At 46.7% G+C, this 69,006-nt stretch overlaps 4 protein-coding genes and 1 long non-coding RNA gene across 8 annotated transcripts; 3 read left to right on the top strand and 2 right to left on the bottom strand.

Annotated features, from left to right (window-relative positions):
• Nucleotides 1–3,253: 3,253 nt before the first annotated feature.
• Nucleotides 3,254–5,012, top strand: LOC141518547 (interferon-induced transmembrane protein 5-like). Its single transcript, XM_074230667.1, has 2 exons — nt 3,254–3,575; nt 4,294–5,012. Exons 1-2 carry the CDS (start codon nt 3,387–3,389, stop codon nt 4,504–4,506), a joined length of 402 nt encoding a protein of 133 aa, XP_074086768.1. The 5' UTR covers nt 3,254–3,386; the 3' UTR covers nt 4,507–5,012.
• A 1,616-nt stretch (nt 5,013–6,628) lies between these two features.
• Nucleotides 6,629–12,796, bottom strand: PGGHG (protein-glucosylgalactosylhydroxylysine glucosidase). Its single transcript, XM_074230666.1, has 13 exons — nt 12,279–12,796; nt 11,806–12,019; nt 11,291–11,720; nt 11,054–11,173; nt 10,467–10,598; nt 10,126–10,237; nt 9,948–10,020; nt 9,543–9,679; nt 8,301–8,434; nt 8,079–8,174; nt 7,711–7,808; nt 7,415–7,626; nt 6,629–7,088 (listed from the first exon to the last, which is right to left on the bottom strand). Exons 1-13 carry the CDS (start codon nt 12,526–12,528, stop codon nt 7,033–7,035), a joined length of 2,064 nt encoding a protein of 687 aa, XP_074086767.1. The 5' UTR covers nt 12,529–12,796; the 3' UTR covers nt 6,629–7,032.
• Nucleotides 12,797–21,449: 8,653 nt separating this feature from the next.
• LOC141518545 (uncharacterized) lies at nt 21,450–22,753 on the top strand. The gene is made up of 2 exons (XR_012477224.1): nt 21,450–21,826; nt 22,559–22,753. It is a non-coding gene; the product is annotated as an uncharacterized LOC141518545 (long non-coding RNA).
• A 161-nt stretch (nt 22,754–22,914) lies between these two features.
• On the bottom strand, nt 22,915–32,535 carry PSMD13 (proteasome 26S subunit, non-ATPase 13). Its single transcript, XM_074230660.1, has 13 exons — nt 32,167–32,535; nt 31,988–32,066; nt 28,883–28,917; nt 28,744–28,799; nt 28,556–28,599; nt 28,252–28,338; nt 27,737–27,908; nt 24,364–24,443; nt 24,146–24,271; nt 23,804–23,866; nt 23,630–23,710; nt 23,434–23,550; nt 22,915–23,230 (listed from the first exon to the last, which is right to left on the bottom strand). Exons 1-13 carry the CDS (start codon nt 32,493–32,495, stop codon nt 23,135–23,137), a joined length of 1,365 nt encoding a protein of 454 aa, XP_074086761.1. The 5' UTR covers nt 32,496–32,535; the 3' UTR covers nt 22,915–23,134.
• On the top strand, nt 32,469–66,907 carry SIRT3 (sirtuin 3). Of its 4 annotated transcripts, none has more exons than XM_074230661.1 (8): nt 32,469–32,575; nt 34,113–34,275; nt 52,493–52,681; nt 52,808–53,040; nt 56,061–56,161; nt 57,291–57,452; nt 65,454–65,663; nt 66,758–66,907. In XM_074230661.1, the coding sequence occupies exons 1-8, from the start codon at nt 32,494–32,496 to the stop codon at nt 66,767–66,769; spliced, it is 1,152 nt and encodes a 383-aa protein (XP_074086762.1). In that variant the 5' UTR covers nt 32,469–32,493; the 3' UTR covers nt 66,770–66,907. The 4 variants fall into 4 exon arrangements, with proteins under 4 accessions (XP_074086762.1, XP_074086764.1, XP_074086763.1 ...); XM_074230665.1 differs by lacking the exon at nt 32,469–32,575 and adding an exon at nt 36,031–36,122 and having other exon boundaries at nt 34,190–34,275; XM_074230663.1 differs by lacking the exon at nt 65,454–65,663 and having other exon boundaries at nt 32,470–32,575; nt 57,291–57,470.
• The last annotated feature ends 2,099 nt before the right edge of the window (nt 66,908–69,006 follow it).

Here is a 69,006-nt window from a genome sequence, read left to right as displayed (position 1 = left end):
CTTGCCCAAGGCCACACAGCTAGGTAATTAAGTGTCTGAGGCTGGATTTGAACTCAGGTACTCCTGACTCCAGTGCCAGTGTTCTATCCACTACACCACCTAGCTGCCCCAAGATGAGAGATTTTTAAAAAAGTTTTATGGACACTTTATGTATTTCCAAATACTCCCCTTGTCCCCAGTGAGCTGACCAATAAATTATCTTTTCTAACAGAGATAGCAAACAAAATGAAAAAGGTCTGCAAAACCCATCAAACACACCCTGTTCCAAAATACCTCACCCATAGTTCCCCACCTCCTAATATAAGGGATGTCAGCCTGAGGGGGAGGGGGAGGAGGAGTCTTGGCTCAAAGTCTACTCTCAAGCTGCAATAACAAACCTTCTTGGCTCCTACCCTTCACCACAGGGGTCTTTGGGAACTCCCTTTATTTCTAGGATATTTGGAACATTCAACAACCATACCTTTCCAATTTTCCTTTGACTGAGACATGGCCAGAAAATTAAGAGGAAGGGAAAAACCAGTCAATTAGAGGTTATAAGTTGTTAGGATCCTAGACTTAGATCCAGAAGGAATGCCAGCTGCCCTTTACCAAGTCAGAAATGCTCCAGAAGGGGTAGGATGGTGCCAGGACAGACTGAAGAATTGGAACACAGATCCTTATACTACCCTCCCTGACCACCTCTTGGGGGACTGTGGTTGTTCCTAACTCAAGGTAACATATTACCAGATCCACTGTCTTGCTCTTCTGGTGATCTTTTGTGGGGGGAGGTGGGGTGGCAGTCCTGATTGCCATAAAGCTGGTCCTGGTGTCCCATGAAGACTTTTTTTGGTCCTTGTAATACCAGCCTCCAATCTTCAAGGAGAATTTGGTAGCCACATACCCACCCCATTCATCCTTTCATGGAGCAGTCACTTTCTTGAGACCTTGGTCTCATTTAGGGGAAGTATGTCCAGGTGAATGGGCTTGAAAGCCTCCAAAGGTATATTAATTTAAGATTTTATTTTGAGTTTTACAATTTTCCCCCCACTCTTACTTCCCTAACCCCCCCCTCAGAAAGCAATTTGCCAGTCTTTACATTGGTTCCATGTTGTACCTTGATCCAAATTGAGTGTGATGAGAGAGAAATCATATCCTTAAGGAAGAAACATAAAATATAAGAGATAGCAAGATCAGACAATAAGATATCTGGGTTTTTTCCCTAAATTAAAGGGAATAGTCCTTGAACTTTGTTCAAACTCCAAGGTTCTTTATCTGGATACAGATGGGATTCTCCATTGCAGACAGCCCAAAATTGTTCCTGGTTGTTGCACTGATAGAATGAGCAAGTCCTTCAAGGTTGATCATCACTCCCATGTTGCTGTTAGGGTGTACAGTGTTTTTCTGGTTCTGCTCATCTCACTCAGCATCAGTTCATGCAAATCTTTCCAGACTTCCCTGAATTTCCATCCCTCCTGGTTTCTAATATATATTCTAATATATAGAACAATAGCGTTACATGACATACATAGACCACAGTTTGTTCAGCCATTTCCCCAATTAAAGGACATTCTATGCCAACATAAACAGGGCTGCTATGAATATTTTTGTACAAGTGATGTTTTTACCCTTTTTCATCATCTCTTCAGGGTATAGACCCAGTAGTGGTATTGTTGGATCAAAGGGTATGCACATTTTTGTTGCCCTTTGGGAGTAGTTCCAAATTTCTCTCCAGAAAGGTTGGATGAGTTCACAGCTCCACCAACAGTGTAATAGTGTCCCAGATTTCCCACATCCCTTCCAACAATGATTGTTGTCCTTCCTGGTCATATTGGCCAGTCTGAGAGGTGTGAGGTGGTATCTCAGAGAAGCTTTAATTTGCATTTCTCTAATAAGTCATGATTTAGAGCAATTTTTCATATGACTATGGATTGCTTTGATCTCCTTATCTGTAAATTGCCTTTGCATATCCTTTGACCATTTGTCAATTGGGGAATGGCTTTTTGTTTTTAAAAATATGACTCAGTTCTCTGCATATTTTAGAAATGAGTCCTTTGTCAGAATCATTAGTTGTAAAGATTGTTTCCCAGTTTACTACATTTATTTTGACCTTGGTTACAGTGGTTTTATTTGTGCAAAAGCTTTTTAATTTAATGTAATCGAAATCATCTAGTTTGTTTTTAGTGTTCTGCATCTCTTCCTTAGTCATACACTGATCCTCTTTCCATAGATCTGACAGGTAAACTAGCCCTTGATCTTCTAATTTGCTTATAATATTGTTTTTTATGTCTATGTCCTGTAACCATTTGGATCTTATCTTGGTATAGGGTGTGAGGTGTTGGTCTAATCTAAGTTTCTTCCATACTAACTTCTAATTTTCCCAGCAGTCAAAGGGTATATGTCTTTAGCCTAGCCGTCAGGGGCACTTCTAAATGGCTGAGAATATTTGTGGGTCTCCGAGGCAGACCCATGCCCTGTCTCGGTATTCATTTCTACCCTTCAGCTCCCTTTTGGCAGAGGGGAGCAGAATAGACTTGAAATAAGGACTGAGGAAGCTTTGCCCACCTCCTGCAGGTAGGAAAGAGAGAGAGAGAGAGAGAGAGAGAGAGAGAGAGAGAGAGAGAGAGAGAGAGAGAGAGAGAGAGAGAGAGAGACTGGGGCTGTGCTATTTGTATTTTTGGTTTCTTAGAAGAGCTGGGAGGGGCAAGGAAAAGTCTCCCTTCAATTGTTCTTTAGGTCTTTAGGATGTGCTGATTTTGAGAGGTTGGAAAGAGGAAGGGGGGTGATGCCATGAGTCCTAGCCCCAGAAGGGAACTGGATGGGGTCTTTGAAAGAGCCAGGTTAATACTTGAAAAGTCTAAGAGTTTCCTTGGAGAAAGTTTTGTGTCATCTGTGAAATCAAAGAGATGTGAGTAGGGGAAAGACGATTGGGGGAGAGGGGTTATGTGAGTGTGGGAGGGTGTGGGGGGGACCTGCAGCAATCCTTTCACAGAACCCTAAAATCGAAGCACTGTTGGGGGAAGGAGGAGCCCAGGCAATGGTTGGCCTGAGTCAGGAAGCCCCTTCTCATGCCACATGCTGGATGATGTTGGCTAAATTGCTTAACCTCTTTGTTTGGCCGGCAGCTCTAGAGGACAAGGAGGTGTTGCGTTTCATTGGAAGGCCTAAGATTTCCCAAATCGGGCCTCAAACCATCTCTGAGGACTGCGTGGTTTGGGGCTAGGGTGGGCAGGGTGATCCTGGAGCTGGGGAATGGCTCTGCGCCCCGCACCCCAAGGCCAGCCTGTCATTTGCTGTTCTATATAGAGCCATGCGGCCGGGCTGGAGGCTTATAAAGGGCTTGGTCCCAGCCCTCCCTGGACTTGGGCTGCCTGGGCTCGGCTAGGAAGGGAGAGACGGGACTCGAACCCATGGACACGTCGTACCCCCGTGGGGAACATCTGCCCCTGGCGGCCCGAGGCTCCCAGCCCGGCTCCACCACGGTGATCCCCATGGAGCCCCCGCGCCCCCCCAGAGACCACTTGGTTTGGTCGGTCTTTAACACCCTCTACTTGAACCTCTGCTGTCTGGGCTTCCTGGCCCTGGCCTACTCCATCAAGGTAGGGGGATGGGCAGGGGAGCCAAAGGGGCCTTCCCGGACAGGTCCGTGACACCTAGCTACTGGGGCCCTAACCCCGGGGGGCGCGGGGAAGCTATTGGCCTGGGCCACGGGGGGGGGGCTGGCCCCCCGGCCCTCGAAGGCAACGGGAAGTCGAGATGCCACCAGCTTCGGGGGGGGGGAGATCGGGGTACCGGCTGGAGAAGCCAGGGAACACCCGGGGCCAGGGAGGGGGATGGTCCCGAGGGAGCCGGACTGCGGAGGAGGGGGGAGGGGGGCATCAGCCCACTGTGCCAGACTGGATCGAAGAGCTAGAGATAGTTGGGGGGGGCAAAACCCACTCCCCGCACTCGTGGGAGTCGATCACGTCTAACGCCCCAAGGCCATAGATCTGGACCGGGTCGGGGAAGGGAAGGAAGGTCTGGAATCAGGGGCTGCTTCATCTTGCGGGGGGGGGGGGGGGGGGCTTCGAACCATTTCCTTCTCAGAATAACGCATTTCAGTGACTGATCCGCAGTCCTTGCGGGGTCCTGGCACAGAGGGTGTCCTCTCCTCTTCCCCTCCCCCAATGAGGGGCCTGGACGGGAGAGGCAGAGAGAATAAGGGAACGCACGTCGTGCCCAGAGGCAATAGGGAGCCAGTTTCCCGGAGGGCGGCGCGGGCGGGTGGTCCCGAGCCCGCAGCTCCAAGGGGTGTTTGCTGATTTGTCCCCGCCTCAGGCCCGGGACCAGAAAGTGGCCGGGGATCTGGAAGCGGCGCAGCGCTTTGGATCCAAGGCCAAATGCTATAACATCCTGGCGACCGTGTGGACGCTGCTGCTGCCCTCGCTGCTCGTGGCGCTGCTGGTGACCGGGGCCCTGCATCTGTCCCGCCTGGCCCAGGGCTCCATGAGCTACTTCAGCGTCAAGTTCAGCGAGGCTGATGACGACTGAGCCTGCGCCCGCCAGCCCGACCCCCCATAGACACATCCAGGGCCCCCCGACCCCTCAAGACAAACGCATCCACGCTTCTCCCACCCCTCCTCCCTAGCCCCCCCGGACTCCTCTCCAGGAGCCTGGGGACCCCTCGAGCCGAGGCTGGGCTGGGAGGAGGGCTACCCCTCAGGCTCTGGGTTTTCTTCTGGCGAATGGTCTCCCTCGGGCTCCACGCCTCCCCCTCCCTCGCCGGTTGCCTCGAGGGGGTTCCTCACCCCTTCTGGAGGGGCCTGGGAGGGACAAAGTTGAAGCCAATCCCCAGCTCTCTTCTTTCTCCAACGTGCCCCCCCCCCCCCATGGTAGGGGGGGATCCTTCTCCATGCCCCCAGCCATCCTGACTGGTCTCTTCCTACTGGCCCATCATCCTCCAGCCTTCACGTCTCACTTCCCCAACCAGCCCCTCCACCAGCCCCTCCACCACCCCCTATCTACGGCTCCGGGGCCAGGAAAGTGGATGTGACTTGTGTGGGGGAATGCGGGTGTGGATGTGGCGGGGGAGGGGGGAAGGGTATGGGGGGGAGGTTGTGCTGACCACCCGAGGGGGGAACCGGCTCTGAGGAGACCTGCACCATGTGTGAGGTGTGCCTGTTTGTGTGGCACCTGCGTGTGCCAGGGTGAATGTGTGAGCTCATGAGGCCTGCCCCCAGGACAGTTGGAGGCTCCAGCCAGCCTGGAAGGAGTGGGGAGAGCCAGGGCAGAGGGAAAGAGGACCAAAAGGCCACCCTGGGTGGCCGAGCCTGCCCCCACTTGGCTTCTTGGATGGGGGCACTTTGGCAAGCGGGCCCCCTTCAGGAGTGGACATCATTGGAACACTGCCCAGGGGATGGTGGGGATGGGTGGGCCCCAAGCCCCTGGTGGGGGACTCTCTGTGGATCCTAATTACAGGGTGGCTCCTTTAGCATTCCCCACTGGGCTCCAAATGCTGCCTGTGGGTAGGCACTGAGCCACCACACCCAGCCCAGATTTGGCCTCCCCTGCCCCCACAGTGGTCACATTCACTCCCCTAATGGGTGCTGGCTCCCCTGCCTTCTCCAAGCAAAGCCCTCTGGGCCTGCCTTATCCATCCCTCCCAAATCCTCCCCGATGGATCTTCCTTGGGTCCCCTTTACCCAGCATCCCCCCATACCCTTACTGGGGACACCCCCAACTCAGGCTTCAGCTCCCTTCCCTGGTCTGGCTTTGTTCTGACTCCACCTCCCTATTCCCAATCCATTCCACCCTTGATCCCTTCAGCCTCACCCTCTTTCAGGCTCCTGAGGTGTGTGTCCTAGCCTGCCCCCCCCCCCCCCCAGATCAGAAGCTTCTTTAAGGCAGGAATCCTGGTCTTTCAAAACTCCAGATGAAAATAATGGATACGAAGTACTTAGGTTGGATCACCCCTACTCTTCGTGCCCCCCCATCCTGAGGGCTATACAAAGATGCTGAATAAAGACCTAAGTGAAGGGCCTCTGTTTCTAATTCTGCCAAAGCTCCCTTCTTCTCCCATACTGGCCCCTGGTATCTCCTCCTGACCCATGAGGGGTGGGGGATTGGGGGGAGCAAGTCCTGAGCAGGCTTGGGGAGGAGAGAACAGGGTAGATTTAGCAGCTGTTTGCTCCTGGGAGGGAGACTGTTTGTCTGGGTCTTGTCCATCATCAAAGAAGACCAAGAGACCTCACTATATTTAAGACAAACGACAGTGTGTTCAGCTGTGGCTGCGGAGCTCCAAATGCTCTACCATGGGTCGGGCACAAAGAACCTCTGAGGCAAGGGAGGAAGAGGCCCACTTAACTCAATCCCCCTGTCAGCATTTATTGAGCCCCTGTTGTGTGCAGACCCCAGAGCCAGAGTGGATGACCCAGGATGGGCCACATAAGCACAGGAATAAATGATGACAGGACTGAGACAAGGGAAAAAAGAGGCTGGCCAGGTGCTGAGGGGAAGGAAGGAGTCCTGAGGGGGATGGTGTGGAGGTAGAAAACCATTCCACACCCATAGAACAAGGAATGGGGTACAGAGAAAAACAGGGCAGAGGAACCATGTACCCACCTTGCAAGAGGAGAACAAAGGCTGAGATGAAGAAAGGTCTTGAATGCCATAGTAGAGAATTCAAGTTTCATTGTGGAAGTACTGGGGAGTCATTGAGGGTTTGAGGTGGGGTGACCTAGGTCTTGGGAAGATGTCTCTGGTAGCCTATGGCACTTAGATCCAGGAAGAAAAGACTAGTGTCAGAGAAGCCCTGTGGTCCTGACCCCAACTAGAGACTAAGGGGAGGAGAGGACAGAGATGGGAGATGCACTGAGACAGTCTCCAGGTCTTGGCAGAGGACTGGGGTAGAAGATAAGTATCAGCACAGGATACGCCCCTAGACGTGTGTGTGATGTGTGTGTGTGTGTGTGTGTGTGTGTGTGTGTGTGTGTGTGTGTATGTGGAGGGGTGATTGATCCATCATCTCTTCCTGCTCCAGGAGCTCCCAGGTTCTTGTAGGTCCATGTCCCTGGTCCACTACAAGGCCAGTCTCTGGATCCTCCCAGCAGTGATGGGGAAGGAGACCTTGCATCCTGAGGGGAAAGCCAGCCCCAGCCCCAAGACAGACAACATTGAGGAGGATGGGATTGGTTTGAGGGTAGAACTACATGAGAACCAAGAGGAGACACCTCCCCCAAAAGATGGAGAGGCCTGGAGGCCTCGAGGCCTCCAAGTGAGATAGAGGCCTGGGGACAGCCAGAGATCGAGGGACTGGCAGCTCCTCAAGGCCAGGGACTATGTTTGCCTCTTTCTGCATCTCTAGGGCTCAGCCCACTGTCTGATATACAGTAGGCTCTTAATAAATGCTTCTTAACTGGATAGAAAGCCTGAATAAGCTCTTTGAGGAGGGGAAACTTACCCAAGGGCAGGGGCAGCCTCTCTCCAGAGGGCCTCAGCTCAACCTCCAGAGGAGGGGCCTCTCCGCCTGCTGAGGCTGTGACCATAATTGTCACCATCTTTTCGGTGAAGGCAAAACAGAGCTTGTTGCCCAGGTAGGAGACCCCGGGGATTCCCATAGCCAGGACCTCGGTGGAACACGTGGGATCAAAGGTCAGTCCAGCCCTGGTGATCCTGAGAAAGCCAGTCCAGCTTAGAAGCAGGAAAATCTTTGATTCTCTGGCCTTCCCACCTCCTGCCACCCCCACCTCCACACACCTGAACCCCGTGAACCCGAACAGCACCGCTTGGAGGAAGCCACCCATTCCCGTCAGAAAATTCACAGCACCAGAGCCATCAGGGTTCTCTGTCCACACCTACAAGGACAACTTTCAGAGGGACCCCTTGAGAGACCCCCTGCCACCACCAACCCCCCAGGAAAAGGAAGGGTGGCTTTGTTTGGCTGGTATGGGGCCCAGAGGTCAAGTGGCCAGCTAGCTGGGAGTTAGATTTGAAGGTTTGAAGAGGCCTTTCCTCCCGATACCCTTTAGAGGGTGTGAGACCTTTCTTCTCTGGTGGGGTTACCTCAGGGTCACTGCAGGGACTCAAACTCAATGAAGGGGGGGAACATGGGGGCAAGGCCTGACCTTGAAGGGTTCTGAGATGTTGGAGAAGCATTTCCTGAGATGGCCATGGGCCTTCGGCATCTCCTTCAGCTCCATCCAACCCACGGCAAACATACTCTAGAAGACAGGGAGGCCTCAGGAGTGAGATCCAGAAACCCCTCTTGGAACCCCACAAGGATACCCAGAACCCTGGAGGAATGAACCCATTCCATGGGTAGGGAGACTGAGGCTAGTGATTTTTACCCAGGACATGGCAGGGCCCTCAGCAGATGTCACGGCTTCATAGGTCTCCAGGTTTTTCCTCCGAACATCCCGGCTCAGGGGATAGGGCACTGGGTAGCCCAGGAGGATCACATCAGCCTGCTTTACCATCTCTCCTAGGGAGTCAGGGACATTCATGAAGGAGCCAGGATCGGCCAGAGTGGGAGGGAGAGAGAGAGAATTCAGAATTCAAAATGGCCCCAAATGGTTTGCATGTAATATTTAACAAAATTAATAAATACTGTTAAAAAGTAAATCTTTAACAAATGCATGGTGGCGGGGGCAGGGCAACAGCTGGGCCTGGAGTCAGGGAGGCCTGGGTTCTAATGTGACTTCATTTATAAACTGGGGTGAGAAGCAACAGCCTTGTCCTCCCAGGGTTGTTCTGAGGATCCAATGAGGCCATGTCTACAGAGTGCTTTGCAAATCTTGTGTTGGCTAACTCTTGGGGAGCTCTTCCTCCAGCTCCAGGGGTGGATTAGAGGATGTTCCCAGAGCCTGGTCTCTATCTCATCTCACTGAGGAGATATCCTGGAGAAGGGGAGCCCCCTTGCCACCCCCAAGAGGTCCAGGAGCGAAGAAAACCATTCAACTGGGGAAGGGTTGGACAAGCTATGATCTAGGAAGGGGATGGAGCCCTCCAGGGGCTGGAAAGAAGTGGCAGGAAATGGATTCAGAGAAGCCTGAGGCAGAGGGAGGGGAGTAGAAGCTGGATAGCCAGCCAGGTGCCACCTTGTCAGAGCTGCCAGTGCCAGCGCAGAAAGGGCTAAGATCATGGGCAGACAGGATTCCAGAGGCCCAGGGAGGGAGCCCCGGGGGACGCAGAGAACAAATGAAGCACAAGGGGCATGGCCAAGCGGAGAGCTATTTAGAGGCTCTTCCCTTTCTTTTCTTTTTTCTTTTTTGCAAGGCAAATGGGGTTAAGTGGCTTGCCCAAGGCCACACAGCTAGGTCATTATTAAGTGTCTGAGACCGGATTTGAACCCAGGTACTTCTGACTCCAAGGCCAGTGCTTTATCCACTATACCACCTAGCCGCCCCTTCCCTTTCTTTTCTGTGAAAGGTATATATATGGGGATACAGAAATATATTCACAGAGCATATAACAAATGTTTGTTGGAAAATACATGTATTTATATGTACACATGTGTGTGTGTGTGTGTTTAAGAAGGAGATTGTAGCTGGGGAAGGGGGGCAGCAGGGCAGAGGCCTTCTGTCACTCACCAAGTTCATACCCGTCAAACTCTGGGTGGTAATTTTTCTCAGGGTCAAAAGGCACCTTGATTTTCTCAGCAACTGTTGTCCACTGTTCAGGGATGGGCCGGCCCAGGTCTCGAGCCAGTTCTGCCGCAAAGCGCAGGCTGAATGGGAGGCAAGGTGTGGAAATGAGGGATCGCTGGTCTGGAGGGTAACAATTGTCTTTGAGGCCTTGATCCAGGAGAGTGGGCTCTTTGGTGAGGAAGGCAAATATGTCTGGGAGGGGCAGGGGAGCTTAGGAGCTGGGGTTTATGGGTAAAGGCTTGGGAACTCAGGCCTATAGGGACTGAGTTGTTGGGCTATCCCCCTTGCCCCAGACCTACCCTTTCCTCATTACCTCTGCACAAAAGAGGAGAGTGTCAGGGATCTCACCTGGTCTGAGCTATGACATTGGTGTAGACGGAGTTGTTGACACCCGAGTGGTACTCATCTGGAGGCATCACTCCTGGGGGTGGGGGGGATCAAATTTAATCACTCTTGGGGAGGAGGTCTGAAGACACTGTGCAACCAGAGGCCTGCCCACGGGTCTTCTGTCCCCCCACAGACTCACCTCGGAGGTGGTAACTCTGCTCCTCGGCAGACCAGGTCACTCGGCTACACCAGAAATCAGCCACAGCTCTGACCACATCCCAGCCACCAGCCTCCTGGAATAGCTGCTCATCCTGGGGCCGGGGAGGGCAATGAGCAATCAGTGCTCCCATCACTGCTTCCATCCTGAGAGGCCTCTTTCCAGGCCCCCTCACTCTCAAGCCCATGCTCTAGCCCTATTTCTGGCCTTACAGGTGGTTGGCCCCAGGACCCTCAAGCCAAGCCTCATCCTGTTGGGTCCTTCCCATTGTGGGCCTGAGGCAGTGTCCCAGGAAGGAATCTGGTGGGCCCTGACAGAGGTACCTGGGTGATGTGGTAATAGAACTGAAAGGCCAGCATCACTGCCCCATTAACGTGGATCTCCTGGGTTCCATAAATCTCTTCAGGGCAGACCTCCCTGCCAGAGCTAGCGCTTTCCCAGGCAAACTTGGCACCCTGAGGAGGGAGGAGGGGAGAGGAGAGCTTGGGACAGAGCCTAGAAAGTAGCCAAGGCTCTGAGGAGACCAGTTTGGGGAGGGTCTGAGCACATGCCAGGCAATGGGCACAGCCTGGGCATAAACATGGAGATGGGAGATCCACTCTTGTGGTCAGGCATCAACCTGTGGGCCTGTGGAGGTTAGTGGGAGAGATGGGAAGAAATGGGGAAGGGGAAAGGCTGGAGGCAGATTGTGAAGGGGAGAAACTGAGTCTGGAGAGGTCTCACAGGACAAAGGAGTTGCAGAGGGGAGTACTCTGGGTGGTTAAGCTGGAATCCAGGACCCCCAAGGACTCTCCTGTCTGAGTCACCTCCATGTTCTTTTCCAGTCTCTAGATTCTGAGCAGGAGTAGGAGGGGGAAGGGGAAGCTGGCAGTTGGAATGAGGAGAAGGGGGAGGCCCTAGACTCTCCCACCTGGAAGCCCAGTTCCTCAGCATTGAGCAAGGCCCCACCCAGAGTCCGGATTCGATATTCCAGGATGCTTCTGGCAGCTTCTGGGTCTAACAGAAGTATGCTGGGAAACATCCAGAGGTCCTGGGGCAGAGACAGAAAAGGCCTCGGTGATCTGCTCAAGGAGTCCTGAGTGGCCTGGGCTTGAGGGGAGCCCAGAGAGGGAATGGGGACAGGAAAGGGGCACCTCAGGGGCCTTACCTGGTCCCAGAAAACATGGCCCCAGTAACATTCCCCCTGGCATCCGTTAGAAAGCCCACCAGGGCTGAGCCCATGGAAAGGCTCTGAGGCTCCCTGGTTGGGCAGGGCGCTGAGCAGGTAGTAGAGACACCCTCGAAGGGCCTGCCGGAGGGGGAAAGAACCAGCCAGGTCTAGCGCCCAGGTCTCCCAGAGAGATCTCCAGGCCTCCACATGGCTGCTATATAAGACCCCTGCTGCCTGAAGGGTGGCAGCCTCCAGGAACTGGGCCTCGGCCTCCTCCTTGCTGCCTCCCACCACCGTGAGGAAGTCCCAGGTTTGTTCTTCACCCTCTGATAGGGTCAGGGAAGAAGGAACTGGGCTCCAGAGCATGTGCACCTCGGGTCGGGGTCCCCCTGGCTGCTCCGGGACCAGAGTGTGGCCGTATAAGTACCTGGGGAGCAGAGCAAGGGGGAGCTCCTGCGGACAAGGCCCAGCTCTGCTCCCAGCCCCCCCCCTGCCATGCCCCACCAACTCACCGAGCACCCTGGAAGTCGGGGCCCAGGTGCAAGGCCAGATCGAGACTGTGGGGCGAGAAGTCCACCTGGAGTCCCACCGTGATGGGCTGCCCGGCAGAGGAGCCCAAGCGGCCAATGGACACACTGGAGACCAGCAAGTGGGGGAGGGTTCGGTGGGCATAGAGTCTGTGGGAAGCCAAGAAGCCTGGGCCTCGGAGGGTGTGGAGAAAAGTACCTGAGGAAGGGTGGGCAGCGGGGCCCAAGGGGGGCTGACCTCCCTCATTCACATGAAATGGGGGGGCCTTCTAAGGGTTGGGCTGGTGGGAGAGGGGAGTTAGGGGAGCCTGTCCTCCGGGGACCCAGGCAAAAACCTGCAGGGCCAGAGGCCGAAGGCCTTGGTGGTCGTTGGGTCCAACCCCCGATTTTACAGGTAAGGGAGTGGGGCGGGGCGGGGTCCCAGGGGAAGGGGGAGGGGAGGGAGTCGTGGGGGGCACCTGTCTTGGTGTCCAGCGTGAAGGTCTCCTCTCTGGAGGCGCCAGGGCCGGCGGGAGCCAGCAGGCGGACATTGGCGGGGCTGGGGAGGGCAGCGCGGTGGGCACTGCCCCCCGCCCCGTTATACACGCCGCTCACGTGCAGGACGTCATGGTACACCCGGGTGCCCAGGTACGAATTAATCACGGTGGCCAGGAGCCGGGGGTCTTTGGGCAGGGAGTGGGTGCTGAAGGCGCTGGGGTCCCCCTCCATCGCGGGGCCAAAGAGGGCAGCGAGGTCGGGCCGCGGCGCCCCCTTGCCCACGGCGGCCCTCCCCCACCTCAGCCGGGCGCGGTCCCGCCTTCTTTGGGGGCGTCGGCCCAGGCCAGGCCCCTCCCCCGCGCCCTCACGTCCCGAGGCAGGAAACGGGCCCCAAGTTTGTGGAGTGGCGCCCCGGCACCCCGAGTTTGGAAGGGCGCCGGCTCCTGCGGGGCGCCTTGTCCGTGCCCCAGCCGCTGCCCCGTTGCAGCGGGGGCAGGGTGTTGCCCCTGCTTGGGGTGGAGGCGAGGAGAAGGCGGGGTCAGCAGCCCGCAGGAAGTGTGCCCCGTCCCACCAAGGGGCAGTGTCCGAGGACTGGCCGCCCCAGGCACCCTTGTCAAAGCCCCACTGTGGGTCGGTGCCCTACTATGCTGGCAGCAGCCTGAGCCAAGCAAGTGGCCAAGATAGGGAGGTGGCTGAGGCCTCTGGGTTGGAGCCGAATCAGGAAAGGCCTTCCAAGCCCGCCAGGGCACCGCCTGCCATCCTGGAGGCAGCAGGGAACCACTGGTGCATACTGCCCAGGCAAAGATTTGGACAAACCCGCATTTTTCCTCCAAAAAAGGTGCTATTCTGAATTTAACAAACATTCAATAAATAGAACAGAAAAAAAATGTGAACTCCATTGTGTAGAATTTTTTTTTTAAATAGTGTCACTCAGCGTGGAACTTTCAAGGCTATCCAGTTTGTCTCCAGCTCGCTCTGGTCTGTCTTCTGCTCAAATCCAATTCATGTGCTAGTCACAGCATCACCTTCCTGGTGACATGGTCTTCTTCAAGAATGAAGGACAAAGAACTGAGCCAGTCATTCCGGAGAACAACGTGGAACTCTGCCCAAAAAGCAATAAATATATTCATCCCCTTAGACCCAGCAATTCCAATTCTAGGCCTATATCCAGAAGAAATTATATTAAAAAAAATGGGAAAAGTCCTACAAGTTCCAAAATATTCATAGCAGCTTTTTTTTTTTTGGAGTGGCAAAGAATTGGAAATTGAGGGGATGCCTATCCGTTGGGGAACAAGTTGCGATATATGAATATTATAGAATACTATTGTTCCATAAGAAACGAAGAATGGTCAGGTTCTAGAGAAGCATGGAATGACTTACAGGAACTTATGCTGAGTGAAGGGAGTAGAACCAAGAGAACACTGTGCACATGAGCAATGAGATGATCAACCTTGATGGAAGCAGCTCCTTGCAGTTCAGAGAGCTAGAACAACCCTAGGAGACCAGCTACGGACAATGCTATTCCCATTCAGAAAAACAAAACAAAACAAAAAAACCCCCTCCAGAATCGGAATGAAAATTACCTTCACTTTTTAAGATTTTCTCTTATGTATTTCTTAACTATCTTCTGGTTTTCTTTCTTTTCCCTTAATCCTAATTCCTCATACAAAAATGACTAATCTGTAAGCATACTAAACACAAATGTGTGTGTACCATGTTCACCTGACTGTTTGCCACTGAGGGCAGGGGGTTGGGAAGGGAGGGTGGAAGGAAATTATGTAATGGATGGATGCTGAAACACTTTCCTAACATGTAATTGAAAAAATAAAATATCAATTAAAAAACAATGGATAGACAACAGCCACATTGTGTCACCTGTTTCGGGACTAGAGGACTGGCCCTTCTTGGGGGAAAACTCCTCATCCCCCTTTGAGGTCCATCTTCACCAAAGTTTGAACTGTGGCTCCCAGAAGCTGGGCCCTGCCCTCAAGGAGATAACTTACAACAATTGTGTAGTAAGAAACTATGGACTGGGCAAAGAAATGGAAGGCTATCTCAGAGAGAAGGCCTAGTAGGTCCACCCATTCTTTTACTCATTTATCATCCTGTCTTGACAGTCTGTATAGATGGTAGGAGACAGTGGGAGAAGAGGCTCCCCTTCCTGCTCTCCTGCCTCCAAAACCAGTCTCAGCTATTTACAGACCCTCCTCACTCCTGGGGGTGGGGCCTGTGACTGGCTCCTTCCTTGCTCCAGTGAATTTTCAAGCTTGGAAATAGATGGAAAGAGAGAGGGGAACCCTGTCCCCTCCAAATTGCTCATTTATTCTGGCACTTGGTCACCCCCTCACTTCATCTTCATGTATCCTCCAATCTAAACATGAGCACTCCAGGCTGTAGATGTGTGTGGAGGAGTTTGGGGGTCAGACCCAAGAAGGGCCTCCCTCCAGCTAAGCACAAAGCTACACACAGACCACAGCTCTTGACAAGACCCTCTCTCTCTCTCCTTCTTCCCCCTCAACCTGCCCCCCCTCTTGGACTGGATGACAATAAGGCAGGGACCCAGAAGGAAGAGGGGGTCATTCAGTTGTACCAATGACCACCAGCCAAGATGTAGGCTGCAGAAAAAAAAACTGGTCTGGAGGAATATGTGTTGATGCTGAAGGCCTGAAGCAGCAGTCTTCCAAGATTCTTTCCTAGACCTTCAATTGGTCCCTGGCATCCTGGTCACTTCTTGAAGCCTCAGTCACTCCCCTTGGGCCCTGGTCATCTCCTGAGCCTCTACCACTTTTCTAGAGTTGAATGTGTAAGGAAAAGGTGATTAGAGGAGGGAATCTAAGGAAAGAGAGTTAGATATCTGGGCAGAAGGTACCCCTTTGAGAGGGGAGGAGTCAGATGGGTGTGTGATGAGAAGGGAATCTGAGAGGTGGAGAAAGCAAGAGGCTCCATGAGAAAACAGATGCTGGTTCCCCCAAGTATGAACCCTTTGCCCCAGAGGAGTTCAAGGTTAGTAAGGAATCTTTGAGGCCGGCTGGCTGCCAGGGGTCACCACAATGCACTGGCTGACTGGAATACAAATTTGCCTGCCTCTTTATCTTCAACTGTTTGCAGACAATAAAAGCATTTCCTTCCAGGGTGATTGGTTCTAGTCCTTTGATATTCAAGAGACCAAAAGGACATCATTATGTTAGAGATGGGTTACAGTGGATCTGAGTGTGGCTACTTGGGGTTACAGGCCCTCCAAGTCTGGGATCTTCTCCTGCCCCCGGATCCTCGGAATCTTCCTAAGACAATTAAACAGAAGCGATTCAATTTCCTGACATGGCACTGGTGGACTGTCCGGGTTCCACAGGCACATAGCAATGAGATCAGCACAACTGCTCTGTACACCTTCAGTATGGTAGTCAGCGTAATATTTCATCTCTCCCATACTTTCTTTTGGAACTAGCTCTGACAATGCGAGTGTCAACTTCATTGTGAATGTGAACCTCCTTGGAAAGGACACTTGTCCATAGTACCCAAAACGTCTCCATTTGCTGTAACTGATGGCTCCATATATGGATGATGTGGTGCTGGCTGATGGAGTTCTTGGGTTTTCTGGGTGTTCATTGTTAGGTCAAAGTTAGTACAAGCACTAGAGAACCCTGAGAGACACCAGTGGGTTAGAGGACATGATCGGAGGAGGATCCAGTAAAAGAGCCCGAGAAAGAATGGCCAGAGAGAGAAGAGGAGAAGCAGGAGGGAGGAGGGAGGGGTGTCCTGAAAACCAGAGTGGTCTAATAGAGTCAAGAAGTCCTGATTTTGGATCTGGCTCCAGATATGTCCAAGCTGTCTGATGTTAGGCAAGTCATCAGCTAGGGATCTCAGTTTTATTCTCCTCTTCTGTAAAACTTGAGGAATAATAACTTCTGCCTTGGAGGGTTATTGTGAGGATCACATGAGATAAATACTGTCAGCTGTTTGGCAAACCTTTGTGCTATGTAAATGCTGGCTATTATTAGTGCTGTTATTAATAATATTTCTCCATTTGTCCATCTCCAGGAAAATGGAGAAATGGAAGCCAAGGGCAGGTCTGAACCCTGAAGTCTACAGATACCTGAAGACAGTTATAATGCACTCCCCCCCCCCCCCCAGCCAGTCTTCTTTGACCCCTGCTAAATTTGCTTCATTTGATCTAGCTTATGGAAACTGGTAGACAGCTTCTCAAGATGTTGGGTGTCCTGTGACTGCTCTGAGGCACTTGTGAACCTGCTTCTGTTGTGGCCTCAGCAAGCCAGAAGTCACAGTAGATTAGACCTGGGAGCAAACATGGAAACCATACATTTTACATAACGGGGAAACTGAGACCTGAAGTGGGGAAGTGGTTTGTCTGAGGTCACAAGGAGCACTCCCCAATTGTCAGATGGGAAGAAAAGCATTAAGTGATCTAAGAGAGTTTGTCAGTTGTAAGGCCTGCCAGGCTTCCAGGAGACCCTCTTGCCTTTAGGCTGCATGTGTGACTCCCAGTCTAGACACTGGGGGGTGCCAACTACTCACAAGTATGTGTCTGGGTTCCACTTCAGGCTGAGGATAAATTGGTCCAGGGAAACAGTGAAGGAGAGAGAAGGAAGAGGAGAAGGAGGCGGGAGGAAAAGGAGGAGAAGAAAGAGGAGGAAGACAGGTGGATAGACAAGCAAGAGCAGAACTACCTCCACCTAGCTGGGGCACAGTCTCTGCCCTCATCTTTCAGCCTAGCCTAGAGAAGGGTGGGATGTGGGGTGTGACTGGAGGACTGGACTGCTGAAAATCACAACTGCTCTGCCTCCTGCTGCTAGACCACCCTCGTCTTCTATTTTCCACAGAGGCTCTTTCAAATCTTTTCATCCCTCTTCATCCCCTTCCCCCCACCTACTTAGTACACAGACTCATATTTTATTTAACAGAAAAAACTGCCATCCTCCTCCCATCTCTGGAGCTTTCTTCCACTATGTCTGCCTCCTCCCCTTCTCACCCCTCTCCTTGCCAAGACCAGTCCCTTCACTGGCACAAGTGATTCCATTTCATCTCCTTTATCTTCACTCTCTCCTTCATCACTGGCTGCTTCCCTGTTGCCTACCAATATGCCCCTGTCTCCCCATCTTCAACTCCCCCTGCTGTCACTTGTCATCTCTGCTTCTTTTCTTTGCTTTCTCCTCAGACCACACAGTGGCTCCCTAACTTCTCTATGGCCTTGGACCCTGAGATCACTCTCTCCTACACTCTCTCTTTTCTCTAGGTTTTTGGGGCACCCCCTCCTCCCCACTCTGTGATGGCTCCTCTTCCAGGTCACTCCTCTAACCATGGGTGTCCTTCAGAGTCTGTTCTGGGTCCTCTGCTCTGGTCATCAGCTAACAAGGATTCTGAGACTCTCCAATGTTCCTGGCCCAACCTTTCTACTGACTTTCAGTCTCCCCAAACCATCAGTCTTTCAGACGTGTTGAATTGGATGTCCACTAAACTTCTGCAACACAAGTTGTCCAACCTCAGCAGTCACATTGGAGTTAGAGGGCAGTGAGGCGGCATTGCGGGGGATAGAATAGCAGCCCTGGGGTTAGGAAAACCTGAGTTAAAATCACTGGAGCTACTTACTGTGTGACCCTGGGAATGTTGCTGGACCCTGATTGTCTCCCCCTCTCCCCTCAAAAAATCCTCAAGTAGCCTAAGAGTTGTTCTGCCCCCCCTCACTCTCTCACTGCCTCCCATATTAGCCTATTGCTAAGGTCTGATGATTTAACCTCTGCCTCAAGCAGGCTTTATCATCTTGTGCTGGATTATGGATGGAGTAGCTGGGGGGGGTTGTGGAGTGGGGTTGCCTGCCTTTGTCTCCCAGTTCAATCCATTCTCCATTCAGTTCCCACAGGGACCTTGTGAAAGCACAAGTATGACCTTGTTAACTCCCATTCCGGCTTGGGCGGGATAGCAATGCAGTGAGCCTGGTCCGCTTGGGAAGTTCTCCCCACTCCTCCTCCCTCCTGCTCCTGCTCCTGCTCCCCCCGCCCTCCACCACTATCTCCTCCTCCTCCTCCTCCTTTTCTTCTTCCTCTCCCTTCTCCTCCTCTTTTCCCTCCTCGACCCGCTTTTGTGTCTCAGCTCCAGGAAGCCTTTCTTGAGCCCCCCATAATTCTAGTACCTTCCCTCTGTTAATTATCTGTGATTTTGAGAACTGGGACCATTTTTGGGTTTTGGCTACTTTGGCTTTGAATCCTGGAGTTTAGCACAATGGTGATATGCAGTAGGGACATAATAAATGTTCCAGGGATGGACAGTTGGATTCTGCCAGCTTACCCTTGTAAAGTGTTTGTAGTGTCTGACCTATAGAGGAGAGGGGCCCTGAGGAGCTGCCTCAGGTATGGGGTACATGGGCATGAGGTGAAGGCTCCTGAGCTGGCAGAGGCCCCTCGTGGGTGTCTGAGGGTTTTGCCTTATTCTGCTCTGTAGGGTTGGCCTGAGGGGAGGGTGCAGCATAGGAGGGGAAGGCTGCCAATTTGGATCAACAGACTGCAGGCTCTGATCGAGGACAAGCCAAGAGACAATTAGAAACTTTCCTAAAAATGAAAACTCCCCACAGCTTCTGGAGGCCCCCAAAGCAGAACAAGGCAGTCTCTAGCCTCTCAGACTTATAGACAGGTCCATTGGTATGCTGGCTGAAGCCCAGGGCTGGCACTGGAGGAGTCTCTGCCCACTCCCTTCACTAGATCTGTTAACATCCTCCCTTACCACGGGTCTCTACTCTGATGAGCTCTCCTGTTCTCTAGAAAACCCATAGCTGGTCCTAGGGCCCTTTCAACCCACAGCCTCTAACTGGAACTAGTAAGTGAGTCAGCTAGTTAGGGCTGAGCTCCCTGGGGGCAGTTCCTTCTGGTTCATCACACAGAGTGGGTGCCAGGCTGGCAAAAAGATTGGGGAAGAGAGAAACCTAAGATAAAACAGAAATGGTAAGAGGAAAATGGAGAAGGGAGTTGGTTTTGCATGGACATGATGCCCATGAATGGCCTTTTGGGAGAAGTGGGGTTCTCTTCCAGCTCAGAGATCCTGTTGCTCGCCCAGAGACTCACTGCCTCACCCACTCATGGAGAGCCAATGAAGGAGAGTTTGCCAAGGGTGGCTGCCCTGGTCATCGGTTCTGGGGCCCTCCTGTTCTTTTCTACCCCTTTCCCCACCCCCACTGCCTCTACCCCCAACTGGTCAGGTTGGTCCTCACCCCCAATCATTCTGGAGGCAAGGGGCAAAGAGGAGGCTGTCCAGGGTGACCTCCTGGTGCCAGTGCCTTATCACTAAGAGGAAGCAAGCTGGACCCACTAATAGACCCCTCTTCCGCCTCCACATAAATGTTCCTTTCAGCAACCCCAGAGTCCAAGGGGGTAATTATGGGTTGGGGGTGGGGGTAGGCTGTTAGGCAAATGACTGGATTACAGGAAGGGATTAGAAGGATTGACAGATCTCAAAGCTGGTTGCTGGCATCCCTGCTGCAGACTTTGGGCACACCACTCGACCTGAGTTTCAGCATCATCAGAATGGCAGGAGGTGGTTGGCTAGCCTTCCCCTCCTCCCCAGCTGTGCAGTTGCCCCTGGGGTCAACCCCCACAGGTTGGCCAGAAATCCCTAGCTCTTGGTATAATGGATCCCAGCTCAAACAGCAAGGGGTGGGACAGACATAATCTTCTAATCGGGAGGCCCACAGACTGGGCCGGAAGGGGTGTGCTTCAGGTTGTGGGTGACAGAGCGGTCCAGGCATTCGGACAGCAGCCTGAGAAGAGAGCTGGAGATTCAGAAAGTCTAGGCCCTTGAGGCCCAAGCGCCAACAAGAGGCCAGTCCAAGGGGGACTGGGGGCCCTTTCTCTCCCTCAGCAACGGGGGGAGAGAGCTCCCTAGTCCCACATGACCTCCAGGACCTTCCAGGGCCTGACAGTCCTTCACAGAGACTGATCTCAGATGGCGCCTCCCCGGGGCCTCCTCTTTCTCTCTGCTCTAAGCAAAGTCATCTCCCTGGTCCTTGTCTCCCAGGTTCACCTCCATGACCTGCGCTCCAACTTCCCTTCCATGAGTCCCTGAGGACCGATGCCAGCCCCTGCCCCCTGTCATATTGAGTACAGTTGTTAGCTTGGGGACATATGTATAGATTGTTCCTTCTCTCCCACCTCTGGAAGGCAAGGACTTCTCTCCTTCAGCTGAGTCTCCTTGGGTGGGTGTGGCACCCTCATCTGAGGCACTCTCTGAGCTGCCAAGGGGCTAGAAAAGTGACTGTCCCCTGGGCCTCAGGCTGTCCTCTGCCCTCTATGAGCACCTTCCTGGCCCAGCCCCAGGTGAAGGATTCCTATGGGGAGAGGACCCTGGGGGGGCTGAAGGAGACTAGAGGTGCAAGTTCCCCAAGAAGGAGGATCCACGGGGCTAAGTCCATCCTGGGCCCGATCTGCCCACAGAGGAGGCTGACAATCTGGCCCAAACAGAGAGAGAGCTTCTGGCATTCCTCAAACTATCCTTTCTCTGGTCTTGCTGCTCTTTATTCATGGGCTCCCCATTTCTGGATCACTATTTGAGGGAGTACCCCCACTTTCCAGATGACTTGGCAAGGCCACATGGGGGGTCAGTGGCCAGGCCAGCCTTTGACTCTGAGGCTACTGTATCATGGCACCTCCAAAGAAAGAAGGGAGAACAAAGGGCAAGGGGCTGGGGGTCCCTGGCTGACAGCATAACAGGGCACCAGGCTGTCCTGAAAACCCCCTTCCTGGGGACCCGCTGAGGCCCCGGGAACTTGCTGAGCTCAGCTCTGGCTGTGTTTTACAACGACCACTCGATTGCTTTCCTGGCATGGTTCACCTCGCCCGCACCCTGGCCTGATGCCCAGGATGGGTGTACGACTCCAGCCAGAGCCCCTCCTGGTTCCACGGGCACAGGGAAGGCATCCCACCGCTGGCCTCTGAGATACAGATCCTGCTACTTCTCAGAGTTGTTGTGCAGATGAGTCCATTCAATGAGGATGGTCCTGCAATTGAGGCTTAGTTCTGGCCAGTTCTGGGGGGGCAAGTCACTGCCCCCCCTCAATCTCAGTTTCTTTCTATGGGGGGGTTGGACTTCCATGGTCACCTTGAGCTCTAAATCCATGCTCCTGAGACTCACTCAGCAAATGAGGTCATGTTTCTAAATTTCCTTTTTGCATCTAGGTGCCAAGGGGAAGGGTGGCAATAGGGAGGCCACTCCCCAAGGCGTCCCCTCACCAGGAGCCTGTTAGGTCTGCTATTTGGAGGCAGTCTCCCTCTCCTGCCTCTCAGGCTTCTGTGACAGTGACAGCTGCCGTTATCTGGCCAGGGGCCACAGCACACGTCACCCTCGGAGCCAAGGTCATTCAGGCCCGAGCCCTTCCCTGCATTGCTGTGGATGCAAGGAGCAGAGCCCACCCAAAACCATGCTGAGTCTGCTGAGGACCACGAGACTGCTGCAGGCCACCCTGAGGAACCAGGTGGTTCCCAGGGCCCCCGTCTCTGCCCGGCCGGCCAGAGATCCCACCAGCCCTGGTGTAAGTGACCTTGTGGCCCTGAGGTCAGATGGACCAGGCCAGGAGGGGTGGGCTCCAAACCTGAGAGGGCAGGGAGGGTGGGCTGGGGGTTTCTCTTTCTGTTGACTCATAGGCTGGCTGCTGAGAAAACGTCCCGTCTGGAGTTTAGAAGGATCATTAGCTTCCAAGTCAGGGCTCCTTTTACCAGCTGGAAGTAGGTGAAGGGAGGGGGATCCAGGCCTGAGCCCTGAAGGAGGTAAACAAGCAGGCTCCCAAGGGACCTTCCAGGGGCACCTCTGAAGGAGACTCCCTCTCCCAACACTTCACTCTGGGAGCTGACCAGAGAGGTTGTGACTGACACAGGTCACACAGCAGTCTGTGAATGCATCAGGGGTTCACCCTTTCTGCTTCTCTTCCCCATTCCTGGAGGTTTTCCCTGGGCTGACCATAGGGATTGTCCTCTGACCCTGACCAGTCATCCCCTGGGAGGCATCGTCCTTCCAGCCCCAAGACTGTAGAGACCCAGGCCCTGCCCCTCAGGTCTGAAGGCTCCAGGGGTGCCTGGCTTTTGGTTGGAAGGTTATCTGGGCTGAGGAAAGGGAAGAGGCAGGAAATGGGAGCTTGTCCTTCCACCAAGCAATGCCACCGCCTGTCTTGGTTTCCCTAACTGTATAATGAGGGTCAAACAACTCCCAAGGCTGTTGCCAGGAATACAGCAGGTGCTTCATCAATGTCTTCCCTCCCCACCCCCAGGAGCAGGTTGCTGCCATGACCATCTTCTTCATCACTTTTTTTGGTCCTCCGGCATGGATATTATCACACCTCAACAGCTACAAGAAAAGTTCTGACTAACAGGGCGCCAAGACCTGCCCCCCAGGACTGAACCCCCCTCAGCTGCCTCCAGGAGATGCCTCCAAAAGTCCCATTAAAAGGCTCCCCTGCCAAAAACTGCCTCTGTGATTCTTGTGCCCAATGAGGACACCCTCCCAGCTACCCCATGCTCTTCAGTAATGCCCACTGTCCTCATCCAGGCTCACCTTGGCAGGTAGGGACCACCCCCCTCCCCACCTCCCCAGTCAGTGCCCTTCACTCAGAGCCAGGCCCACAGAGAGAAGTGAAAGATGTTTTATTCTAGCAATATTCTTGCACCATACCAGAAGAGACCTGGGCAGCAGGAGGGCCCACTGTTCCTGCCTTTGGGCTGGGGGAGTTGAAAGCCTCCCCCCACCACAGACCACCAGGAACACAGACTGTTGGCACTTCTGCCCCTGACCCATCAATGGGGGCTGGTGGGAGACCCCATGCAGAAGCCCATCTGGCTCAGAGCCCCTAGGTCAGGATGTCGTGGGCCTGGTGCTCCACCAGCATCTCCATGCTCTTCACATCTGTGCACCAGAATTCCAAGCGGTCCTTCATGCCCTTGATCTGGAGGGGCAAGCAAGGCACCTTCACACTGGACTGCCTCTGTCCTCCTGGTTTTGACCCCCTCCCCTGCTGCCCCTTTCTCCAGGGCCTTCCTGTCCTTCCTTCTCTGCCTCATCTCCCCACTTCCTCCCCTTCTACTCAAGCTGGCAGGGCCAACAGGAGGGATGGGGGGGGGGGGGTCCTGGAGGGTCTGAGGACCCTACCTGCTGCAAATCCAACACGCGAGGCTGCACCCAGGTCATGTGCACTCGCTTGTCCACCTCATCAATGCTCCCTTTCACCAGACCCACTGAAAGGGCCTTCATCACCAGCAGCTCCACCTACATGGACAGGGTGGGAGGTGGTCAGTTGGGTTGGTAGGGGTTGGTGGCCCCTGGGACTCACTGGGTAGGAGCTCACCTCATTCACCTTCACCTTGGCACTCTGGGCAATCTCCTCAAAGGTCAACTGCCGGTGGTTGGCCGGGCGTGTGAAAGTCATCTGAAACACCAAGTCGAGGGTGACCACCCCTTCTAAGACCCCAAGCCCACCAGGGGAGCCCCAGCAGAGGGGGTGGGGGGTGCTCACACTTACCTCCATGAGGCACAGAAGCTGGATCTTCTGCAGGAGCAGGGCTTCGTTGGCAGCCAGATCTGGCTGTAAGGGGGAAGAGGCAGAAGAGTGGCCCCTCTACCCGCCCCCGGTCCACCCCAAAGGCAGGCTGGCCAGAGAAAGCCAACCAGAAAGTAGAGGAAGGAAGAGATGGGGAGAGTCAGCAGGCAATGGGGACCCCTGGGGATTTGGGGATGGCAAGGTCCTGGAGGAAGACGGGTTTCAGTTAGAATTTCATTTTGTTCCACTCAGAGGGATGGGTGGAGGAAATTCAGCACCCCCCCCCCCCAGACCCTCCAGGAGCAGGGCATCAGGGGGCCTCACCTGTTGGCCCCAGGCAGGTTTCAATGTCTGGAACCTTTCTACGTTGCCGCTGTTGAAGGCATAAAGGGTATCAATCAGCCACTGGCGATCAGTGTTCCTCAGGGAGTCCAGAACAGGGTGCATCAGCTGTGGGCCAAACAGAGATGGTGTCTGCTGGGGGAGCTCTCAGCCACACCCCTTGCCATAGAATCAGGGACCTGGCTCTCAAGTCAACTCACCAATTCTCCAAAGTTGTAGACGCCTTCCCCGAGAAGTCCTGCCAAGCCCAAGGTAAACGCTCTCTCCTGCTGCTCAGACACTATGGCAAGAAGAGGCTTCTAGTCACAGGGCTGTGGTCCCCTGTGCCCCTGAAGGCCAAGGTAGATTAGAAGGCCAGAATGGCCATGATTTATTAAAGTACTTTGCAAACTGGCTGCTGAGGGATGCCCAGCTAGGTGGTGAGGGAGAACTCTACCCATTCTGTCCACTGCCCCTGCAGACCACCCCGCTGTTCATGAGGACGCTGGGCCCACTGCTCAACCTGGATGGGACTGCACACCTATTCCAATAACCCCCAAGGAGTCCCCAATCTATGCTGCCAAGCTGCTTCCTTCAGAATGCCTCCCTGCTGCCAAGCTGGCAACCATGGTCCCCACATAGGTACTTCTAGGGGTTGGTGTCAGCCACCCTGATGCAAAAAGCTGCCACAAGCTGTCTATAGGCCAGCCTTAGGCCTTGGGTCTGAATTCTGGGGCTAAGTGAGAACCTTGTGGGCCCTTCCACTCTGCCTGTGGTTAGCAGCCCTGTCCCTTGAGCGATGACTGGACAGATCTGACCTGGGGATCCTTTCATGCCTGCTGGAAATGACCTTTGCAGGAGGGCACACTGCAGGGGCAGTTCTCCTCATGGTCCCTTCCTGCTGCCTGGGAGGAATACCATCAGTGTTGATGAAGTCCAGGCTGTGGCTTTGGGGCTGGGAGGAGGACTTAGGGAAGCTAGCCCATCAAAGGGTTGAAGGGAGACAATATGACTGGCACAACCCATGGGCAAGGGAGTTGAGGGGCAAGGATAACAGTACAAGGGGATGTTGTTTAAAAAAAATGGGAGGCTCTGCACATATCTGTGGGCTGGAAGAGTAGATAGACTGGAGATGAGAAAAAGAAAATGGACTGAAGAGTAGAAGGGACAGCACCAAAGGCAGGAGAAGCAAGGATCTCAGGGAGGTCTCTCCAGCCCTCCTCTAGCCCCCCCCCCCCAGTGGCTAGGTCAAGGAGGAAATGATGGAGGGAGCGGTTCATTTTTTTCCCTAGTAAAGTAGGAGGGCCCTGGCAGAAAGAGCTACATTTGGGAGACAGATGCCATCCCAGTTATTTTCATAAGAGAAAGACAGAAGGAGGAGTAGTAGAGATGACTTAGGGTACAAAACCTGCTGGAGTGGTCACTTTGAAATAATGGAAGACATAAAGGCTTAGAAAAGCTGATTTCTGAATCCAAGGATAGCTGGCTTATTGAGGCCCCCCCCCCGAAGCCCTGGGCATTCTGTGCCCCAGAACCCAGCCCCAAACAAAGGACCTGCTGGACAGAGACTCTGAGACTCTAAGGCACCACAGGAAAGACCATTGCTGTTAAAAGTGTAACCTGAGCCCTTAAGACAAGCTTCTGATGGTCCATGAGGGGCCTGGATAAAGCCAAGGACATCACCATAGAAGAGCACGATTTCCTAACTTCCTAACTAACTTCCACTAAGCAGCTGCCAGAGGGAAGAAGGAGGAGAGGAACCACAAAAGCCTCCTGTGGGCAGGCCCTGGGCTAAGTGCCAGATGAGGATATGACCCCTGATTCTCACCACAACCTGGGAGGTGGGAGCTACCCTCATCATCCCCATTTTCCAGTTGAGAACCTGGAGGCAGCCAGAAGTTCAATGCCTTGCTCTTCTTCTCCCAGTCAATAAATGTTTGAGGTAGATTTTGAACTCAGCTCCTCTGGCCTGCAGGTCAGGCATTCTGGGCCCCTCTAGGGGCCAACTCTATTAGCAAACATCCATCCCCTCCTTGCATTAACAAATCTTCATGGAGCAGACACCCAGAGCTGGGGTCCAGGGACACCCCAGAATGTCAGCATGTCCCAAACCCCCTATTGACTGGGGTGGAGTATCTGGCCACACCAGAAAGGATGCAGAAAGACCCCTCCCAGGAGGGCCCTGAGCACTTTTAAGAGAGTGAGAGGGCAAGGTAGACACATGAGGCTCCTCATTGGACCCATGCTTGCCCAGGGAGGGGCGCGAGGGCCTTTGTGGATGGTGCCCACACAAATCCTGCTTTACAAGTGAATAAAGAGAGCAATTTCTCTGGCTGCTTTTCAGGTATGAAAGTCGATGGGATTGTTTGTAGGAAACAAGGTCCAATTCCCCCCCCGCCCTTTCTGGAGAGACACTCTTGACTGTGAATTGGACCTCAAAGAATCCAAACCCACCCTAGAATCTTAAGACTGACTATTGGTTGTTAAGTTATCTCCCCAATAGACTGTCAGCCCAGAAGTTGAGGTACCCCCAGGACCTGGCACAATGCCTCTCTGCTGGATTCCATTTGGGATGAGAGCACGAATCATTCTTAGGGAATCTGTTCTGAGGACAGGCTGGGACCTGCAAGTCAGAGGAGCTGAGTTCAAATCCTACCTCAAATGTTTCCTGGCTGGGAGAAGAAGAGCAAGGCATTGAACTTCTGGCTGACTCCATTTTCTCAACTGAAAAATTGGGGTGATGATGGTAGCCCCCACCTCCCAGGGTTAGGCTGAGGGTCAGAGGTCACATCTTCATCTGGCACTTAGCCCAGGGCTTGCCCGCAGAAGGCTCTTGTCAAAGGTGGTTCCTCTCCTCCTTCCTCCCTCTGGCAGCTGCCAAAGTTAGTCTTGGATAGGAAAACTTAATCTTCTGTGGTGATGTCCTTGGCTTTCTCCAGGCCCCTGAGGACAAGTAGGAGGGAGGTCAAACCAAAAGGGGGTCTGTAGACCCTTTCCTAAATGTCCTCCTGCCCTCACCATTCAAACCACTCAGAATTGCACTCCTCCCAAATTTTCTCCACAAGCTTTAGTGGCTTCCCCAAGTTAGTCTTCTGGAACTTGATGGAGAACTCACCCTGTTCTACTGGTTCTCAAGCCAGCTTCCCTCCCTGCCCTTGACCCTTCTTTCTCTGGAACCACCAGATCACAGACCCAGAACTGGAAGGGCTCCTCAGAGGGCAGCTGGACCAATCCCCCTCATTGTAGAACTGACAAGCTGCAGAGCTGAGACCCTAGCCCGTCCCTTTCCACTGAGCTGCATGGCCTTTAGAGGATGGGCCCCTGGAGGTGAGGAGATGGCCAAGTTTCTCTTCTGAGGGATGGTTTGGAGATACCCAACTCCAATCCCCATCATTGTAGTTTTGGGGGGCCTCCTGCAGCCTCTCTCTTCACTGGCTCAGGGAAGATCTCTCAACCTCACTCCCTCTCATCTGAGCTCACTCCCTCAGAGACTTGAGGAGGAGACCCAGGGCACTGCCGTGACCATTTGGACGTGCCTCCCACCAGCTGGGAAGTGCACGGTGACTCATGCCCAAGGAAGATGGAGCTCAGTACCTGGAAGGTCCTTTACATCAATACAGCCCAGGAATCGCAGGGCATCCTTGTAGTAGGAAGCATGGTTTCCAATTGTCTGGTAGTACTTGCTGGAAAGGTCATAGAAGCGACTGTGCACAGATGTCACACCAGGAAGGTTGTTTAGCATCTCTTCAACATCTTCAATTGTTTCCTGCCCATAAACGGGAAGCCTCAGGTCCATGTTCACTGGACATGGTGATCTGGCATGTCCACATAGGCCCTGCCTTTTTGACATGGCTCTACCCACTTTAGTCTCATTACTCTGAAGAAGTTAAACAGACTATCCACCCTCCCCCAAAAGTAACCTGAAGACTTCCTTGCCTCACCCTATCAGCTCCCAATTCTCTGACAATTGCTAAAAGTCTGGGATCCTGGCTATTAGACAATGACTCCATCATCCTGTCCTCTAAATCAACCAGGGAATGAGGGGACAGATGTGTTTCTTCAGTGTCCAGGTCAGATAACCTTCCCAACAAACGATCCCCTCCTCTCACCTTGGTCACCTGGAGGTCTCCAATATTCAGTTTCAGAGCCCCTATGGCAGTTTTACACAGGATCACTGCCTCATCGCTGCTTTTTACCTTTAGTTACCAAAAAGAATTAAGAGGGAAAGAATTATATGCCAGAGAAGCAGGCAGCAAAAAACAGAGAAACTATGGAGAAAAGGCACTGGACTTCCCAAGGCTTCCAGTTCCTGTGTGCACCAGGTGATCCAATGGAGAAGGCCCAAGGAGCCAAGGGCAACCCAAGGGGAAAGCATTCTAGCAAGGAGAGTTGCAGCTAAAATGCCAAATCTACCTTTTCACGTGTCTTTTCCAGAAATGTAAGAGCAACATTAGGATCTGGAGTAAATAAAAAAGAATGAAGTCAGAAGAGGCACTTTCAGTGCTCTTTTGTTGAATAATATTCAATGGAATAAAGGATAATTAGGATAACAAAGTCCTATGAACTTGGTTCCTTAAGGCTCATTTTCTGTTAATGCTCACCTGTCATCTGTCTAACTACATGAAGAATGATTTCCACCAAAGATAGAGGATTCACCCTGAAATGGAAAGATCACCTGGATTTAAAATCTCAATAATATCTAAATGCAAAAAGTAAATAATTAACAAGGGGGCGTGTTACCTGTGCTCAAATTCACTGATGAAGTTTTCATAAAGCTGTAAGAGGAAAGAAATGGGATCCATTAGATGATGCCAGTTCTTCCCCAAAGTACCCCTAATCTCCACAGACCCCTCCTGAACCAATTCTTGGTGTCAAGTTATGGGTGGGGGGGGGGGGGGGCAGGGCGGGGGAAGAGAGGGAGAGAATAGCCTATTAAGACACATTTAATATCAAACATCCAGACAGTTCCTAAACAAAAATTCAAGCTCCCAGAGGAGCAGCTACCAGTGTTTATGCTTTCAGGGATGGCATGTGGCCATGGCTGATTCCAGGCTCAGCTTTAGCAACCTCCCTAGGAACCATGGCTGACCTTTGGGACTATCTTGCTTTGATGGCCAGACAAGCATTTGCCTGAAGGACACAGAAACAGACAGGGGGAATCCTGGGTATAGGCAACCATTAAGAGGAGATCTTAACCCGCCCCCCCCCCCCCCCCCAAGGCCTCCATAGCACCAAACTAGAGGGAATCGTATTACGGCAATGCTAAGGAACAATGAAAATGAAAACCAGGACAATGGGGCATACCCAAGATTTTAACAAAATCTAATGAGGTCAAAGATGAAGGGGGAGGAAAGGTTCTAGACTCTTGTTTGACTCTGAGAAAGACCGAGGAGTCAGGCTGTGTTGACAAAGAGGTATGTCCTGTGTTTCTGAGAAGGGGATTTTTTTTTTAGATTTTGTAAGGCAATGGGGTTAAGTGGCTTGCCCAAGGCCACACGGCTAGGTCATTACTAAGTGTCTGAGGTCACATTTGAACTCAGGTACTCCTGATTCCAAGGCCGGTGCTCTACCTACTGCGCCACCTAGCCGCCCCCTGAGGAGGGGATTTTAACTCCATTCTGTGATGCCTTGTCCTGGGAAGAGGGGATTCTGAGGGAGGAAAATCCAACAGCTATGATATCCTTAATGTTTCTGTTGCTCCTCTAGCAACAGAGATCCCTGTAAGCAGGGATCTCAATGCCTTAACCAGGACACGACATGCCTATGGCCAACCAATCTAGGGCAACATTTCCATGGAGTTCAGGGGGGTTGAAAGAATTCAGCCCTACAATGGGGCCATGTGCAGTGAGGGAAGGAGGCAGGAGTCTAAGATCAGCCAGCACTTGAGGTCTAGACCCCGCATGAGTGGGTCATATACAGCTCCCTCTCAGAATGCTTTGTTACTTTCTACATCAGAAAACAAAATGAGTGCTGCTAACGAATAGAGACAGATTGCTTTTGGATTATTCCTCATCCTGCAAAGTCAGGACAGACAAAGGGCCAGGAGAAGTATCTATGAACCCAACCAATTCTTGCTTTTAAATATCTTCTCCTGGACAAATGGGTTTTCTGCAAGGATTCTGAAACAATTGTTTTAATATGTGAAGTGACATCACAAAAGAAACACACACCAAATCCAGAAATTTAGAATTTCTGCTCCTCCCCACCATTTTAAGTGAACTTCCAATTTTTGCTAATTTATTAATGCCTATTGGGGGGGGTATAAACAGTAAGCAATATTTTCTGTGAGTCCAGTATTTAAAAAAAACCTGAATAAACCCAGATACTAACATTCATAAAAAAAATCAGAATAGTAAAGCTAACTCAGAAAACTAAAGATGCTCCAGACAGAATTTGAGGGGAATACTGAGGAGGAACAAAAGAGAAAATTTCATAAAAGGAAACTTTATGACTTAAGGACCTTTAGGGTAAGTGCTAGAATTGATTTTGTTTAATTTTCCTAACTGTTTGGAAGAGGTACACACAGCCAAGTACCAAGAAGCTCTTCTGGGCAGTACAACCCCCAAGTGATAGGGACAAAAGGACAGGAAGCTCCCTTGAGACTAAGGGATTGGGCAAAAAAGGAGATAAGCTTAATTATGGGCAAGTATAATAATCTGCATTAAAGCTAAAACGACCCAAACTATAATTATCGGATGATGCTATCAGTCCCCAGGAAAGGAATTCTGGCTCGGTTTGCTGGGCAATATGAGAAAGTATTTGTAAACACCAGGAAAAGCTCTAAAAGGGTCTAACCAACAATTGTGAAAACATACAGATAATGAAATACACCTTGTGGTGGAAGTACAGAATGGTGAAGATTAGGTTTTACAGCAATTCCTATAAAAATAAGTCCGAGGGTTTTAGCCGACCTCAACTATAGTTAGTACGGCCTACCTGCCAAGGCCATCCATCCATCTTAGGCTAATGTCAGAGCTCATCTGGAGCACCGCTGTTCAGTCCTGGGGTTTATGGTTAAGGGGAACAACTAAAGACGAAAACATCCTTGAGACTAGGCAAAGGAAGTGGCTGTGCAGGCTGTCATCGCAGACGTAAAGGAGAAGACTGGTCGCCAGTGGGAAGTCTGGGACCCTGACCCAGACTTCAGGGAATGGTCTGAAAGAACTTTCTGCCTGGCGCCTATGTCAAGGTATTAGTGAGTGGGGTCCATATGGCAACAGAAATGAGTATCTATCTAACGAGAGGCAGAAGCAGTGCCATTTCTTGAGTGGCACAGTAGGATGAGAAGGCAGATCAGTGGAACAGTGCCTAAGAAAGCCCCAGACACAACAAACCATGGGGTTTGATGAAGTCCAGGACACCACTGCTGGAAGAAGCCCGGAGCAGCCTGGCACAATGTCACGTTAGACCTACAGCTTACACCATATGCCACAATAAACTTGTCACAAAAGCAAAGCTAGGGAAGGAGAAGGTTCCCAGAAAGAGTTAGTTTCAGGGGGAGGAGTCCTTAAAAGAAGGGAGAGACAATCAGAGAATGACACGAACCGTTCGATACAAAAGACCGAAAAGCTTTTGCTCAAACTAAATCGAAGCGATTAGAATTCGAAGGAAAACAACTGGGAAACGAATCTTTGAGTTGGAAGTTTCTGGAAAAGGCCCGCTGTGCCCCGTGAACGATGCCATTCTCCCACAGAGCAGAAGCCAAAGGCTCCCCACCGCCACCCGGGGAAGGCTCACCCCCACAGCTCTGCACCCACGAGAGGCGGCGAGGAGGCCTCGGGGGGCCCCGACTGCCGAGCCTGCCCGGAGCCGCCGGGAGACCCCAGGGCGGCCGCTCCCCCTCACCTTGATGAGCCCGTCGCCCTGGGCAAAACACGGGTCCTGCACGAAGTCCAGGATCTGCAGCGTCAGCTGGTGCCACAACCTGGGGAGGGAGGAAGCTCAGCGCCCGCCCGGGCAGGGCCCAGGGCGCGCACGCGGCGGGGGGACGGGGCCCGGGGCGCTGGGGGCCACCCGCGCCTCACTTCTTGGTGTAGAGCTCCTCGAGACGGTGCCACACGGCGGCCTGGCCGGGGCCGGCGCTCTGGCTCTGCTGCAGGAAGCCCGGCACGTCCTTCGGCGGCGGCGGCGGCTCCGGGATGAACGCGGCGGAGGCGCGGGACTCGGGGGGCCGGCGGCTCTGACAAACCGGGCAACGGAAACGCACACTCACTTCCGGCCGACGCACGGCCACTTCCGTCGGAGCGCGCAGGCGCGCGCAGGCGCGCTCACTCACCTCCGGCTCCGGCGCCGCGCGGAGCAGGCCGGGAGCGCCGCCGGCTTCCTCCTTCTCCAGCCGGGGTCTCGGGGTCATGGGGCCGGGCCGCGCCGCCGCCTGGGCCACGCTGGGCTCGGCGCTGGGGCCCGCGCAGAGAAAGCCCGCGGCCGCCCGCGGTGAGCGTCCGATGTGCGCGTGCGCGCCCGAGGCCCGGAGCCGGCCGGGCCGCCGCGGGGGGGGGGGGGGGGCGCCCGCCCCACGGCCTGAGTGACCCGTGACCGTGGGCCCCCGGGAGCCCCCCCCCCCGGGGAAGGAGAGCCGGGAAGCCCCGCCCCTGCGCGAGGGGCTGCGGCGGAGGGGCCGGGCCCTTTAACAAGACTCCGCGCGCGCGCGTGTGTGTGTGTGTGTGTGTGTGTGTGTGTGTGTGTGTTGTGTGTGTCAGTGTGCTGTCTGTGTGTCAGGTGTGTGTTGTGTGTGTCAGTGTGCTGTCTGTGTGTCGTGTGTGTTGTGTGTGTGTCAGGTGTGTGTGTTGTGTGTGTCAGTGTGCTGTGTGTGTCAGGTGTGTGTTGTGTGTGTGTCAGGTGTTTGTATGGGTGTGTGTGCTGTGTGTGTGTCAGGTGTGTGTGTTGTGTGTGTCAGTGTGCTGTGTGTGTCAGGTGTGTGTTGTGTGTGTGTCAGGTGTTTGTATGGGTGTGTGTGTTGTGTGTGTCAGTGTGTTGTGTGTGTGTCAGGTGTTTGTATGGGTGTGTGTGTTGTGTGTCAGTGTGCTCTGTGTGTTAGTGTGTTGTGTGTGTCAGGTGTTTGTGTGTGTGTGTGTGTGTCAGTGTGCTGTGTGTGTGTCGTGTGTGTTGTGTATGTGTCAGGTGTTTGTATGGGTGTGTGTGTCAGTGTGCTGTGTGTGTCAGGTGTGTGTGTTGTGTATGTGTCAGGTGTTTGTATGGGTGTGTGTGTTGTGTGTGTCAGTGTGCTGTGTGTGTGTCAGGTGTGTGTTGTGTGTGTCAGGTGTTGTGTGTGGGTGTGTGTGTGTGTCAGTGTGCTGTGTGTGTATGTCAGGTGTTTGTATGTGTGTGTTGTGTGTGTCAGTGTGCTGTGTGTGTCAGGTGTGTGTGTGTCAGGTGTTTGTATGGGTGTGTGTGTGTCAGTGTGTTGTGTATGTGTCAGGTGTGTGTTGTGTGTGTCAGTGTGCTGTGTGTGTGTCAGGTGTGTGTTGTGTGTGTCAGTGTGCTGTGTGTGTTGTGTATGTGTCAGGTGTTTGTATGGGTGTGTGTGTGTTGTGTGTGTCAGTGTGCTGTGTGTGTGCAGGTGTGTGTGTGTGTTTGTGTTGGGGGGGTCCTCGGCTCCCCAAACCCGCAGCGGTTACCACAGCCAGCCTGCCCGAGGCACAGCAGCACTTTTGTGGCATTCGTGAACCCCTTCCTGAGCCATGGGTAGCAGACACACACAGAAGACACACTGACACACACAACACACACACACACCCATACAAACACCTGACACATACACAACACACACAACTTCTTATCAGCACCTTCCCGGGCTCCGGGCCTACTTGTGAAACCTCTGGGTCAACACTTCATTGGTAGTGCCAGCGGCTGCACCGATGCAGAGCCTCCTCAAGGCTGCAGCGTTGTGCCAGTCTCCACGCCCTTCTGCCGCTGAATAGTCGCGTGTTGGTTGGTCACAGCCAGACTTTTCCTATCCTTGTTTCCATAGGGTGGAGGTATCTCTGCCTGGGCAGACAGCCTTCTGTTTCCCGAGTTTGGGGGAGTCTCCGAGCTCTCCACAGAACCAGCAGCACCTCTCTGTGGGAGCAGGTGTTACCAGAGAAGATCCTGAGAGGAGAAGCTGTCAGTGTGTCCAGCCCTTGGCAACCAAAGTAGGTGGCCTTTCCTCAAGGGACCCTTGAGGGGACATCAGAGCTTTCAGATTAGGAAGTGTAGGTTTTTGAGGATGGATACAAATTCTTGTGCATATAGGGAGCTTAATGAGGCTTTGCTGCTTAATGAAGTTAGGATAACACAAAGGATTTATTGGACACATCTGGCCCCAAGAGATACATGGAATCAGAACATCAGAATTGAAAAATACTTTTAAGATTCTACCAAAAAGGGGCGGCTAGGTGGTGTAGTGGATAAAGCACCAGCCCTGGAGTCAAGAGTACCTGGGTTCGAATCTGGTCTCAGACACTTAATAATGACCTAGCTGTGTGGCCTTGGGCAAGCCACTTCACCTCCTTTGCCTTACAAAAAAGCCTAAAAACAAAAACAAGATTCTACCAAAAAAAAAAAAAAGGAAATCTTTGATAAAGCTCTCATTTAAGCTAAAAATATATATAAAGTATAAGCATAGACAGCTGAGTTTTGGGGCACTAGGTGGTCCAGTGGATAGAGACTGGTCCTGGAGTCAGGAGAACCTGAGTTCAAGTCCAGCCTCAGACACTTAATAATTACCTAGTTGTGTGACCTTAGCCAAGTCACTTAACCCCATTGCCTTAAATAAAAATATTGCTCCTTAAAGAAATTGAGAGCAACTTAAATACCTGTGCAAGACTAGGCCATGCCAACATAATAAAAGGTGACAATACTAGGAAGTTAATTTATACTTTTGACCCTCTGCCAGTTAAATTACTAAGGGCATACTTTATAGAACTTGGAATAATAATAAAATTCTTTTAGAAAAATAAAATACTTGGAATATCAAGGGAAATTCTGAAAAGGCAGGAACAAAGGGAGCTTTAGCCTTTCTTCCAGATCTCAGAATATATTAAAAAATGGGCAGTCATCGAAAAACAATGGAACTCAAACCAGTGTTAGAAAAAACAGGACACAAAATATTTGGTCAAGAACTACCTCTTGAATGAAAACTTCTGGGAAAACAGAACTATAGTTTCATCATTCAGACCTTACTTCCAATCCAGTAATCCTATCCAATCAACACTGATCCAGTGCCTACTAGGTGGCAAGCACTTTGTTGCCTTCACTAGTCTTGAAGGAGCCAGGTTAGTCTGGGTGGGGCTCCTGGGCTCAGGCTTCTGGCTGTTTCTGTCAGAATCAGTGGAAGTAAAGGGAAGGTTTGATAAACTACCTCCTGTCTCCCTTTAGCCATGCTGCTTCAGCAAGACTGGGATCATCTTTGGCCTTTCCCTACTGCCTTGGTGTTACTCCCTCTGGGTTTCCTTTTCTCCTTTGTGTGCTGTGAGAGGGCAGATTTGGTTTTTTCTATGAGGTTGTGAATCAGCCTGTTTTTTATTTTTGGACCATTTTGTCTAATTTTTTTTTAATTTATTATTTCAACATTTTTAAAATAAAGTTTGAGTTCCAAATTCTCTCTACCCCCCTCCATTGAGAAATCAAGCAAATAATATCAATTATACATGTGAAATCATGAAAACATTTTCTGAATTAGCAGTGTTTTTTTTAAAAAGCAAAGGGAGAAAATTATACTTCAGTCTGCACTCAGAGCTCCTCATTTTTCTCTGTAGAGGTGGATAGCATTTTTTTCATCATGAGTTCTTTGGAATTGTCTTGGATCATTGTATTAATCACAATAGCCACATCTTTCACAGTTGATCATCATCACAACATTGCTATTATTATACACACAATGATCTGGTTCTTTTCACTTCATATAGATCTTACTGATGGAGAGAAAATATCCTCAGGGAAAGGGGGATTAAAGATTGGGTTCCTTTGGGTGAAAAACTCACCATTCTGAGTCAGAAAGGTAAGAAAGGCTTAAACTTTAATTCAGAGGTTGCACAAATAGTTTACAATTTACCACACAAAGTTCCTAGATTAGGTTCTTTGGAGAGGCAGCAAGATAGTAAGTTTCAATAGCAGTAAGAAGAGGGTTGAGAGAGTTCAGAGAATCACAGCCCCTCAGAGTGGACTGCTTTCCACAGGAAGTCAAACAAACAGGATAAGTAATAGAGAAGAGTAAAGGGGTAGGAGAATTTGAGGGATGACACTTCCCAGAGTGGATTGCCTTCCAAAGGAAGTGAAGTAAAAGAAGGGTAATAAGGTTGCTATTAGCTAGGAGTGTTCTGCTTTCCAAATGCAGAGGAGCAGCTCAGTTGAGTGAGCTGAGCTTTTAAGGAGGATGTAGGGGGAGGGGATATGTTGATGAGCAGAGATGAGGAATTGACAGGTTTCTAGATGAGGGGTGGCAGGTCAGAGACTTAATCCTTTCAGGCTAAAGAAGGGATTCCTTGTTTTGTCTGTTGCCTGGAAGGGCCAAGGTATTTTACTAAAAGTTCACTGACCTCTCTCTTCTGTTGGGCAATGGGTTGGGGGGGGGGGCAGGATATGGTCAGTCCAGAGGGTTCAGATTAATAATAAATATATTTCACTGTATGATATTTCCCCTACTTCATTCCCCACTCAAACAATTTAGGACCAAATTCATTTGGGAGTGGTATGAAGGTCTGTTTTCTTCTGAAGCTACTTCCAAGCTGAAAAGGAGAGGTAGAGCTGTCCATTTTAGGGGGAGTTGGGTTGGAATCCAAGAATCAGCTGAGTCAGGATTCAAGGACTCTAGCTCCTAGATCCTGGTACTGGATGATATTCTTCTTGGGCCACTAGATTGAGATGTATCACTTGCAATCTGGAGGAAATAAACCTCACGAGAAAGATTAAACTCTGGCTCCCAGATTGAGATAGGGGCCAATAAGGTGAAAAGCCAGGAGACCTGGAATAGAGACCTGAAAAATACCAATGCAGGAGAACATAGAGAATAAAATCATACTCCATAATCCCAATAAAATTTGAGTCGTTTGGCAAATGAACCAGTTTGTAACCTATCCCATCCAGGTTTCCTCCAATTCAGATTAATTGGAGAGATACTGGTTCCCTGGGAAAAGAATATCTTAACATACATTCTTCTTAAGAAATAATCAAGGGAGGGGCAGCTAGGTGGCGTAGTGGATAAAGCACTGGCCCTGGAGTCAGGAGAACCTGGGTTCAAATCCAGTCTCAGACACTTAATAATTACCTAGCTGTGTGGCCTTGGGCAAGCCACTTTACCCTATTTGCCTTAAAAAACCTAAAAACAAAACAAAAAAATAATCAAGGGGGCAGCTAGGTGGTGCAGTGGATAGAGTGCTGACCCTGGAGTCAGGAGGATCTGAGTTCAAATCCAGCTTCAGACACTGTGACCTTCACCTAGTCACTTAACCCCACTGCCTTGCAAAAACCCAAAAAAGAAATAATCAAGCCCCTTATTAGAAAAAGAAATTTGGAACCTCTCAGACCAGAGAATCCACAACCCAGGTTGGCAAATCTTCATTCTGACATACATAGAAAATTCAGTTCTTTATACCTGACATTTTTCAATTTAAACCCAATTTGCACTTGGAGGAGCATTTTGCACTAATAAGTTATATCAGAGGCAGCTAGGTGGTGCAGTGGATAGAGCACAGGCCCTGGAATCAGGAGTACCTCAGTTCAAATCTGGCCTCAGACTCTTAATAATTACGCAAGCCACTTAACTCTATTGCCTTGCAAAAAAAAATATCAGAATACTATCATAAGAATATGGATTCTAATGCAAAAGTGAATTCATTAAAAGTTGCCAGATCAACCTGAGTAATAACCAAAGACTTAAGAATGGTATAAACAAACACATTGGATAATCATTTTAGAACAGTACATGTCCAGTAAGTGATTTGCAATAAAATTTTTTTTGACTTTTTTTTTAACTTTAGCCATTTAAAATGAGCTCAAAAATGGATCTCCTTTATAAGATAATTTAAAAATAGACCACAGACCATCCTTCTGTTATAACTAGACATGCTGATATTTCTTTCCTTAAAAGACTTGTTATGATAAAGAATAATATCGTGATGACACAAATCTTTATCATTTGCCTAAATAGCCCCATAGTATTCTGGAAGTTATAGCTAGTAACAAAAGCCAAAATTGCACACTTACTGGCTATTAAGAATTTAGTGGATAGTATATCAAATGACTCACTCTTATACACGATTAATTTTTTTAATTAATGGGGGATGGGGAATACATGGTCAGTATAGAGGGTACAGATTAATAACTAAAATATATTTTTATGCCCAATATTTCCACTATTTAGTTGTTACATTTTCTTGAAACTATCCATATGTCATTTCTTATGGCATTACCATTATACCCTCACAATCATATGGCACAACATGTTCAGCCATTCCCCAATTGATGAACGTCCCTCAATTTCTAACTTTTTGCTACCACTAAGAGCTACCATGAACATTTTTGTACATATGGGTCCTTTTCATTTGGTATTGCTGGACTAGGACAGTGCCAATTTGATGTCCAGAATGACTGACTCAGTTCACAACTTGGTATACATTAGTATGCATACTTTCCCCTCATCCTCTCCAACATTTATCATTTCTGATAGGTTTGACGTGGTACCTTAAAGTTATTTCAATTTGCCTTCAACAAATCAGTAGTATTTTAGAGCATTTTTTCATGTATGATAGATAGCTTTGTTTTCTTCTGAAAGCTGCCTATTCATATCTTTTTACCATTTATCAATTGGGAAATGACTCAGATTCTCATAAATTTGACTCAGTTTGATGCTTGGTATATATTTGAGAAATGAGGCCTTTATCAGAGAAACTTTCTGTAAAAATTTTTATTACTTCATTGTTTATGGAACCTTTTAGCATAGTATAATTTTTCTGATTATCCCTTTTAATTAGGTCTATTTTTGCTTTTGCTCTGTCTGAGGTCATGATTGCTGCTCTTTTCTTTTTTAGATATAGCATAATAGATTCTGTTCCAGCCCTTTATTTTACAAACATATGTTGTTAAGATTCTGGGTTGTAATCCATTCTGATCTTTGCTTTGGTTTGTGAATGTGTCATACTCACAGTTATTTCCTAACTCTGTATTTGCCTCCATCCTGTTTTCTGTTGTTTATCTTCTCTTTTTATCCTATCTCTTCTCAAAAGTCTGTTTGTTTCTAAGCACTGCCTCCTTTTTATCCACCTTCCCTTTTTATCATCTCTCTCTCTCTTCCTCCTCTTCTTTCACTTTTCCCTTCCCCTTTTTATTTTCTTATTGGGTAAGTTACATTTCTATACACAACTGAGTATGTATGTATATACATCTACATTTCCCCATCATTTTCATCAAACCAATCTTGATGTTTTCATTGTTTTCAGATGAGCAAATGCGATCCTGTATACCAGATCTCTGAAAGCTACCCATTCTTTTTCTGCTCCAGTGATGCCACCTGTGTGTTGGCCCAGTTTTCTTTCCAAATTAGCAACAAACTTCCCACTCAGAGAGACTCTCTAATCTCTTGACATTAATTTTTCTAGTAATCATTTTGCCTTAGGACTGTTGCTTTGGTTGAATGTGAATATTTAGCTTGTAGAGGATGAATCTGTGACCAGTCCAGTACTCTATACCACACATTGCCTTGGTCACTGTCAGATCCTGTCTATCTCTTCTCCTTACAATCACATAGTCTATTAGATACCTATGTTTGCTCTGAGGGTACATGCAGGATGTTTTATTGCATTTAGGTAAATGGAAGACAGTGTTTGTGATGTACATGAGATGGTCAAGTCTTTAGTAGTAGGTGACCATTGCTGCCATGTCTGGTAATCTGAGCCTACTCTAGCATTAAAGTCACTCAGAATTATAAGCTTATCCTCTTTTGGTACATTGATGATGAAGCTCTTCAGGTCTTCATAAAATTTTTCTCTGAGTTCCATCAAGGTTCATCATGATGGGAACATAGGCACTGATGATGGTGGCATGACGTTTTCTTATTGTCATGAGCCTGTCATTCATTCCTTTTCGTAGGCATTCAAGAATGTTGACTTGATTAGTTTTGATTGCAATACCTACCCCAGCTTCATGGCTCTCCCCTTCACTGTGCCCACTCCAGAAAAATATGTATCCAGCTCTGACTTCAGTAAGTTGGCCTTCATTTGCCAGACTAGTTTCATTCAGGGCTGCTATTTGTTTGAATCTGCTAAATTCTACAACAAGATCTGTTTGTCTTGTAGGTCTGTTGGATCTTGTGTTGTCTGTGAGTGTGTGTGCACATTTCATACACTGATAGTGAATCAAATTTTTTTTAAAGATGTTTTTGTAGACTTTTTTGGTGTCTTGACCATACTGTAAGATCCCTACCTATTGTGGTAATCAGGTCAGGCTGGGTAAGCAGACAATTTTTAGGGCATCTTTTCTAGCCCCTTCCTCACATCAGGAAGTGAGCATTGTGATTCTTAGTTCAGTTACCTAGGGGGCTGCTGAATCTCACTGATCCTATGACCTGGGCTGCCCTGTGTGCAGGGTTGTGACTATAGCTCCCAGTATATCCCCACCGGCTACTTTGTCACTTGCCTGTCACCACAGCTCTTTGAAACATAGTAAAGTATGAGTGATGTCTTGAAGCATGTGTAAATTCGATTTAAGTGAGATAGAGTTACATGAAGTCATCTGTCGCACTCTCTCAAAGTCATCATGATCCAACATAGCGTGACAGAGTCAAGGCAATTGGTGATGACTCTGGATGCAGTGGATGACTTTGATGTCTTCAATGTCTAACCAAGCTCTAAGAGATCCACAGCACTTGCTTCAACTGCCTTCATGACCTTTGAAACCATATATTCTCATCTGCCATCCCACCAGTGGATTTATTGGAGCCACAGATGAGAGTTAGATCATTCAGGTAGACATTAAGATGGAAAGCAACCCTAAAAAGGGATGAACATCCCTTATACCAGAGGCACTAGAGTTCCTTGAATACAGCACACAGCCTACACCCTTCACTGCTAAATGAAAAATGAGAACTCCACAGGGTTTACCAACAGGATAGTTCATCTATTTCTTTTCTTTTTTTTTTTTTAAGGTTTTTGCAAGGCAAATGGAGTTAAATGGCTTGCCCAAGGCCACAGAGCTAGGTAATTATTAAGTGTTTGAGACCGGATTTGAACCCAGGTACTCCTGACTCCAAGGCTGGTGCTTTATCCACTATGCCACCTAGCCGCCCCCTTTTTTTTTGTTTTTTTTTTAAAGGCAATGGAGTTAAGTGACTTGCCCAAGGTCAAATAGCTAGTAATTATTAACTGTCTGAGACTGGATTTGAACTCAGGTCCTCCTGACTTCAGGGCCAGTGCTCTATCCACTGCACAACCTAGTTGACCCATAGTTCATCCATTTCTAAGAAGGTAGCATATAATTTCATCAAAAGTAAGTACAAGCAAAGCTTAGAGGTTCAACAGGATTCTTGGCTCAGTAAGAAGACAAAAGAAATTCAGTTTTAAGCAGATAGTAACAAAACAAAGTACTTTTATGATACCCTGAAGGCTATTTACGGGACCAAGACCTATGGTGCATCTCAGCTGCTCAGTGCTGATGGATTCCCATTGATCAATGATAGGGACATGATCCTAGAGAGATAGATAAGTTGAACACTTCCATAGTGTTAACAGATCCTCATCAGTCAGTGCAGAAGCCATTGACCATTTAACCTCAAGTTAAAGTCAGTCAGTCCCTAGCTGAAGTTTCAACTGAAGAAGAGGTTTTGAATACCTTTAGACTCCTTTCAGACAGCAAAGCACATGATGCTGATTCTATTCTATTTGAGATCTGTAAGGTGTGTGTTGGGGGGTTCCATTGCTCATCCAAAATCTGACTGAAATTTTCCAGGTTATATGGCATGAAGAGGTTATCTCCTAGGAATTCAAGGATGCCTCTATTATCCATCTCTATAAAGGTAAAGGAAATAGATTGTCTCATGACAATCACAGGGTATTTCTCTTTTTTTGTCATTGCTGGTAAGATTCTTGCCAGAGTCCTCAATAGGCTGATCCTTCACCTGGAAGATAGTCATCTCCCTGAGAGCCAGTGTGGCTTCAGAAAAAGTTGAGGAACAGTCTATGTTGTTTGCCTCCCAACTACTCCAGGAAAAATGCCAGGAACAGAACAAAGGTCTGTTTACAACATTTGTAGACCTGACCAAGGCCTTTGATAGTATAAGTTGTGAGGGTTTATGGAAAATTATGGCAAAATTAGTTGCCTGGAGAAGTTCATCAGTATTATATATAAATTTCATGATAGCATACTTACCTGGATTCTGGATAGTGGATGATTCTCTCAAGGTTTCCCAGTTACCAGTGGAGTGAAACAATGATATGTCCTTGCTCCCATGCTTTTTAGCATGATGTTTTCAGCCCTCTTATCACTTTCACTGAGGTTGAACATTGCCTCGAGGTCAGCTATCTCACTGATGGCAAATTCTTCCACTTGAAAAGGCTACAAGTCAAGACCAAAGTAGAGGGAGGGTTGGTGCATGGTCTTCTGTTTGCAGATGATTGTGCCCTCAATGAAGCCTCTGAAGCTGAGATGCAACAAAGTATGAATCAATTCTCTGCTGCTTGTGCCAATTTTGGTCTAACAGTGAATATCAAGGTAACACAGGTGCTCCATCAACCAACTCCATACTATCTACATGTGTAACTATTGATTGCAGCACATGGAGAAGTTTTGAGTACTGTGGACAGGTTCACTTACCTTGGCAGTGTCCTTTCTAGGGACGCACACATTGACAATGAGGTTGACACATATATTGCTACAATTAGCTCAGTTTGGGGGAGGCTCCTGAAGAAAGTATGGGAGAGAAGAGATATTAGCCAACTACCATATTGAAGTTTTACAGAGTTGTTGTGCTGACCTCATTGCTATATGCCTGTGAAACCTGAACAGTCTTATCAGCACCATGTCAGGAAACTGAATCACTTCCATTTAAATTATCATAGAAAGATTCTGGGGGCGGCTAGGTGGCGTAGTGTATAAAGCACCGGCCCTGGAGTCAGGAGTACCTGGGTTCAAATCTGGCCTCAGACACTTAATAATTACCTAGCTGTGTGGCCTTGGGCAAGCCACTTAACCCCATTTGCCTTGCAAAAAAAAAAAAAAGATTCTGGAGATCACCTGGCAGGAGAAGCTACCAGACACTGAGGTATGACCACGATGGACTGAATATGTTGTTAAAATGCCAGAAGTATGCTTGCCTAAAAGACTTATGTAATCACACAGGGCAAGCACTCACATAGGGATCAGAAGATAAGATACCAGGACACCCTGAAGGTCTCTCTTGAGAACTTTAGGATTTATTGTACAGCTTGGGAGACACTGATATAAGACTGCATAGTATGGCATGCCCTCATCAGTGAGGGTGCTGCCCTCTATGAGGAAGGCAGAATTGAAATGGCTCAAAAGAAATGTGACATGTAAGTTTAGAGTACCCACCTCAGGTATTCCTGTTGACTATTTGTGCTTGACCTGTGATAGAGTATTCCAAGCTCATATTGGAATTTATCTCAAATATAGTGATGCCATTTATTCTTTTCTTCTTTGAGCTAATTCTGGTGAAAGTGAGGTTTAAGAATTGCTTGTTACCCCTACCTTCTATTCTCCCTTCAATTATAAAACCCCTTCCTAGCATGCCTCTTATCTAATAAAAATTTCTCCATTCTACCTTTCCCTTTCCCTGTCTTCAGTACATCCCTGTTCCCCCCCCCTTCATTTTTATGCAGATCATTCCAACATAATCATTTCACACTCATGCCCCTTGTCAATATAAACTTTTAACTGTCCTAATGATAAAGTTCTTAGGAGTTGCAAATGTTAACAGTTTAACTGAGTTCCTTATGACTACTTTTTCATGTTTATCTTTTTATGTTTCTTTTAAGTCTTCTCTTTAAATATGAATTTTTCTCTTCAACTCTGGTCTTTTCATCAGGAATGCTTAGAAGTCTTATTTCATTAAACTTTCATTTTCCTTCCCAAGGATTATACTCAGTTTTGATGGGTAGGTGATTCTTGGTTGAATTCTGGTTTCTTTGTTTTCTGGATTATCATATTCTAAGCCCTCTGCTCCTTTAATATGGAAGTCATTAAGTCTTGTGTGATTATAACTGTAGCCACATGATATTTGAAGTGATTCTAGCTGTTTGCAGTATTTTCTTCTTAACCTAGAAATTATCGAATTTAGCTATAATATTCTAGGGAGTTTTCATTTTGGAATCTCATAGGAGGCTATCAGTAGATTCTTTCAATTTCTATTTTATCCTCTGGTTCTAAAGTATCAGGGCAGGTTTACTGTAGATGTCTGTTTTTAGTTTCTTTTTATTTAATTACATGTTAAGGTAGCTTTCAACATTCAGTTTTTGCAAGATTTTGAGTTCCACATTTTTCTACCTCCCTATCTTCCCCCTCCCCATGACAGAGAACAATCCAATATAGCTTGTACATGTAGTCATATCAAACATTTCCATGTTAGTCATGTTGTGAAAGAAGAATCAGAACCAAAAAAAAAGATAAAGTTTAAAATGTGAAACTTGTATGCTTTGGTCTGCATTCAGACTTCAAAGTCATTGGTTTCCACTTGCCTAATTCTGATTTTTAAGGTATTATTTTCTTCAGTGAGATTTTGTACCTCTTTCCATTTGACCTTCTTTTGAAGATGTTCTTTTCTTTGGTGAATTTTGTGCCTCTTTTTACCAAGATGCTCGTTCTCTTTCCATAATTTTCTTGCATAACTCATTTCTCCAGTTTTCCTTATTGTCTCTATGTCTCTCATGTCTATTATCTCTCTCTCTCTCTCTCTCTCTCTCTCTCTCTCTCTCTCCCTTTTAGTTTTTTGCAAGGCAAATGGGGTTAAGTGGCTTGCCCAAGGCCACACAGCTAGGTAATTATTAAGTGTCTTGAGACTGGATTTGAACCCAGGTCCTCCTGACTCCAGGGCTGGTGCTTTATCCACTACACCACCTAGCTGCCCCCTTCTAATATCTCTTTAACTCTTCTAGGAATTCTTTTTGGGTTTGGGTCCAATTAGTATATTTTTGAGTAGCTGTTTTCACATTATTGTCTTCTGCTTTTATGTCTTAATTTTCCCTGTGCTGTAATAGTTTTTTATGGTCAAATTTTTCCCTTGCTTTCTAATTTTTACAATCCTATTTCTCAACTTACAACTTTATGTAAAAAGTTTTTGGTTCTTTCAGGGTTCCATGATCTAAAGGAGAGGTGCAATCACTGCTATCTTGACCTTCACTCTGGTCTTTACTCAGAAAGAGCCCCTGTTCCCTTCAAGTGCTAACTTGGCCCTGCAACTCCCTTGTGACTGAACTGTGACCCAGAACTGTGTATCAGCAATAGAGTTTCCAGTCAGCACCAGCTATCCCCAGTGTCAGCAATAGGTCTTTTGTAATCTCTTTCAGACTAGTTGTCTAATGCCTTTGCTGACTCTGGACTGAGAATTCATGAAGCAACTTTAGGTGCTACACTCTGCACTGGTCTCCATCCCTATATTTTCTTAGCTTGGAAAAAATCTCACCTTGATCTTTTGTAGGCTGTACCATTCTGAAATTTGATTTGAGGTGTTATTTTTTAGTTACTTGGAGAGGACTGTTGGAAGAATTCATCTGGGTGGCTACCCGAATCCACTTTCTTGGCTTCTTCCTCTTCAGCATAATTGTTCATAATAACTAAACTTTCCAAAGATGCTGTATCATGTGATCCATTGAACCTTACACTGATCCTCTGAGGGAAAGCCTTGGAGTTAGAGTGAGTAGCCTGTGGTCTTCAAGGTTATTAGAGGGAGCCCTGTATCAGGAGAAAATAGTCTTGTCATATCTGTTATATAGAAGTTAGTAAATCAGTGTTGGCTTTCCATTTACACATTAGAAATTTGGCTTGAATAGACAGTAATTGCTGAAAAACTTTCAGAAGTACCTAAAAAACCCAAATTACTTTCTTCACTTTGGGATCTTATCTCATGCTTATTGACCATCCCTATCAGGAACCTTGGTATCTGATACTCCTTCAGGGTGACCTCCAGCTCCCTGTACAAGTATACTAAACACAAGTATTTATTAAGCATCCACTATGAGCCAAGCACAGAAAGGTACTGTCTGTTTCCCTGCCCTCACCGATTTTACCTTCTTTGAAGGAGAAATAGCATGTACTTCTATAAGTATGTACAAAATATGAACAAGATGCATCAGAATTTGGGATCTTGAGTGAGGTATGAAGATTCAGATAGCATGTGGTTTCTACAAGTCCAGAGATAGGAAAGTGCCATATGTGACAAAGAACAAGAAGTCTTTTAATAAGAATTGATTAAACTCTGACTACAAAATGGAAACTACAAAATGGAAAGAAAGACAAAATAGTCCCTGTCCTTTAATGGAGGAAACAACATGAAAATAATTAGGTAGGCCAATATTGCAGATTGCAAAAAACACACCTGGAATACATTTAAGATACAAACTAAATCAAAATCTCTGTTGTATTAGTTGAATTTTGAAAAGTTGGAGTAGCATTTGTGATTTCAAATGAGTTTACAGTCAATGTAGGCATAATTTTAAAAAACTGGAATCAAAATTAGGGTTATGTCAATACGCTTAAAGGAACCATGGCTAATGAAAAAAATAACGGATATGTGTGTATCCCATATGTATGTATTGTATATCTCTTTACCAATGAGCAAAGCAATTAAATAAAAGAAGAGTTAATTGAACTGGATAGAGTGGGATTAGGGAGGAATTTATGTAATTCTCAGCTTTTTTGACAATTTTGCAAAAATTAACCATGTATTGAAGGAAAAAAATAAAACCCAGTGAAAAAGTCAGGAAAAAAAATGGATAGGTAGAAATACTAAGCACATCATTTTTTTATCACAGTGCAATGAAAAAGTTAAATTCAATAAAGATTTCTTAAAGGAAGAAAAGGTATTTGGAGACTAACATAATTTGAAAAAATGTGTCAACAAGTCATGAAAAATTTTCATCCAAGAAAAGTGCAATATTGAAATAACAATTGCACTTAGGGGATATAGTTAATGTAATTCTGAGAGGAAATTTTTCATCTATAAATATTTTCATTAGCAATAGAACAAATCAATTGAGCATACAATAATTTTTTTAAAGCTGAACAGATAAAACATCCCCACAAAAGAATCAAAGTAGTAATTATGAAATTTGAGAAGAGCATAATAAAATTAAAAGCAAAAAACCCATTGAATTGGTAATAGTTGATTTTTTGAAAAAATACAATAAAATAGATAATATTTTAGTATGATTCTAAAAAGAGGAAACCAAATTTTTCATATTAGAAATGAAAAGTAAATCACAGTAACTAATTGCATTAACAAAAGAAGAAATATGCTTTAAATAAAATGTTGGAAAACAAATTGACCACCCAGGTATAAATTCCCTATGAAAAAGCTCTAGAACCAGATAGATCTATGAATTCTATCAAACATACAAAGAACATATAAGTTTAATATTAAAAAAACATCAGTAATAAGAAAAGACACACTTCCATTATATTTTTAAAAATTAATTTTATTTTGCAGTTTATGGAAGAAAATGAGCATTTGTGCGCAATATTGTAAAAAGATAATTGCACATAAAACTGCAAATCTACCATGTACAACTTGCTTTTGTCTTTGAATATACAAGTTATGTAAATTTTTTTTCATTTTTTTCTTCACCCCCTCACACCCATTGATCAGTTCTTTCTCTGATACAAATATGGTTTTAATACCTAAACCAAGGTGAGATGGAGCAGACAAAGAAAATAACAGACCCTTTCCTAATGAACAATGAAGGAAAAATTTTAAACAAAATATTAGCTAGTAGGTTACAACAACATAGAATATTATATACCATGACCAGTTTGGATTTATACAGTGTTGATTCATTATAAGGAAGACTATTACTATTATAGACTATTAATAGCATAAAATGTTTTTTTATCAATAAATGCTGAAAAATGGGGGGCGGCTAGGTGGCGCAGTGGATAAAGCACCGGCCTTGGAGTTAGGACTACCTGGGTTCAAATCTGGCCTCAGACACTTACTAATTACCTAGATGTGTGGCCTTGGGCAAGCCACTTAATCCCACTGCCTTGCAAAAAAATGCTGAAAAGTTTTTTTGACAAAATCTTGGCACCATTTCCTTGAGAAACTATAACTCATAGGAATAAGTGGACCTTTCCTTAAAATAGTTATTATTTACCTAGATCTAAGAGCAAATATATGTAATGAAGAAAAGTTAGAGGCCTTGCCAGTAAAATCAGGAATAAAGCAAGGATGTCCATTATTGTTATTCCTATTTAACATTTACTAAACATAGTACTAGAAATGCTATCCAACTCTACCCTTATTATTGGTAAGGTAAGAAAAAAATTAAATAAACATTGGCAGAGATTAAACAATTATAGCTTTTTTTTTTCAGATGTTATGATGTTTTGACCTTCATTCTCAAAGAAGGCCATGATATCTGGGAGGTGATGCCATGACAAGCATGTGAATTGGGTGTGAGTTGTTGTGCTGAGTCACCAGCCTCACTCTTCTCCAGAGTCATATGGGTCCAGTGGCCAGATATGAATCAGGACAACCAGAGATATCCCTGGATGAGAGACAATCAGGGTTAAGTGACTTGTCCAAGGTCACAGCTAGTAAGTGGCAAGTGTCTGAGACTGGATTCAAACTCTTGTCCTCCTGACTCCAAGGCCAGTGCTCTATGCACTGCACCACCTAGCTGCCCCCTAGATTCTATGAAACTATTCTTACAGAAGCCCAGATAGGAAAATAAGAATTAATTGAAATAGGAAGTACCTATCAATTAAGTAATGACTGAAAAAGTTACAGAATATGATTTGATAAAATACTATTTTTGCTATAGGAAATAATGAAGGGGATAGTTGTCAGAGAAATCTGTGAAAACCAGTATGAACTGGTGATAGTGAAAGTGAAGTCAGACCTAGGAGGCTAATTTATATAATAACAATATTGTGAAGACTTACAACTTTAAAAGATTTAAGAACTCTGCTCAATCCCAAGAACTCCTGTTTTTACACAGACACAAACAAATTATTTCACCCATTAAATGTTAAGATAATTTTTAACATTTTTTAAAGTTTTGAGTTCCAAATTCTATTCCTCCCTGAGATAGTAAGCAATCAGACACAAGAACTCTTGATGAAATATATCCCTGCCAGGTAGAGGTGTAATAGATTTTATATAGATTGAAACATTTTTCTTTTGAATATGACTAGTATGAGAAATTGTTGTGCTTAACTAATATTTGTCTGGGGGGTTGTTTTTCTTGCTTTCTCATTGGTGGAAAAGCCTGCAAGAATGTAAACCTGAAAATAATATTGAAATAAAGATTCTATATAGATGAGAAAAAATTTTAATTGAAACAACACCTTCAGCAAAAGTTCAGAGTATAGGGGCAGCTAGGTGGCATAGTGGATAGAGCACCGGCCCTGGAGTCAGGAGTACCCGAGTTCAAATCCAACCTCAAACACTTAATAATTACCTAGCTGTGTGGCCTTGGGCAAGCCACTTAATCCCATTGCCTTGCAAAAACAAAAAAAAAAAAAAACAAAAAAACAAACCCTAAAAAGTTCAGGGTATAAAATAAATTCACATATATCCTCAGTATTTCTTTATATGAACAACCAAATCCAGTAAGAAGAGTTACAAAGAGACTTACCATTCAGAAAACTATAAAAGGTGTAACATATTTGGGGTTTATCTATCAGGATTCAATCAAGAGATATATGAATCCAACCTTAAAACATTGTGTGGGAATAAAGACAAACCTAAATAATTGGAGGGAAGTTCATTGCTTATAGTTAGGTTGTGCAAATGTTATGAAAATGAAAATGCTGCCTAAACAAATTTACTTAATACTGTACCAATCAGACTACCAAAAGAAAATTTTCTAGAACCAGGAAAACATTAATAATAGAGAGGAATCAATGGGCAAGAATCTCAAAAATAATAATGGACAATATAGGAGGGGAGTCTGTCAATACCCCATCTCAAATTGTATAACAAAGCAGTAATCATTAAAATGATTCAGTATTAGGTATTAAAAAAAAAAGACCAATCAGTATACAACGTATAGAAGATAACAAACAGCAGCTTAGCTTTTGATGAACCTGATGACTTGAGTTACTGAAGGGAAACCTCTTTGACAAAACCTCTGCAGATAGTTTGATAGTAGTTTGGCAGAAAATGGGGTTAAACCAGCAGCTCATATCAAGCTCCAAATGGATACATGACTTAGACATAAAAGGTCACATGACCATATTACTAAATTAGAGGAACAAGGAAGAAATGACTTTTAGATCTGTGCATATCACTAATTAAGTGGTAGGGAAGAGCATACAATGTAAAACAGTCCCTTGATTATATATAATTAAAACATTTTTGCTCAAGCAAATCTAATGTAGTGAAAATCAGAAGGTAAACGTAAATGGAGGGGCATTATCTTTCTAGCAACTTTCTCATGAAAGTCTCACATTCCTGCCACATAAGAAATTTATTCAAATTTGGTAAAACTAAGGAGCATTCCTCAGAAGATAAATGGTCAAAGGGTAGGAATAGGTGGTTTTCAAAGAAATTAAGCTATCCACATATGAAAAAAATAATGCAAAGTAAATAAGCAAAGAAAGCTGACAAATGAGAGAAATGAGTAAAAGGTGGAGGGGTTGCAGAAAACCATCCTGTTGCACTGCTGACAGAGCTATGAACTGGCTCAACCATCCTGGAAAACAATTAGAAAGTATGATAGAAAAGTTAGTAAAATATTCATGCATACACTTTGTCCCAGTTATACAACTTTTAGTACCATCTACCCCAGAGCAATTGAGGGAAATGACCTTTATGTGCAAAAATGTAACATTCACTCAGAATTGGAAACTAAGCTGATACCTTCTCGTTGGGAATTCACTAAATTGATTGTGGCACATGAATGGAATAAATTCTAAGAAATGATGAAGGGGTGGCTAGGTGGCGTAGTGGATAAAGCACTGGCCCTGGAGTCAGGAGTACCTGGGTTCAAATCCAATCTCAGACACTTAATAATTACCTAGCTGTGTGGCCTTGGGCAAGCCACTTAACCCCATTTGCCTTACAAAAAAAAAAAACCTAAAAAAAATGATGAAAAATATGACTTCTAGGAAATCTAGGAAAACTTATGAGCTTATGTAAAATGACATAAACAGAACCAGAAAAATAATTTATTTAATGACAATATACATTTGCCAAAAAGACTTCTTTATGGAGAATTCACACAGACATGCACTCATGGGGGGTGGGGTCAGAAAAATACAGAAACACTGATGGTATTTCTTAAGAACTTAGGAATTGATTGTGCAGCATGGGAGACACTAACATAGGACTGCCCAGCATGGTGTGCCCTCATCAGAGGGGGGCTGTACTCTATGAGCATGGCAAAATGGAAGCAGCTCAAAGGAAATATGAGATGCATAAGTTTATTGTACCCACCCCATGTGTTCACGTGAACTATTTGTGCTCACCCTATGGTAGAATATTCCAAGCTCATATCAGTGATGTCATTTTGGTCTTCTGCAACAATGAAGAGAACCAACCAGAGAAAAACAATTTTGAAAAATTTTAAAACTGACTGATTGATTAATGTATTGATAAATCATGAATCCAAAAAAAGAAAAAAGTTGAAATAATTGTTTCCTAACAGAGATGTTTAACATAGAATGCATAAAGATATGTATGTTTTCTGATATGGCTAATATGGGAATTTGTTTTCCTGGACTATGCAACTATGCTTTCCCTTTCTAAATTTCCTTAATTTGGGAGGGGGGGGGGATAGTCAATGAATACATTTATTCAGTGTCTGTATGTGCCAAGTGCTGTGCTAACCAGGGACCATACAAAAAGAGGCAAAAGACAGTTTCTGCCTTCAAGAAGCTCACAGTCTCATGGGGAGGCATCTGTGGAATTCCGTTCTAATATAAAACACCTCCATGGAAGATGCTCCATTGAAGTACATGGGCTGTCACATCCAGGAACATGGGAGCCTTCTATCCCTTGCATCTAATAATCTGTTCTTGAGCCCTGGTTTGAAGGAGAAGGCCTATGGTTATCCCATACCATCTGTGTGGCCATCCCAAGTGAGGGTCATGTGGCTACTAATGGAAAGGTTGGGCACGAGCTGGTTTCTGTTGGAGATGGAGCTCGTGAGGGTGAGGGGAGGTGGTAGCTTGTGGTATGAGCTCTCATTGTCATATTGCCCTTAGCTTCCTGGGTAAGAAGTGTGAGTGCCTCTTTTCGGGGGTCTTCAGTGGCTTTGGAGCAGGAAGTGGTCATGGAGGAGAGAAGCTGTCCTTGCAGGAAATAGCAGAATTGATTCGGACCAAAGCCTGCCAGAGGGTGGTGGTCATGGTGGGTGCCGGGATAAGCACACCAAGTGGGATCCCAGACTTCAGGTAAGGAATGCTCTTACCCTTCCTTTTCTTTGCCTCAATCCTTCCCTGGCTTTCACCCTAAGCCCTCTGTCTCAGGGCAGGGGGGTGTCTTACCTATGGGAGGCTGAGGCTCTTTTCCCTCTTCAGGTCTCCAGGGAGTGGCCTCTATAGCAACCTGGAGCAGTATGACCTCCCGTACCCAGAAGCCATATTTGAACTGGACTTCTTTTTTTACAACCCCAAGCCCTTCTTTACTTTGGCCAAGGAGCTCTATCCTGGAAACTACAGGCCCAACCTGGCCCACTACTTCCTCCGCCTGCTTCATGACAAGGGACTGCTTCTGCGGCTCTACACTCAGAACATTGATGGGCTAGAGAGAGGTAAGGGTGGGTCTTTCACTTACGGTCTCCAGACAAATACCTCTTGCCTGAAACTTGTCTCCTGGCCCACTGTGACCTCTACAGATGGGCCTACCCACTTGTCCATCCCTGGCTTTCTTTTCTGTTGTGTGCCCAGTTTTATTTTGTTTTTCTCCTTAATATGATGATGATTTTCTGTTTGTTATGGAATGGCAGCGTCAGTGAATGGTTAATGGAAGCAGGCAGAGGGGAAAAAGCTCCAGGGACTAATTCCTTTCCTCTTCTGGAAAATTCAGGAATTCTGGGGAAAAAAAAATCTTCCCAAAGAGCCTTTGAGTTCTTTAGCCTGCTCAGGGGTGGTCAGCTGATTACCACCTTCTCTCAGAAGCCTTCATCATCTGTCTATTTCTACCTCTTCCTACAGTTGCCAGTCACCTTGCCTTCTTAGCTCTGTCAGCTTTTAAGGTGCTACATTGAACCAAGGCCACAAATTTAAGTTCTTTAAGCTCAGGCTTAGACTGAGGACTGAGGTGATTGAGGGCAGGAGGTGACATGATGATGATGTTTGTCCTTTATTCTTGAAATAGATTATGATATCAGGGAAGTGATACCATGCCAAGCACATGAACTGGATATGAGTGAAGGGGATGCTATGCTAAGTCACCAACCTCACCTCCAAAATCTGGCTCCAGTGGTCAGATATGAATCAGGATGACTGGAGATGACCCTGGATATGAGGCAAAACAGCTTAAATGACTTGCCCAAGGTCACACAGCTAGTAAGTATCAAGTATCTGAGGCTAGACCCTAGCTTGATGTGGCCATATTCCTTTTACTCCTTGGTTCCCTTTTTGCTGTCAAAAAATGTCGGGACAGCTAAGTGAAGCAGTGGATAGAGCACTGGTCTTGGAGTCAGGAGTTTGAATCCAGCCTCAGATACTTGATATTTACTAGCTGTGTGACCTTGGGCAGGTCATTTAAGCCTTTTTGCCTCATATACAGGGTCATCTCCAGTCATCCTGATTCATATCTGACCACTGGACCCAGAAGATCCTCGAGGAGAAAGTGAGGCTGGTGACTTAGCACGGCATCCCCCTCACTCATATCCAATTCATGTGCTTGGCATGATATCACTTTCCTGCTGTCATGATCTATTTTTTTTTTATAGTTTTGCAAGGCAGTGGGGTTAAGTGGCTTGCCCAAGGCCACACAGCTAGGTAATTATTAAGTGTCTGAGACTGGATTTGAACTCAAGTACTCCTGACTCCAGGGCCAGTGCTCTCTCCACTGTGCCATCTAGCTGCCCATCATGATCTATTTTGAGAATAAAGGACAAACATCATCATCATGATGTCACCTCCTGTCCTCAGTCAATAACCTGGCCTCACACCTGGACCAAGAAAACCGCTATTTGCCTTGTGTCCTTTTCTCCCAGTTCTATCCCCATACCATCCACTCCTATTCTCTCTTCTTTCCTGTAGTTTTTGAACAAAAGGGGACCCTTTGTGCGAAGACCAGCCCTTGCCCTGGGTCCTTGATCTCATACCTTTCTATTTCTTCTACACTGGTGCTCCTGCAAGCCATTGATACCCACTAAGCTTCAGGCTCTCTTTATCCCCTGGATCCTCTCCTCTCCTTAAGAATCTCTCCCTTTTATGTTAAACACAATTTTACATGTACAACTTTTACCAGATTGATAAACATCATGGGGAGGGGGGAGGGAAGGGAGGGTGGTTGAAAAATGTGGAACTCATATATTTTCAAATGAATAAATATTGAATGTAATTGGAAAATAAAGGAAAAAAAATCTCTCTCTTTACCCTGCCTTCTGCATCTGGCTCCTTCTACTCTAGAGTTACCAGTGAACCCAGTTGCCTTTGCTCACACGCTTCCTCCTCCTCCTCCTGGATACTGTCTTCTCCCTCAGTGTCTGCCACCACTTCTTCTCTGGCTGCTTTACTGATTTGTCTTCCTCTTGACCAGGAGAGCAGCACCTCTCCAAGCTCTAGGCTGCTCTCTTCTTTATCTCCTGTAACCCTCTCCCTTGGTGATCTGAGCAGCACATTGCCAGTTACATGTATGTATCTCCTTCATTATCATTCGCCTTCATCAACCACTGCCTGGATGTTCTGGAGGCATTTCCAGCTCCAGAATCCAGAGCAGAGAGCACTGGGCCCCGAGCCTCTCCCCCCTTTTCTTCCCCCTTCTCCTCCACTCTATTCTACCTGATAAGCAGGGATTTTTGTTTGTGCTTGTATCCACCATACCTTGCACAGTACTTGACACACAGTGGGTGTTTAATAAAAGTTTGTTGACAGGTTGATGGATGGCACCCCTCCCTTCCAGTCCCTCAGGTTTGCAACCTCTGAGCTGGCTTATCTCTGTGCTCTTCCTCAATTCCCACACCTAGTCAGCTGTTGAGTCTTAGCCTTTCTTTGGTCACCCCAACTTAGAATTAGAGATCATGCAATAAGCCCTTTCATGGACTCCAGTTGCCAAGGGGCCTTTTTCTTCCTTAGTCCATCCTTGTTGTAGTTGTAGAACAATTTCTCCAAATAACTTAAAAATCCCAACTTCTTTCCTGTTTGAACAAGATAAAGACCCATCTTGTCCCTATTTTACCACACTGTTTCTCTTAACTCAATCTTTTCCAGTCAGACTGGCCAAATGAAGGTGCCCAAATTCACTGTTTTGTTTCCATTCTCATCTTTTTGCCCAGATTGGCATCCATGTTTGGAATGCTCTCCCTCTTCTTCTAGAACCCTAGGCTCCCCTTTGTTCAAATTGTGGACAATGATAGTGAGGGGGCAAGTAATTCCAGCCACTTTTTGTCCCTGTGTCTCATGAACTTTAGCAGTAAATTCTTCTTATCCCCTCTGTGCTTAACCATGTCATTCCTCATTGTCTTGTACAGATAGGGACACTGAGCCCTTCTGCCATGGAAGAATATGGGATAAAGGAAAAATCCCTGGCCAACAGAGCCAAGCTTGGGCTACCATGTGGATGGACTCACTTTACCTCCTCTTTGTGTTTGGATTGCAGCAGCTGGCATCCCTGCTTCAAAACTCGTAGAAGCCCATGGCACCTTTGCCTCTGCCACCTGTACTGTCTGCCGGCAGTCATTTCCAGGGGAGGAGTTTCGGGTGAGCAACTGTAATACTTTGAGGATAATGGCTAAGGGAAAGGGGGGATGCAGGAGATGGAAATGGGTATGGGCCATTTTTGTTGAGGGGAACACCATGTTCCAGGGATAAGAAAATAGGGAGCTTTGAAGGCATCCCTAGAATGGACTTTTAGAGGCAGGGCTGAATAGGGCCCTCTGGCCAAGAGGTGAAGTCACATAAAGGAGTCTTGTGCTGGAGGAAAGCTACGCACCCAGAGTTGGCCAAGATATTAAGCAGCCTGGTGTCTGTTTGAATGAGAAAAGAAAGGAGAAGGAATGAAATACAAGGGTTCTAGGAAGCCTGGGAGTCTCAGATAACCATCATCTTCTTTCCTAACTGGATTGTAAACTTGTCCTCATTTCAAGTCAGTCAGCCCACCTTGTTATTCCTTCCTTCAGTGTCTCTGACTTCCATGATTTAGTAATAGCTTCTAATTCCCAGGCTTATTGGAAGGAAAAAGCAAGGAAATTGTTTTTGTTTGTTCTCGAAGAGGACCAAAGCACTCAGTGAACCTTAAAGGGCTCTATAAAATCATAATTATCATTGCTTCCTCCCCTGAGCCTGCCTGGGTAAGCAACTTCTAAACTTCTGGCCCTCTCTGTCAGCTGAAAAATGGGTGGTTTCAACTTTATTTTAGGAAAAACTTTCCTAACAATTAGATTGCCCAAAATGGAAAGGCCTGCCTGGGGAAGTAGAGGATGGGATTTCCAGCAGTCTGATGGGCTGCTTGCCAGATATGGGTTGGAGGTGATGGTTCCTTCCAACTCTGAGATTCTGTGGCCTCTGTGGGGTGTCGGGGAGGAGGTCAGAGGAAGGGTGGGTAAAGGGGATGGAAAAGACTTGAGGTCAGTGCAATTTCCAAGAAAAATGGTGGGTCCTCCCAATGAGCGATCCTCAAGCAATGCCAGATTGACCACAGTTTGGTCTCGTGGCAGATCTTGAATGCTTGTTGGTGAACATTCTAGAGATGGGGGCTTTTCATTCAGATGCAGGTTGAGATTTTGTTTTAGAACTGGATGCTCTCTCAGATACAAGATAGAGATCCAATCCTTTCTGGAGAGAGTTGGCCATTGACTACCTTCTTGGTTTGGTTTTTTTTTTTTTTCAGGTAGATGTGATGGCAGACAGGATCCCCCGCTGCCCTATCTGCACGGGAGTCATCAAACCTGACATCATCTTCTTTGGGGAACAGCTCCCACAAAGGTTCTTCCTGCACATGGCTGACTTCCCCATGGCAGATCTGCTCATCATCATTGGGACCTCTCTGGAGGTCTGGAGACACTAAGGGGTAATGGGGATTCAGGAGAGGGTTACAGGACAAGGGATGGAGAAGGGGGTAGGACAACTGGGTGTTCTGTACTTTGTCTAATTCATGGGGTATCAAAACTAGGCATTATGTTTGGCAGTAGATACTCAGAGGTAAAAAGCTTATCCCACAGTAGGGGATGACAGGCTAGAGTATGATCATGAAAAAAGAAGAGCTAAAAGATTGGGGAGAGGAGAACTGCTAGTCTGGTGTCACTTGGAGGAGTTCAACCATCCTACTGCCTCCCTCCCTGGAAGCCAACTCTGCCTTCCTCACCAGGAAGTCAGGAGCATATAGTTGGGAACTAGATCTATCATGCCATCGCATGGCAGTAGTGCTGAGTGGATTCTGAGTAGGTTGGGCATCCTTGGCCAAAGGGTATTGACCTAGAAGGAAGACTCTTTTGTTCACCCTGTGCCAGACAGCAATTTAGTTCAAATCATTTGAAAAAGGAGCCTTTTTTTCAACAGCAAATCTTGAGGGTTCCATATTCTGTCCTGGGCCCAGTTCTTTCCATCCTCTCAGAGATCTCATTAGCCCTCACAAATTCAGTGATTGCTTCTGTACATCTGGAGACAAGCCCTAGGATCTCTGCTGAGCTCCAGTCCTATCCATCACCTTGGCACATCCAAAATGGCACTCCCCACTTTCTCCCCAGACTCTCCTTTCTTTTAGACTTCCTGTCACTGTTGAGGGCACAGGTCCTCACCCTTCTTCAGCCCCTATGTCCCTTTTGTTACTGGGGTTCAGTGGAGTTGTCAGCCATGGAAATTCAGAGCTTGGTCCCTCCCTTCAAATTATTCCATTTTTAGTTTGTATTTACTTATGTCTATGTTATCTCCCTGTATAGAGAGCCTAATGCTGGGTTGGGAAGAGCCTGGGGGATGTGAGGAAGGCTTCAGCTAGCAGAGGGAGAGGAAATGAATACAACTTAACAACTGATTGGGTATTTGGGTAAGGATGGGGGAAGGACAGTGGGCTCAGAAACAACTTTGGAGGGAGAATGAAATGGGTCCCAAGGTCAATCCAGAAGCTGTGGATGCATGGAAAGAGCTCTAACTCTATCCTTTCCAAAATCAAATACTTTGTCCATTTCTGTTGTTCCATGGAGTTTCCACTCAGCTCCTCACATTATCTCCTCTCTTTCTCTCCTGTCCCCCTCTCCACCCTGTGCATCTCTCAAGTGATCTGATTCCTAAATATCTTCTTGGGGAATAATCCTGCCTTGTTTCCTTTTCTATCTATCTATCTTGCTTATTTTAAAAAGGTAGTTTTTCTTTCAATATATTTTTATTTATTGCAATAGATATTACCCAATTATATGTAAAAAATTAACATTTATGTTTTGAAATTTTGAGTTCTAAATTCTTTCCCTCCCTCTTCCCCTCTCCCCTCCTTGAGAAGGCAAACAATTTGATATCAATTAAAGGTATGTCTGACCTCATGCAAAACATATTTCCACCTTAGTCATGTTGCAAAAGAAGCATAGACCCCAAAAATACAAGAAAAGTAAAGAAAGGGAAAAAAGTCTGCCTCAGTTTGCATTCAGCATTCCTCTGTTTTTTTTTTCCTCAGGAGGCAGATAGGGTTTTCCATCATTTTAATATTCTGGCCTTGATAAATCCATAGCCAGTGGATTGTTGATCAAATTGTGAACCTGCTACACTATCATACTGAGGTTTTTCTACAGGTGGATATTTAACCCAGTAAATCTGGCCCAAAGCTGTTCTGCTTTTGTCTCAGAATGATTCACCAGCAGTTTGTTTATCAGTATTCATATTGATCTCTGGCTGGCTTTCCCTACTTTGGTTTCTCCCTTATTTATTCTCCTCCCATAAGGAGTTTGAATAGACTCTAGACTTTGAGAAAGTGAGCAGTGTGTAATGTCTGGAAAGGGGGGTTGAAGTCAGGTGATGACCATATTTGTTTCATAGAAGGGATTTCCTACTTTTTAAAACAACTTATGTAATATTGGAAGTAATTTTTCTTTGAATATTTGCTCCAATTTATCTTTTAATTAGATTTTTTTTTGGGGGGGGGTTCTTTTTGTAAGACTGAGTGTTGATTGAGCCAATAATAGCTTCTTCCTATTTAACCCTGATATGCATCTCTCAAATGAGGATACAGCTTGTTCAAATCAACCTGCCAGAAGTGTGAGACAGATAATGTAGGAGGTCTCTGCAAATACTTTCCCAGATGTTTAAATTGCTTGATAGACCAGAAGCCTCTATGGGATTCTATGAGAAATGGACATTGAAGGCTCTGACAGTAGAGAGGAAGGAGTCAGAACTCCCAAGAACCGACCTGGGAAGAAAAGGCACAATGATAAAAGAGAAAGAAAGGTAGGATCGATCTTGGGCAGAGTAGAGAGTGATGCAAAGAGTATTCTCAGAACACAATATTCAGGCTGAAGGTGAAGTAGGGGAACCCTGAGCAGAGAGAGATATGGTAATCTTTTTTCTCCTTTTTTCTATATTGAGACAAATATATAATCCTTTCCTTTTTCTGTATTGTTATTATAATAATACTTTCCTTTATGTACTTACAGGCAAAACCTCTACCATCTAACAAAATCTCTTCCTTAGTTAGCAAACTCTGTTCCAAATAGCTACTCTGTTAAAATAGTTCATCCTTTTTTTAAAGTTTAATCAGCATTTTTTTATTTTTTAAATTTTATTTATTTATTTTTAATTTTACAGTTTTTCCCCAATCTTACTTCTCTCCTCCCACCCCCGAACAGAAGGCAGTATGTTAGTCTTTACACTGTAAAACAGTTAATCTTTAAGAGCTGTTAAACCTTCCCTATTCTTTATATTGACTCAGAACTAGTCTGTTATGTAATCCTATTTATACTAGAGTTTCTAAGTTATCTCACCAGGACAAGCATTGTATAAATTCTGTGAGGCTGAAACAGCTTATGTTAACAAAGTCCTGAATTTCCCTGCCCCCCCCAATGTTCAAGAACACAACTTTATTGTGCTGTCCTAACTCCTCTCCTGCTGCCTTGCAGCTGGCCTCCTCTTCTTCATGTTCTCTTCCCCACTGCTGCCCATGGCAGCTGCTGCTGCAGCCCCTTCTCTTCTTAACTTTCTTTATCTTGCTGCCTTCCTAAAGAACTCTGTGAATTAAGTAATAACTTTTTACAGTAACCTGTGAATTAAAATTTATGGTCTTAACACTCAAATCAGAGAGCCTTGTGATTTCTTCACTAATAATTGAACCCCCACCAATTCCCCCAATTCTTGCAAGTCCCCTCCCTGAGCAATAATTGATGCCCAACCTAGGCCCTCTGCATCAAAGGCAGTTGTCCTGCCTCCCCAAGGACCAAGGTGTGGGATGTCAAGAAATGACTGGCTCTTCCCTCAGCTTCTTCTACTAAACACTTCTAGTATCTTGAGTTCTGAATTTGTCTCAGCCACAAAAAAGATCTAGGGTTAGCTGGAGATTAAGAAAAATTCAAATAAAGGCCAGGAACCAAACCTGTGTTAAAGTTAGGCATTTTTGTTTACTCAGGGTTGTGCTTGTGATTGTACTCCTACCCTTTCATTTAATAGAAACCACCTAGATCTCAGTGACCCATCAAATGGGCTAATTATTGACACTGAGTGGCTGATTATCTCTTCAGAGGCAAAATGGAATAGAAAGGAAAGAGAGTTTAAAACTATTGTTGCCTGCACCCACCAAATTGACACTCATGAATCCCAACTTTTACAAAGGAGGAGGAGGCAGGGAGGCATCTATTCATATCTCATTTTAGGAGCCATGCTTTGTCCTTATGATTTTATGTCATTCAGGTTTTTTTTCCTTCTTTTTCAAAATTTCTGATTTTCTTTTAAAAAAACTGTTCAGTTTTTTTTTTTTTTTTTTGCAAGTCAATGGGGTTGGTTTGTCCAAGGCCACACAGCTAGGTAGTTATTAAATGTCTGAGGTCAGATTTGAACTCAGGTACTCCTGACTCCAGGGCCAGTGCTCTATCCACTGCACCAACTAGCCGCCCCTAAACATTAATTTTTAAAAATTGAATCCCAAATTATCTCCCTCCCTATCATGTTCACCCACCTGTTGAGGCAAGCAATATAATATCAGGTATACATGAGAAGTCATGCAAAACTTATTTCCATATTTTGGGTGGGAGCAGCAATTTTCATTAATGGGTCCTTTGAAATTGCCTTGGAGCATTGTCTTGAGCTCATTCTCTCACTGCTCATTCTCTCATAGCTGATCATCCTTCACTTTGTATCAGTTTATCTAAATCTAGGTTTTTCTGAAACCATCCTGCTCAGCATTTCTTATAGTATAATAGCTTTTATCATAGACTAAAATTTATCATTTGATTGTTCTGTGGTATTTGTTCCTTCCATTTACTTTGTTATAGTCATTGTATATATTTTCACTTTTAAAGCTATTTTGTTTTGAATTCTTTTAGTCATTTAGAAAATCATAGAATAGACCATTTTTAATTTCTGTAAATATTCCCATATTTCATTTCTCTTGGTTGTATTTATTGGTTTATAACTGGGCAAAATTATTACCAATAATTTCTTTTATTTCCTCTTTCTTTGTCATGAATTTTCTGTTTTCATTTTTGATGTGGACAATTTTATTTTCTGTTCCCCTGTCATATTAGGTAATTATTTTAACACCCCCAAATTCGCTAGTTTGATTAATTTTATTCCTTTTTTTGCATTCTATTTTGTGCTTCTAATTCATTACTCTGCTCTTTTTCTTTTGTTGGTAAAAGTGTTTAGATCTGTCATTTTTTTCTCCTGTGTTACTCATATGGTTACAACTCATATTTTGGGGCATATTGGTCACATGGTCTGATGGAATTATTGGTTGTTCTATTGGTCTGTTCTATAATTCTCTAAATGACTGGATCTTTATTTGCATTTGAACCATGTCTCCAAATATCCTTTGTTGCTGATAATTTTTATTGTTTCAATAGAGAATGCCTATATTACTTCTGCTTTTCATAGTTTATGAAGTTTCTCTGTCTTAGTACACAGCCATGTTTTTGAAGCTCATGTAAATCACTGAGAATGGGATATATGTGAGGTGGGAACTAGGAGTTAGGGTGAGGTCTGTCCACTCGGAGAGAGGGAGACAGAAGGGTGGGACTCTTCCAAATACTTTTGGAGATGTGTCTATGTCTGCATGTACAGATCAGCGTGGACTAAATGTCTGCTGTGGGTCAGGCAAAGAGGCAGCTCCTGCACTCAACGAGTTCCCAGTTTGAGCAGGAGAGGCTTCCAGCAAATAAATAGACAATTTAAATGGGCAGCATAAAAGGGAAGTAAGAGAAGAAAGACACTAAATTTTAGAAGGCTTCCTGTAGGAGGAATTTTAGCTGGAACTTAAAGGTCAGAGAGAACATTCCAGGCCTGGGGGGATGACCAGAGAGAATACCCAGAGCTGAGAGATGGATCTTCAGTAGGCCAGGGTCAGGGGATCAAAGTGGATGGGATGGAAGAGGAAGGTGTAAGGAGATTGGGGAAAAAATGTTGATAGAGGCCTAGGTTAGGAAGGGCTCTGAAGGCCAAACAGAGCATTTGGTATGGGAGCCCAGGAGTGTACTGAATAAGGGTGACATGAGCTTTAGGAAAATCCCTTTGGTGACTGAATGAAGAATGGGTTAGAGTGGAGTTAGCTTTGAGGCTGGCAGAACCCCTTCCCCCCCCAGCAGACTATTGCTATAAGGACCTGCCTTAGGACAGGGGCAGGTTCAGAGGAGAAAGGGGAGCATATGGGAGAATTGAAGGGAAGGAAAGAATTTGGAAATGAAAATTATAAAAACATTCAATGCTCTAATTTTTCTTTCTTTTTTTTTAGCTAGGCAGTGGGGTTAAGTGACTTGCCCAAGGTCACACAGCTAGATGATTATTAAGTGTCTGAGGTCAGATTTGAACTCAGGTCCTCCTGACTCCAGGGCAGGTGCTCTATCCACTGTGCCACCTAGCTGCCCCCTCTAATTGTTCTTTAACAAAAGGGGTGAAGTCGGCAGGCCTTGGTAACAGGCTGGATGTGGGGTAGGGAGTGAAAGAATGATGATGAGCTAGAGTCACATTGACAGGAATCTGGGGACCTGGTGACCTGGTGATAAAACTGGGGAGCTAATTGAAGCCAGGAGGAAGTTGAATTTTCAAAAAGTCTATTTCCTGGGTAGGTTTCCCCTTCTGAGCTGTTTATTCTCCTTCCATGAGGTGTTTGGATAAACTCTAATCTACATTATGAGAAAGGGAACAATGTGGACTATATGGAAAGGTGGATTGAGATCAGGTGATGAAGACTCTGAATGCTGAGTAGAGGAATTTACCTTTATCCTCAAGGGTTAGGGAGATGGATTGAAGTGGGAGGGACCATGAGGAAATTATTGCAGTGGACCACATTAGAGGTGGGAGGCATGAACTGGGGGGGGGGGGAGTGGGGGATGGTCAAGGTCAATGATGAAAATAGAGACCTCAAACATGGGTGACTGGAAAGATGGTCATGGTCTTGATAGACATAGGAACCTTGAGCAGAAAGGGGGTGGGTAGGGAAAGTCAGTGACACATAGAGATGTCCAAGAGGAGTTTGGATCTAGGAATCATGATGTAGGATCTGGAACCTGAGAAGGAGGAGAGAGGACAGGGTTGTGGAAAGGAAGATCTGGAAGCAGCAGGAAAGTTCCAGGAGAATGAGGATCAAGGAGACAGATGAGACTAATTAGGTCTCTTTGGAGGGGGCAGTTTGAAGCTCAGGGGGTGAGACACCAGATGTAGGCAGGCTTTCCTAGGACTTTGACTGGAAGGAGGGAGAAGTACAGGGGTTGGTAGAATCCAGAAAGGAATTTTGTTGACACATTGCCTGCATGTCCCAATACATCCCCCTCTCCCATCTCAAAGGATTATAATATATAACAAGGAAGGTCGGAAAATAGTTTTTTTTCCTTATAACAAGGAAGGTCAGAAAATAGTTTAACAAAACGTAGAGCTTTTCAAAGATGGGGAAACGTGTGTTTTTGCAACCCTTAGTGAAATAGGAGATCCTGAGAAGTTGGACATTAGAGAGTAGGGGTCAGTTGGCCTTGGGGAGGAGGGCTGGAAGCATAATGATGAGTTAAGGGGCATAAGGTGAGAGAGAGGAAGGAGCCCAGAAAGGCACACCCTGACCCTGCCTCCTGGGAGTTCACATTCTGATGGGGAAAATAGCATGTAAATAAGGAAGCTCATACAAGATCTCTGGAAGATTTGAGCAGCTGGGAATGGCAGGCATGGGATAGGAAAGGCCTCTTGGAAGACAGCACTAATCAGAGGGCTTTGGTGCTTGGTCCTCAAAGCCATAGAGAGCCATGGGAGTTGTTGGGAAGCACCTCTTTGGGAGCTGATGGACAGAGCCATGAGGCAGTTGGCTCCCTGCCCCTACATACAGATTGTCATCACCCTTTGAAACCCTTGGGTGATTCCCCATTTTTTGACATTTCACCTTTTTAATTAACAAGCCAAAGAGTCATGAACAAGTCATGAAGGCAGAAGTTTCGATTTTGTCTGTTTTTCTTTGTTTTTGTCTTGCCCACAATTCAGTTTTTATTAAATGAGGGGAGATGAAGAATGGCTTCTCCATGCAGAGAATTCACAGAATAAGTGTTTAAGGAAAAGAGGATTTGGAGGAGACTCATTGGAAAGTTATGGGGATGTTTGTCCTAGAGAAGAGATGATTTAGGGCAAATAGGGATTAAGACTAGTGCCTCAGGGCCTCCCATGGGCTGATTTTAGCCCCTCAAAGTAAGGGAGTTAACACCTCATTCTTGGAGTTCCATGAGAAGAGGACAAAGATCTCTTTTGGGAGATTCATCTTTCAGGGAAATAGGTTAGATAGATACCTCAGCCAATACTAGATGGGGGAAGGGTCTCTATAGAGCAGCTGCAAGAGGTTTTTGGGGCCTGTGAGAGATGGTCCAGTGATGGGGGCTCTTCACCACTCTTTTAGGTGGAGCCTTTTGCTAGTCTGTCAGAAGCATCCAGAAAGACTGTTCCTCGACTGTTGATCAATCGTGAGCTGGTGGGGCCATTTGCCTGGAGGCCTCGTCCTAATGATGTGGCCCAGCTGGGAGACATCATTGGTGGGGTGGAGATGCTGGTGAAAGCCCTAGACTGGACCAAGGAGATTGAGGACCTTGTCCAAAGGGAGACCAACAAGGTAGGGGAGGTCTGGGAAATCATCTCAGCTTGTATATAGGTGCTCTCTGTGCCGAGCAGTCTTTAATTATAGTGTCATTTGATTCTTATAACAGCCCTGGAAAGGAGGTGTTACTATGATTCCTATCTTACAGATGAGGAAACTGAGGCAGACAGGGTTAAAGTGATTCCTTTGTCCCTAGCAAGTATCTGAGACTGGATTTGAATTTGGGACTTCAGATCCCTCTAGTGCCCTCTAGCTGTCCCTAATATAGAAGAGGCCCCTCTGAGAAGTATTAGTCCATTCTTTGAATTTGAATCCTGCTGGCTGTGACTGTCGCAGTGGAGAATGCAGCTGGCTAACTGCTCCTACCTTCTCTGGGGATGCACATGGAAAATGGAAAACAACCTCTGCCTTTGGGGAGCTCACTTCCCTCTAGGGAAGGCAGGGAGAGCAGAGTGGAAAAAGAGGAAGATGAACGGGAAGAAGTGTGCCCACATTGCTTGGGGGTGGGGAAGGCCATGGTGGGAAGGGAGAGTCCTGTGTCAGTCAAAGGCTGGGAGGGCTTGAGATGCCCAGCTGAGAAGGGCTGATCTGGGCACACATGTGCTTTCAGAAGCACCAGGAGCCCTAAGAGAGGCAAGAAAAGTATGAACAAGTGTGAAAGCCACCACTGCTAGCTTCCCTCCCATGTCTCTCTCTTTCCCTTTCTCCCTTCCTTCTTTCCCCTCTCTCCTTCCCTCCTTGTCCTTTTTCTGTCTTTTCTGACTCTTTTCTTTACTTTGTTCTCTCTCTCTCTCTCTCTCTCTCTCTCTCTCTCTCTCTCTCTCTCTTTCTCCTTCCAAAATGAGTACAATCACTTCTTCCCTACTTGAAAGTGATTCTCAGTCCTTGTACTCTCTAGACCACCAATGTCTCTCCTTCCTTTAAGCAGTCCTACAGCAAAGTTAATAAGATGGCTGACACAAGGCAGAGTCATAGGGTGGGCTCCACGGGAGATGGGGAGAAGTCCCTTTTTTTCTGAGGGGCACCTAGCAGGTGCCAGGGTGGGGAGAGAGAGGAGGGAGGGCAAGACTGTACCTTACTGCCTTCTCAACACTCCTTTTTCCTCCCAGGATGTCCTTTGAGAGACGGTGGAGATGGACCAGGACCCTGATCAGCCTGATGTGGTTCAGATTGGTCCCTTCTCAGCCCAGGGACTGACCCCACCTCTTCTTTCTTCTGGGTCTCTTGTGGAATGTCAATAAACGTCTTTAAGCACCTACTCTGGGTTAGGCACTGTGCTCAGCTCTGGGGATACAACTGAACAAAGATAGGCCTTGTCCTTAAGGAACTTACATCCTAATGGGAATACTATACAAAAGAAAGCTGAAAAAGGCTTGTGTGTGTTGGGGGAAATACTTAGTGAGGGCCTGTGAAAAAGGCAGCCTGGCTAGGGGAGATGTCAGGCTGGTCCTCTTCCTTAAGTGGGGGTTTTGCCTCCATCTCGCAGTTGTTGGTTGGTGGGTTGGCTGGTTGGTTCATGTCCTTCATTACTGAAGAAGACCAAAACGATATCACTGTGTTTGAGATAAATTACATTGTGTTTAACTGTGGCTGATCAGACTTATACAAGCTCGGAATGCTCTACCACAACAGAGGCACAAATAGTCCATGGGAACACCTGGGATGGGCACTCTAAACTTAGAAATGTCATGTTTCCTTTGACCTGCTTCAATTCTACCTTCCTCATAGAGTGTAGCCCCTCACAGCTGAGGGCAAGCCATGCTGGGTGGTCCTGTGCCAGGGTCTCCTATGCCATACTATCAATTCTAAAGTTCTTCAGTGAGACCTTCAGTATCACTTCTGAGTGAGCTCTAGCCCTGTGTGAGTTCTCCATAAAATAGTTTTTTTGGCAAGCATCTGTCTGGCATTCTAACATCATGGCCAGCCCATCATAGTTGCACTCTCTGTAGTAATGTTGGAATGCCTGGCAGTTTAGCTCAAGAAAGGCCCCTCAGGGTGTGGGATCTTCTCCTGCCAGGTGATCTTCAGAATCTTTCTAAGACAATTAAATGAAAGTAATTCAGTTTCCTGACATGGGGCTAGTAGGCTGTCCAGGTTTCACAGGCATATAGCAATAAGGTCAGCATGAGGGCTCTGTTTCACTACCCTCTGTTTGACTACCCTCAGTTTGGTAGTCAATATAATGCCTCTTCTCTCCCATGTTTTCTTTTGGAGCCTCCCAAATGCTGAGCTAGCTCTGGCAATATGAATGTCAGTCTCATTGTCAACATGTACATCCTTGGAAGGGACACTGCCAAGGTAAGTGACCTTGTCCACAGTACTCACAACTTCTCCATTTGCTGTAACCAGTGGATGGTGTGGTGCTGGCTGATGGAGCACTTGGCTTTTTATGGTGTTCATCATTAGACCAAAATGAGCAGAAGCAGCAGAGAATTGATCCCTACTTTGTTGCATCTCAGCTTCAGAGGCTGCATTGAGTGCACCATCATCTGTAAAAGGAAGATCATGCACAAACACTCCCTCTACTTTGGTCTTGGTGTATAGCCTTTTCAAGTAGAAGAATTTGCTATCAGTGTGACAGCTGACCTTGAGACCATATTTGTCCTCAGTGAAGGCATTTTGACCATCTTCCAGGTGAAGGATCAGCCTATTGAGAACAACTCTGGCAAGAAACTTACCAGCAGTGACTAAAAGAAAACTACCTTTGTGATTGTCACAGGACAATCTATTCCCTTTTCCTTTATAAAGATAGACAATGGAGGCATGCTTGAATTCTTGGGGGATAATCTCATGCCATATAACCTGGAAAATTTCAGTCAGTTTTTGGATGAGCAATGGACTCCCCACCTTGTAGATCTCCGCTGGAATAGAATCAGCACCAACTGCTTTGCCACTTGAAAGGAACCTAATGGCATTCAAAACCTCTTCTTTAGTTGAAATTTCAGCTAGAGACTGACTTCAACTTGAGGTAAATGATCAATGGCTTCTGCATTGATTGATGGTCTGTTAAGATGGTCTGATCAGCCTATTTCTTTATGATTGTGTCCCTATCGTTAATCAATGTGGATCCATTAGCACTGAGTTGAGATGCACCATATATGTCTTTGGCCCAAAGATAGCCTTCAGGACATCACAAAAGCCTTTTGGCTTGTTACTATGTGCAAAAAATTGAATTTCCATCTGTGTTCTTACTGAGCCAAGAGTTCTGTATCTCTCTAAGCTTCCCTTGCACTTTACTTTTGATGGAATTAAATGCTGCCTTCTTAGAAATGGATGAACTATCCTACAGGTAAACTGTGGAGTTCTCATTTTTCTTTTAGCAGCTTCTATGTTTCCCCATCATTTTCATCAAACCAGT

Source organism: Macrotis lagotis, chromosome 3, assembly GCF_037893015.1.
Source record: "Macrotis lagotis isolate mMagLag1 chromosome 3, bilby.v1.9.chrom.fasta, whole genome shotgun sequence".
Lineage (NCBI taxonomy): Eukaryota > Metazoa > Chordata > Mammalia > Peramelemorphia > Peramelidae > Macrotis > Macrotis lagotis.
Note: the sequence above shows the minus strand (reverse complement) of the source record. Positions and strands in the feature narration are given on the sequence as shown.

Excerpts from the sequence above, each read along its gene's own strand:
- SIRT3 (XM_074230661.1), top strand. The coding sequence starts at position 32,494 with ATGGGGCCGGGCCGCGCCGCCGCCTGGGCCACGCTGGGCTCGGCGCTG. Across the intron at positions 32,576-34,112 it reads AAAGCCCGCGGCCGCCCGCG|GGTGGAGGTATCTCTGCCTG; the intron begins GTGAGCGTCCGA and ends TTGTTTCCATAG. Across the intron at positions 53,041-56,060 it reads CATTGATGGGCTAGAGAGAG|CAGCTGGCATCCCTGCTTCA; the intron begins GTAAGGGTGGGT and ends TTTGGATTGCAG.
- LOC141518547 (XM_074230667.1), top strand. The coding sequence starts at position 3,387 with ATGGACACGTCGTACCCCCGTGGGGAACATCTGCCCCTGGCGGCCCGA. Across the intron at positions 3,576-4,293 it reads CCCTGGCCTACTCCATCAAG|GCCCGGGACCAGAAAGTGGC; the intron begins GTAGGGGGATGG and ends TCCCCGCCTCAG.
- PSMD13 (XM_074230660.1), bottom strand. The coding sequence starts at position 32,495 with ATGACCCCGAGACCCCGGCTGGAGAAGGAGGAAGCCGGCGGCGCTCCC. Across the intron at positions 32,067-32,166 it reads GAGGAGCTCTACACCAAGAA|GTTGTGGCACCAGCTGACGC; the intron begins GTGAGGCGCGGG and ends CTCCCTCCCCAG. Across the intron at positions 24,272-24,363 it reads TCTACAACTTTGGAGAATTG|CTGATGCACCCTGTTCTGGA; the intron begins GTGAGTTGACTT and ends TTTGGCCCACAG.
- PGGHG (XM_074230666.1), bottom strand. The coding sequence starts at position 12,528 with ATGGAGGGGGACCCCAGCGCCTTCAGCACCCACTCCCTGCCCAAAGAC. Across the intron at positions 12,020-12,278 it reads CACGCTGGACACCAAGACAG|GTACTTTTCTCCACACCCTC; the intron begins GTGCCCCCCACG and ends ACCCTTCCTCAG. Across the intron at positions 10,599-11,053 it reads CTGAGGAACTGGGCTTCCAG|GGTGCCAAGTTTGCCTGGGA; the intron begins GTGGGAGAGTCT and ends CTCCCTCCTCAG.